Consider the following 60948-nt stretch of genomic DNA (forward strand, 5'->3'; position numbering starts at 1 on the left):
CTTCATACGTTAATTATAACTGTGTGTCTTGATCCTCACGAAGGCTGCCATACGATGCCAGAATTAATCAAAGTAAAAGTCATTTTCAACATAAAAAAGTGTTATAATTGAATCCGTTGAAAATGTTGATTATCGGGCATACGGAGAATTCCAATTGAGCGGCCTCCTTTTGATGTTGCTGTTGTTCACGGCTAAGAATGATTAGATTTTGCTGGAATAATGTTTACCAAACTCACCAAGGCTACCGATCATTTTTGTTTTTCTACCAACAACTTTACTCGCCTTTTGAAGGAAGTTTTTTCCAACATGTGCAAAGCGGAAAGAAAGGGTTGAACTACTAGGACTTTTCATTTTGTTATTTTATGGGCAGTTTACCACATCAGCAGTTCTTCTATAACAACCAAGACAAATATTCATTATATCTCTGATGGGTCTGCGATTATTGTGATATCTGCCACATGTTTATTGTCGTGTCAATGATAAACATCAATTCCAAGGTCGATCCCCTGACTCTACACAGCTGGTTCGTTTCTGTTTTCATGGCCTATACTATAGATGACTTTCAAAGCAAATACCCTGTCTTCCAGTCTAAATAAATAATTATATGGCATGGTGTCCTGGTGTACATATTTAACGAACACTGATGTGAAAAGGACGAAAAGATCACAGGAAAGTAATATTATTCGCCCACACAACGATCAAAGAATCTTTGTTTCATATCGGCAGGTTTTCTTGGTTTAGATTTTTCTGGTAACAATTTTGAAAGTCAGCTTGTATAATGATGAGAAAGACATCCTTATCTTTACGTTTTCAGTGCAAAAAGATAACCACTGATCGGCATAATCTTGCATTCAGCGCCGTCAATCCCCCGAATATCCAAAGGCATTCCCAACAGCTGTTAACCTTAGTCTATAAAATCTGTAGATATTACAATGTCGAAGTTGTCAGTGGGGTTGTGATTAGGGAATTTATCTGATTAATAAATGAAAAATTACAAAATTTTGAACAGATCCACAGGTAAAATGGCGTCCACACGGAAACAGAAGTTGAACAAAAAAGTGAAGTTTATTTGATTTACCTATACCACTTTGGTTTCATGTCTATTAAGAACTTTGTGTACCCATGTATGTATCAGGTGGACAGTATTTTATTTACTGCATTCGAGAAGGGATTTCCATTTACCTCCAACCGGCTTCCTTGCTTAACATGGCAATTCATATATCTGGTCAAAACCAGAGTCATATATATATATATATATATATATATATATATATATATATATATATATATATATATATATATATATATATATATATATATATATATATATATATATATATATATATATATATATACTTCATTCGCCAAACGGTTCCCAGTATCTTTACCACAATGATCACTGCAATTAATGGACACTGAACCAGACGTTGTGGTTTTTACATCCGAAAGGCCAAAATCCGTTTAGAGCATACCAAACAAAGGTCAATATGATGTCGACAAGAAGTTCTCTTCGGAAGCTTTCATGAATTTCGACAAGAAGATAGTGTTTCCTCTGTCGTTTTCTACGGTATGTCTCGCAGATTGAAGGTTTAATTGTACATGGCTGTATCTCTTTTGAGGCCACCTTATCACTACTCAGAATACTCCAACATCTCTCCACAGAAGGCTGTCTTTGACAGGCGGAATCGCTACTGCAGCAAAATGGCGCCATTTGCAATCATGTTTCAAAACCCTCTAAGAGTCACTGGCAGCCGCTCGAACAAACTGAGAAGCTCTATTAATGTAAAATCCGCTATTGAGTCCGCTTGTGTTCTGATTTTTCGTCACCTTAACGTCTGGCAATTATTTCCGGTAAAAATTTGAACTTTCTGATTAGAATATTTTGAGACAAGACGTCCGACACAGAAAAGAGACAACAGACGAAACCACGTTAACTTCTCTAATTAACCAAACTTTGGTCATTCGATAATATACATTCTTTTACAACATATTTATCATTGTCCGGTTTAATTTCGCAAGCGGGACTGCTCTCGGGATAGTAAAAATTTGTTAAAATGACATGTTTCTTAGCCTTCAATAAACTCTGACGAGTAGAGACAAGCAAAGCATGTTTCTGTTTATTGACGCAAGCCAATGATTTTAACTGCGATTCATTGTCAATATCTTCCATCAAAATTCGACCTTCTTCTGAAAAATGTCGCGAAAAATCCCATGGAATAGCGATTGTAATGCAATATTAAGACCACGCTACGTTGTGCAGTGGCAGGGAATGCTGTTTGTCTGGACAAACACGGCATTAGTTCAGCATCCGGCGAAGGACTTGGATAATTGGAGCACTGTTATAATCAAACAAGCATTGATATCCTGGTTCTCAGATTCATATGACCTTTAGTTAAACCCATACCTCGATAAGACAACATTCATTAAATATTTAGACCGTAAGCCGTCAACTGATGACGGATCCCCCCGGCAATACTATCCGCCCACATCGCTCACTAATTACAACATGGAATGAAGGCAGTGCATTCCATTCATGGCATCGATGGAATATTTGCAACGTAGCATTTCTAAGTTCAAATCTCTGGCAACGTGGAACACCCCGTAGGCGACTTGGAAAATTGAACAAGAAACTTAAAAGGGTAACTGATTACATGTTGAGATGCAAATCAGCGGATCTTGATTAGGCAAAATTCTTAACTTAACATACTCCTTTCAAAGTTATATTAAATATTTAAAGAAAAAAAGATAGCCAGATTGGTAATATTTCAAATGACAATATGATCTGGATGACGAAGAGGTATAATTGTTCAGTGGCTTTCAGCATTTCTTGAAGTTACGTACTGTTACAGTATTCTATACATTAAATGGTGACTGGAAAATCAGATTTTCAAACTGTAATCGTAATATCGCCATTACATCATCATTATTGTACTTGGGCCTCAGCCCAAGTACATTTGTTTTCATTCCGTGGGAAAAAACTCTGTAAGGTATAACCATTTCTGGCTGAGACCAGGGAGGGCAAAATGTCTTGGCTTCATCTTTCTTGGCATAATAAATGGCGTAATGATGTTAACTGAATGGAAGTGCTGCTCTCAGTCAGTCTTGAATAAGTTAGATGTGAATATTAATGCTTCTCTATCTGAGTTTTTGCCACAAAATCTTCTGAATATAATCAAAATGTGCATCGAAATGCAACAATTAATGCACCCTCCGTTTCATAGGCGATGGCACGACCCTTGCTACACCCACTGGACGAGCCAAAGTGGGAGGGGTAATTTCAGTTTGGTCGAACAGGAGAGCTCGAGACCAGAATTTAACATTTAAACTTGGAACATGTTTAATCACTGACAAGATGTGGACTAGTGTTAATCAAAGTGAAACTGTGAAAAGGAAAGGTTTTATATCCCGGACACAATGAAAAACATTACGACTGGAAACTGTACCCCCAGTTGAGAATAGTAATGCCCACAGCGATGGAGAACACTCATCCTTAAGCTGAGAAAACCAGACCATCATTTCGAAATAGAGCTGCAGATTCGAGAAGCTCGTTCAAAATAGCTAGGTACACCCCATAAGGGGTGGTTTCGAGTCTTGAGGGCAAATTTCGCCTCCTTCATTTAGAAATCGTACGTTTGTTTTTCCAGGAGAACACACCATTTGACACAAAATTTGCATGTAAAGGGGTCGCCAGTAAGCACGTGGTCAAATCTGGCATAAGAAACAATATGAAATGTTGGGTAAAGCCAGTCCAAAATAAACTGATTTGAACTTTTGTGTTTTGTAATTTATACCACTGCAGTAACATTACCTTTTTTTGACAACATCACACAATGTAATACGTTTTGAAACTGAATACTCCGACGTATTCTGTGTCTCCTTTGCTAAAAAATACGGTATGCCGATTACCATGTAAGGAGATGATGACGTCAAGACAGATTTGTAGTGCGTTTGGTCCTGGATGGTGCACGAAGTTTTGTCGATCAAGGTAGCTTGTGTATTTATTTACCTAAATGGGAGAAATTAGGGTCGATCTAAAAGAAGGCCGAAGAATGTTATGATACTCTAAGCGAGCTGAACTCCAATGCGAATGGTTGGATAATTTGGAGGATGTCTAGAATGATCTCGTCTCATTAAGATTATTTGGCGGTCAGTATTGAATTTCAACTGCGTCACAAGTTTGCGAAATGAGTATTCCGTCAAACGGTCAACGAACGACATTTTAGACATCTGGAGACATGGCACATCGCATTTTATTTTAATATTTTATATTTTACAAAAGATGTAAGAAGCAATGATTTCGTCGAAAATTCTGAAAAAAATATAGGAAGATTTGACCGCGAACACATTTTCACTTGGGGTCAACACGGGGTCGCAGCCATGTTGCCTCGAAACTTATTTCTGTCTGCACTCAAAACTCAAAAATGTCGGATATGAACCTGAAAAATCGATGTAATGTTGTCAAACTTCGGCGAAATTTCAGCCTATAGACAAGATTTCATCTAGGTAAGGTAAATTTACTGAAATTTGATCGACAAATAATCCTGAGCTTGAACGTGACAGCTCGCCTTCTCCGGGAAGTCAAGCACCCAGCTGCCCATACGCAGCTGCCCATATGGCCGGGTTTATGAGATTGTTTTCAAGCGACGGCGGCAGACCGTACGGGGCTCTGGATATGAACCTACCGCCGGTGTAGCTGTAATAACTGTTGCGTTGTTTTTAGTGCCCAAGACAAAGTCCTGGGGGAGTTATAGGTTTGGTCATGTCCATCCGTCCGTCCGTCCGTTAACGCAGATATCTCAGACATGCCCTGGTCAATTTCTTTCACACTTTGCACAAGAATAGTACCCAACCCCATACAGATGCCCGTCGATTTGTTTCACAATGCGAACGAATTTGGCCGTGTTAGAGGACTTTTTAGTTTACACCTCCATAGACTCCCATGTATAAAGCAGTTCTCCATGGACTCCATGTATAAGGCCAAGAAAAATAAAAATTTAGTTTCTCATCGTATTCACATTGCCTAAAGGATGCAGTCACACAGTTTTTTGTCCCCACGGATAAAGTCCAGGGGGCTTATAGATTTGGTCATATCCGTCCGTGAGTCCATCAGTGAGTCCATCGGTTCACGCAGATATCTCAGACATTTTGACAAAATATCATGTGACCTCAATGACCTTTGACCTCAAATATACATATTTGTCCACAACTCAGTAACCACAAGTGCTACACCCTTCATATTTGGTATGATGGGACACCTTATGACACCACATATTGTAGCTCATTAATTATGCGCATATCTAATTTTGAGCGAGCCAATAAAGCTAGAGGTCTGATTTTGGTATATAGGAATAACTAAGCAATACAATTATTTTGACAAAATGTCACGTGACCTCAATGACCTTAGACCTCAAATCTACATATTTGTCCACAACTCAGTACCCACAAGAGCTACACCCTTCATATTTGGTATGATGGGACACCTTATGACATCACATATTGCACCTTATTAATTATGTGCATATATAATTTTGAGCGAGCCAATAGAGCTAGAGGTCTGATTTTTGGTATATAGGAATAACTTAGCAATACAATTATTTTGACAAAATGTCACGTGACCTCAATGACCTTTGACCTCAAATATACATATTTGTCCACAACTCAGTAACCACAAGTGCTACACCCTTCATATTTGGTATGATTGGACACCTTATGACGCCACATATTGTACCTCATTAATTATGCACATATCTAATTCTGAGCAAGCCAATTGAGCTGGATGTCCAATTTTTGGTATATAGGGATAACTATAGGGTAGAAATATTTTGACAAAATGTGATATCGATGACCTTTTACCTTAAATATACGTTTATGCCAATAAATAACCACAAGTGCTATGTTCTTTATATTTAGTAGGAAGGATGACCTTATGACAACACACGCTTTACCTCATTAATTATGCACATATCCAATTCTGGGCAAGCGAATAGAGCTTGAGGTCTGATTTTTGGCATATAGGGATTAATTAGCAATACAGTGGTTTTTTTTCAAAATGTCACGTGACCTTGCACTGGGCAAAATGCTTGATATACAACAATATATACACATATACTGATTCTGTACATGTGTCAAATACATTAAGTATACAGTACGTATGCTAATAAAATGCAAAACTACAGTGTACACTTAGTGTGCAAACATCTGCATTACGTATAGTACTCATGATCTACATAGAAATACGCTACGCATATCAACGTATTGGAATGTTCCATATACAAAAATATCCGCTGCATATACAATTAGTATTGTGTTCCATATACGTCAATATACGTAAATATGCTAAGCGCACATCAAGCATTTTGTTCAGTGTTGATGACCTTTGACCTTGATTATACATATATATGCATAACTCAGTAACCACAAGTTCTATACCCTTCAATTTTGATAAGATATTAGACCCTAAGATGTCACATCTTGTACCTCATTTATTGCGCACATATGTATTTCTTGGCTGGCCAATACAGCTAGAGGTCTGATCTTTTTTCCCGATTTAGAACCAGAACTTAGACATGCCTGATGTTTCAAATTGGGAACAACAACATAGACCTATGTGCCCATAGATCTCAACATGTACACTTCAGTGATACTTCTTAATTACCACATTTCCCTGCCCCATCAAGACTAATACTCCTATTACAAGTGGGGACTATGTCATTGTCAATGACTGTTTTACAACAGCTTGCATGCATGCATGCAATCACTTCAGAATCTGCGTCTGGATACATCAAATTAGTGCTAACTCGGCCATTTCCTGACAGTATATTAATCGATAATCCTGCAGTGTTTAACAAAGCAAGTCTACCAATTGTAAAAATGCAGTGTAATCTGTTCTGGTGACATTTTGCTAATTGTCATAAAAATAACCTTAAAAGCCAATTATGTTGTGTTTTTCACTTCCTCTCATTGTTCATATAGAATGGCAAATTAACTATGTTTCACTGACAATTTCCATTCAAACAACTATTCAACTTTTATAGATAATGAATGTTTGATAAACGTGTTCAATAGTTTCATACATGAGTAGGTTACCACTCGTTTAGTGGATAAATCTTGTATTTTTTCCAAACCCAATTGTTAAGAGAGTTACGTGTAATAAGTGCATATGTTGTTTGATAATATAGTTAATTCAGTTGTGTTTTTAATGTTACCTCAGGAAAAAACTCGCAAGTTGTGTTATTTTCAAAAAGGTTTCCAGATTGTGCTTCGATTTCTGGTGCTATGTTTGACACTTGATTAACAGTTCAAAAGTTTGTCTAGCAGTTCATAGATTAGTAGGTTATATCAAACACTCATTAAGTTGATGCAAATTTTGCACAACTTTTGAGAATATTTTTTGATTTTATTATTATATTAAAGTTAGTTCCTGGAAATGTTCTGACTCTCCGATTTTTATTCAAGTATAATTATCCATTGAGTTGAACTACATGGATAGATTTCTGTAGGGTAACCGGTTCTCCTCCCAAATATGGCCACAGTACTGCCATACAATTATGATAAACACCAAAAATGGTGCACGTGCAATCTTTCCATCTTTACAAATACAACATGGTGCAACCTACTTCAGGATGGGACAGGAATCCACTCCATTTGTACCCTTTTTTCAAATAGTATGGCAAGCTTTGGAAAATGGCAGAATTAACAAAAATCTTTTCTTTGTTTCGCCTATTCTGCCATAAGCAAAATTTATAGATAGCAATGAATATCTGCGAAAATTAAATGGTAACTTGAGGTTGGTTAAATTTTGCAGTTACCTCTCAGGCCCTTTAACTGGCTCTAATAAAATCCTGTAATGTTGAGTTTGCTTCCCAATGCCAGAACAATTCACTTAGGGACGCACCATTAGACTTTGTGAGGGGGTGGTCACGATTGGATTCTGAAATCTCCACCATAATATAGTTAAACAAACACCATGTTATTTGTGCACATTTTAATATATTTATTAGACATCTACCATCGAGAACAAAAGAAATTTGCTGTAATTTGAATATTTAAGGAGTTTAAGCAATTTCCACTATAAAAAAAGAACCCCTGCCTCAAACTCCACAAAAGTTGCTGGACATATTTTGCCGTTGCCATGCCATTGCTTCGTTTAATAACCAGTTAATCAAATGCCTAATTGACAGGAGGAAATTCGAGACCATATTTGAATACTAGTATATATTGTCCTAAAAATTACTATATCACGGCCCAAGTACTCATTGCCTTCAGCAATACTGCCTTGTTATTATTATTATTATTATTATTATTATTATTATTATTATTACAAGTTTAGGGGCTATTAGTATTATATAGAAATCTAAAAAACAATTCATTGAAGCTGTGGGACTTCTGAAAAAAAGGTGTTGTCACTTCTGAATTGTTGCCATGGAAACATCTCACATTAAAGTGAGTGTGATTTTTTTTTGTGTGTTAACCAGAAAACCCTTATTATCAATGTTTTACATCAATTAATAGTTCTTTAATAGGAATTAGGGAAAAAGTAACATTTTCAATCCCAGAATAGTTACCATGGCAACTCAAAACATTAAAATAAGTTTGGTTTTTGTGTTCTCTGACCCAAACTCCCCCCACTAGATAATTTTCATATCAATCAAAGTAACTTTTCATTAGATATTAGAAAAACTGAAATTTTCAACCCCTAAAATGGTTACCATAGAAACATGGGGCAGTGAAATTGATATCGTATTTGGTCTTTTCGATCCAAAATACCCTTATGGTGAAATTTTCACGGAAATTGAACCTATTATTATTCGCGTTATTATTTCTATATAATACTTATATTAATTATTATTATTATTATTGCTGTTGTTGTTGTTATTGTTATTGTTGTTTTTGTCGTCGTCGTTGTCAGAACCACATCTTGGAGTAAGACTATTTCCCATGAAACGATTGTACTGGAAAATGTAACTTCGAGAGAGTAACGAGGGTTCAGTGACGATGTATCACTTACGTCAGTGGACTTTTTATATCTTCAGTCACGTAAGCTCTGCTATATCCTGAACGATTTGAAAGTAAAAATTTTGAAATGAATAACTCGCAGAGGCGACAAAACGTCGCACAGTTGTCTGTTACTTATCTGGCAACATTTATTTACAGTGTTTTCTCTCTACCTCTCTGCCTTAAGCCACTCCATGATGGATTTTTATTTATTAATATTTTCTTATTGTAATAAATTAGAGTAAAATTGAAGTGAAAGCATTTCCCTCAGGCCGAACTTTAACATTTTCCGATAGCAGTGATGATTCCCTCTTGTGCAAAATTTTGTTACGTAGCCGCAAGGCATAAATTTGCTGAACAACTGGGAAATACTCCAAACGCTGATCAAGTGTACAATGGTGAACGTGATATAAGATGTGTCTATAAAGAGTAAAAACTTTGCATGAGCTTCCGCGAGCTGACAACAGACTTTCTTCGACAAGCCATAAAATAAAGAGACTTTGTGGCTCGATGAACAGAACGCTTAGTTCATGATCATGATCAAGGATGGCCCTATCGAGCGTGACGACAGCGTCGTGTATTCGTGAATTAACTAATCCAACCTCTCCGAGGAGCGATAGGGAAGTTTGCATCCGTCAAAACTGTATAAAAATACGCTGACAGAAACTGGTACTTTGCATGACGTCTGTTATATCGTCCTGTCACTTAAAATAAAACAGATGAAATAATTTCTTCTCATTATTTCCAGTCTGTTTTTCGGATCCTTCAAGGGTTTTCAAGTGATTTGACACACATTGTAACTTAATATCAAGAATGTTTGCTATTGCAATGACCATGTTTGAAAAATGTTATTATTGATAAAAATTGCATGTTTAGTTTTAATTTTTGGCCATATTCATAACACCTAACTGTCTGAATATTTCTACGAAATGAAAGCTCTTTGGTTATTTTCACAGAGAATATCATATATCACAGCAACAAATCACATCTAGGAAAACAGATAAAAAGATTCAGAAAAAGTCTTTGCAACACAGTTTTCAAAAACGCCATCATAAGTTTTACCACTTTTCGGGCGTAAGGTCCGCGCAGATTACGTCTAGAGTAATAATGTTAAGTGTAAATGTAAATACAGTTATTCTTCAGTTAGCGGTGTATAGATTCCAATGCCAGTTATTCCAAAGGTACAGGTAGACTCCATGTAAACAGAGTATCACTGTTACAATAAAATCATGGAAAAACCAAGGCGCATACAGTTGTAATTAACTGATATAACACCTTTTTGTACATTACATTGTAACTTTAGGCGTTAAAATACGCAACTACCGGTAACATGGAACTTCGAAAATGTAACTGTGAGCTTTGTCAGAGGGAGAAGATAACAGATCAAATGCCGTGTTGTTAGTAAGGTGTGTGCTTTATGTAAGTTTTCAAAATTGTGTGTAATGTGTTTGCTTTGTATTTTATTCTTCCATAGCCACTTTTGAATTTCTCTTGAAAAAATCCCGTACAATTAAATTGAATGATCGAATCAGTGATTGACTTTTGATGTGACATTTTCTTATCTGTGTGGAGAGCAACATTCAAAGAGCAGATTCAAATGAAAGTTTGTCAGCTCTTTAACCCTAAAGATTGTTATGAGCAAAAAAGTATGAGCAGCCCCTACGCCTGTCACGTGACCACATATGAAAATATTCCAATCATGAGGCCACCATGCACGCTGTTTCAACGTTAAGGCATATTGAGACCAACGATCTCACTTCTTTTATTTATTTCGTCACCTTTTACCTTGGTATGCGCCCTTCGTGAACGCCGGGCAAACCAAAGACTTCCAACACAAAGGCACATATGTCACACAGAAGAGACCTGAACATAACAGTTTGAAAAAAAAGAAAAACGCGAATGAACTATAAAAAATAAGGGCCATGAAGACTTAATTAAGGGCAACGTTATGTGATTAGGAAATGAGAAGTATTCGGTTCCTTTCAAAGAAAACAATACCTATTGGTTGTGAAATTATTATTCGTTGAAAGGAGGCGGGTGGCGCTTTCCATAAAAATGTATGTAAGCCCCAAGGTATTCCACAACACAGATATTAAAACTTACAGCTATCATTAGCCAAGGAAAAACGTATTAATCGAAGTGAAATCACACCTTATGATGGATTAGTAAAGAATATTTTAGAACATCAAAGTGAACATAAAAAACAAATGTGATATACAGGGCTTGCGAGGAAAACATTTACGATTTTATAAAATGTTTTTGACAATGGTGTAAGGAGGTTTTGGCAATAAAAATAGTTGATTTACAGGGGAGATCGAGGACCAGATATAAAAATGGACCAGTGGATACTCACTGCATTCCCTCATTATAATCCATAATAAGAAGAAATGTTGTACACACCAGTTCCCAGGATTAGGCCTATAACAACATTAAATCTTGCAACTCTCAACAAGGGAATGAATATGTTTATAGAGTGTTTTCTTTTTTCTTTTTCTGGAGTGGACAGCAATGCATGGGTTGTACAGCAATGAATGGGTCGTCATCTCTTTCATAACACGGAGGAGTATTAGCAAATGGTGCCCAGTGCAAGAATTACCGTTTGAATCAGTTTGACCTACTAGTATTAAATGAAATATTGGTATTACAATAATTAAATGAGTAATAGGTGATTAGGTGAACCAATGAGTAGACAGTTGTATCACTGGGTATTTGTTAAGCCAGCTAAATTCTATGGTAACTGTTAAATATGAAAAATTGTTGATCTTAACATGGCAATCAAATTTTGGACACTTAATGAAGATATTGGTATATAATCAACTGTCCTAATATTCATGGAAGGTATAATTACATCATTTGGTCGCTGCGGGGATGAAGTGAGAAAAGTTGCAAGGTGAAACTGCATTGGACGAAACATCTGTCGATGATAACTTTGAAATTTCACAATTAAAAATCGTATTTGTGAGGCAGCCGGTGAAACCCACGAAATAGTAATATTACTTTTACATTGAAAGAAGAAGAAACAGTTCCCTGTTTTGTATTCACGAGTTTCTATACAAATGACAGGGGATTGGCTTTTGCTTTGGACGAACGATAAGTCATTTGTTCTGCAATCATTTTGGACAGGCCCATTGCAATTCATGTTTTATGGAAGCATCGGCCGTTTTTGTTGCAAGAATAGAGGGGAATATCGACAATTTTCTGGCAGGCATTCAGGGTCAGTGTTTGGCATAATCTCACTTTCAAAAGAATCTAGCGTTGGCAGATGCTGAATAATTATGGGCAGGTCCCCACAGTTTTTACTGACCATAAAGAGGCACTCCCACTTGGTAACATTTTTCAAACACATTTTTTTAATGCCAACGGTCGAGATTTGACGTGGCGACTCCGCGCGGATCGCGAGATATCGATAAAAACATGTCATTTCCCGAGCGTATTTTTCACATCCCGAAGTTTTACGATCGTTTCTGGTTATGACCCGAAATCCCCCGAAAGTGTGTTGTTGTGCTGATTGACGATATTCTAAGGAGTCCAAAAACGTTCGAATAACGCAATTAATTTACCTCCTACTGCCTGACTTTATCAATGCCTTTACCGTGCCTCTGGTAATTCTTTTTTAAAACTTCGCCTTAGTTTTTGTCGTTTTCATTATTCTCAATCAGTTGTATTAAATTTTTAAACAATACCACATAGATATCAGTTATTACGTATAAAATATTAGTTGCCTCTGATGACTACATTTTGTCGTCTGCCACACTGTTACGCGTGGTTCGATACATAGCGGCCGCCGTGTGTGGTATGCGCGCATACCACGCGGCGGCCACTATGCATACTATGTATCAACCGCACCTATCTGTGCTAGTCACCTATGCGAATTCTGGTGGAATCAGCAAACTTTGTTTTTCGTTTTTTGCCGAGTCAGTAGTGCCAAGTCAGTAGGACTCGCCTTTCTCCCATGGGACATGACCGCTCACCAACGGTCGATATTTGACATGGCGACTGCGCGCGGATCGCGAGATATCGATAAAAACATGTCCTCAAAAAAGTTAAAGTTTGAATTCCGGTGGCCCACCTGAATTCAGCTTCCGAACATAGAACGTTCGGCACTGGGGTCATTGTCAACTAAGCTATGGAGTACGAGTCTACGCTGACGCTGCTGTACGCCACAGCAGTACCACTCTCGTCGGTGAGCGGTCATGTCCCGTGGGAGAAAGCCGAGTCCTACTGACTCGGCAAATAAACGAAAAACAAAGTTTGCTGATTCCACCAGAATTCGCATAGGTGACTAGCACAGATCAGTGTTGTCCTTATATTTAAAAGTAGCCAGGTAATTAAAGTAAGTGGCGGGTGGACTGCGAGGGAGCGAAGCGACCGAGCGGCGAGTGAGCGTAGCGAATGAGGGTGGGGGGGGGGGTGTAGCGCGAGAGGGGGGTTTCCCCCCTTTCGCAAGGCGAAAATGAAATTTTGAAGTGGAAATGGTGTTCTCTGGTGGCATCTGAGGTGACATTTGACATTAGAGGAGGGATCAGACTGTATAGTGCTTGATAGAACCAGTGGTCATCTAATGTTTGAGAGAAATGTACAAATAACTAAATCAGAACTCCGGACTCACTCAAAAAATGCTAAAAATTATAATCAGAAAGAAGATATGATAAGTACAATCTACGTTAAATTAATACTAGTAATTATTCACCATCTGGCATACCTATATAACTGTTTATATTGTTTTCATGGTGATATTAAAAAAAAAGATATTCAATTAAAAGTAGCCGGGAAAAAATGCAAAACAGGCGGGTTATTTACCCGGCACCCGGCTTCTAAGGACAACACTGCAGATAGGTGCGGTTGATACATAGTATGCATAGTGGCCGCCGCGTGGTATGCGCGCATACCACACGCGGCGGCCGCTATCCACGCGTAACTGTGTGGCAGACGACAAAATGTAGTCATCAGAGGCAACTAATATTTTACACGTAAAATCTGATATCTATGTGGTATTATTTAAAAAATTAAATACAACTGATTGAGAATAATGAAAACGACAAAAAGTGGTATTATTTAACTGATTGAGGATAATGAAAACGACAAAAACTAAGGAGAAGTTTTGATAAAGAATTACCAGAGGTAAAGGCATTGATAATGATGTATATATAAAGTCATCGCAGTAGGAGGTAAATTAATTGCGTCATTCGAACGTTTTTGGACTCCTTAGAATATTGTCAATCAGCACAACAACACACTTTCGGGGGATTTCGGGTCATAACCAGAAACGATCGTAAAACTTCGGGATGTGAAAAATACGCTCGGGAAATGACATGCTTTTATCGATATCTCGCAATCCGCGCGGAGTCGCCACGTCAAATCTCGACCGTTGGCATTAAAAAAATGTGTTTGAAAAATGTTACCAAGTGGGAGTGCCTCTTTAATAACTGATCATTTACAATAATAGAAAGCCTTCCAATGTATACCGAGAAAGGTTGGATATATCCGTAAATGTTCCTTGCCTAAACAAGCCAACTTCAAAAGTACACACTCCATATTATTTTCCATGAACGTACATTACTAATCACTCTATAAAATGTGCCTCGTCTTCGACTACATACGTCGATCTGGTCAATCAATCATCACGGAAAGTCGTTAGTCCACGTCAAGGTTACCTCGTGTACAACCGTGACTCTAACCTGGTCCTGAAATAGTAAAGTCAGTCAGCTATATGTCATGTTTTTACGACTTCAGTCCTCGACATATGTTTTACCCATATTTCCGTTGCTCGACAACCTTCTCATCAGCTCACGTCAATGGCGCTGTTTTCCATACTACCGCAAGTAACAATGTCAGTCACTTGTTGGCCAATCACAATGGTACAAAGTGTTGCCCGCGTCACTGGTGGCATCACGTCACCCAACTGCATGTATGTTACGCTATCCTTGTAGTCTGTAAGTTTTGGCAGGAACCAAACGTGCGTTTCGCTAAAGAATAACCTTTTAGATAAATCACTCAGTATTTCAATTCTGAGAATGCGCCACGTATTTCAGCGAGAATTCTGCCGCCATATGTTTTCATCACGCTAATATTATTGGCCTTCTGCGTCATATCTTACAGAGGACAACCACTTTTATCAGCCAATTCGACATTGATACATTCTCGATTCTTGAACCACTTGAAAGTGTCGCTAGGCCCTGTACTGGTCTCATACACCTCAAAGAAAGAACCAAGAATTGTGACATCAGAGATACAGACCCTGAGAAATCTCTCACTGCGACCTGTGTATATGACGGCTTTGAAGTTTCTAGTGCGGTACAGTGTTAAAGGTTAAGATATAATACAGGTGTACTCAGATACAGATAATTCTTAAAATACAGAAGATTTCTTCATGAAAGGACAAGGTGATCCGATCTAATTCAAAGCATGAAAGTAAAAAACGGAAGCTGTTTTTACATCCATACTCAAAGTTATCTTCGTTAACCACCGGCCCGTATACGCCAACAGGTAGGGCGCGTTCGAATTACTGAGGGTTTTGCTCACGAAATTGGGGCAATTAAAGCTCTGTGCTGAAGGATGGATACTTGATAGCTGACGTCATTGATCTCTGTTTTCCTCGCTTCTGACGTATTTCTGGCACGCAGTCTTCCTGACGTCATACGCTCATCCAGGGTACCTTCGCAGTTCGTTCGTGAAGAACCCTTAGTTGTCAACATTGAAAGAGGAATACCTCTGTTTATTTGCACAATGGCAGTTAATCTCATCGACTTAAAACCTGGCTTATCGTTTTTAATTGACTTGGGATGCACATCACATCGAGTCAACGACCTCAGCTCTGTGAACTTCTCTGTTATGCTATTGTGGGAAAGTTTCGAACGGGATTTTTCTTGACGAAAAGCGACGTCTAATTACTCGAAGCATCCCGCCGAGAGGGACGTATTGATTGCCGTACATACTTTGGAAACTTCTTCCGGAGTCTTGAAAGCAGGGGTTGAATTACGTAAGAGAACTGACTCGTGTGAAATCAACAAGTATAGCATTAACATTGGTGTTATTAGCTGGTACCCTTGTCAGTTAGGAAGGTTATACTTCAGTTACAAAGGCAATCTAAACTTGTCTTATAATCATAGATTGTAGACCTCAATCACTGAAACCTTACGATACAGCTGTAGTTACGGAGAAACATAATAATCTAAAGGGGCGGTCTTCAGTTCAGTGGACTGTATTAATCAACCTGGCTGGCTTGGTTCATGACAAACATCAAGTGCGCACAATTTGAATCAAAAGAAAAAGATGCAAAGCAAAGAGAAAATAAATAACACAAACGAATTTTCATTGCTTTATTTACAAAAAGTGTGAGTAGAAACAGACGTCACAATCGATTTTCGAAGCAGACTCTGTGCCATGGATCATCGATGGATAGAATGACTTGAGGTTAGGGCTCAGTATAGATAATATTGACTGTACCTCCAAATGTCTCCATTTGCTTGTATGGGCATTGGATAACTCTACCCCGAACGTTCGCATCTCTTGCGGTCATTAACCCTTGGTTGAACGACCTTAACTGGAGTCGCATCGATCGAACCAGTAACCTGTATCTGAAAATTGACGACAAAATAAAGCAAACTTGCACTTATTATCGGAGCATAACATTCACATTTTGCCTCACTTTCATTATTTTGTTTCAAAAGAGAGTGGAAGTTCAGAGTTTATCAGATAAGTTATTTACAGCGGCTTCAATGGGAGCAATGAGGATGATGATAGACAAGAACAATCGAAGCGGGATGCTTTAATGTCTGTGATGAGTCTTTTCTACAAATAAATACCCTCCCTCAAGAAGAAGAAGATAAAGAACAGCAGCAACAACAACAACAACAGTGATGATGATGATGATGATGATGATGATGATGATGATGATGATGATGATGAAGATTGTAACCATGATGACGGTATGATATGTAAGGTAGCTTTAGTAGTTCGTCAATGGTCAAGGTACAACTGACATTGTTCACACAAGCGTCTACAACAAGAGTCAACGTGAAAATCGAGCAAATGGAGCTATCATTACAAGCGCCCTCAGTGTTGAATATCTCCACAAAGTGACCTCTGTCAACATTGAGGTCGTCGAACAACTACAAAAAATTATTGTGAAACTACTCACAAAAAATGATACAAAATGAATTTGTGCAGATGCCGCCGCCCCAGTTCTTTGTCTTCCTTAATCTCAGTAATCTCTAGTTTCACACTAGTAAGCTTACAAGGCTTTAGTCTGTAGAAATGCACGGCAGATGATATCAGTGTCATTCATAATGGACGGACAGATGTGCCCCGTCATATAAGAAGGGATATTATGATAGTGTCGGCCGTTGTGGGAATATCACATGATGATAGACAAGCCATCCTACCTCGTCACGTTCTCGTTTTTCCCCGCAGATGGATTGTTTTGCAAATGTCAGTGATTTTCATACAAGATAGATGTGTGGCCTTATCAGATAACGCCTATGGTACATTATATGACAATCAATAAAATATAGAATTAAGTATCAAGTATAGTACCTTGTATTTAGTGGTATGTATGACGTATATATTCACAAATACCAGCAAGGCTTCAGTGAGTGTTAAATTGATATAAAGTTCATTAAGTGTGAAGATGTAGCAAAGTGATGATAATAAATTCATTTCATTTGTTTACAGGTTTTTGTTTCATTTTAAGTCCATTTCCATAAATTAATGTTGCCACAAAATTGTGCACGAAACGGATTGTTTGTAAACAAGATACTCGCACGGGCGCAGTTCCAACGACTAGACTGGGGCCTATTCACAGTCGGTCGGGCCATTTATAGAAATGAAAAAACATTTAAAATTGGGCGCAATACTTGCCACAATAAACTTATAATTTGAAAGGCACAAATTTCACACGGGCAAGAACGCATGAAATATTATTCGAAAAAATTCGGTTACATCGCAAAAAAAGCAGGTCGACGGTCTATTCTTCCGTCGAATGGCTTACCGTTTGACAAGTATCGCCGTCATCAGTTTGAACAGCTGAAGTTTGCAATTTTACTGCTGTACGTAGCTATCGCTAGTAGTTGTGAGTCTTGTAAATTGTACTGCTACATCTCACAAGACACATTTACAGGTCAAAGGAAATTAACTTTAATTTTTTACTGAGGCTCGTCCAAGCAAGTTTTATACGGATTGTTGATATTTTACTCTAGATGGCACTGCTTGTCAGGTAAAACGAAAGACTGCAACATCATATGGCAAGAGGGCTACCGTGAACATACGATGAACAGCAAGAAAAGGTGACTACACTGTCAGCGTGATAAATGCAATATACAGATTTCAATTTACCAATGCATCCTTGTCGATTTCTCGAGATGATATCCATGAATAACTCGTGTGTATTGGTGGCATTCCCCTTTTATTGAAAGTACTTATTTACACTGAGTGCATTTCGCGTTCATGTATCAGATGCGTTGCAATTGTAACGATGGATTTCTCAAATAAACGTATTCATTCATGCAATATATATAAATAGGAATTTCGGGGCTTGCAAAGTGAGTGGTCATTACTCAAAGAAGATGTGAGATATTAATTTGCCTAAAGAGTGCACCACAACAAGAGATGTGCACACACACACACACACACGAAATCGGAAGAAGGGCTTATCTCGACAAGTCTCGCTACGGCAGAGAGTACATAGGTCCATGCAAGTGGGTGACAGTACCTGTTTGTCGCAAACGTACTATGGCAGGAGGGTCATTTGGGTTCCATATTTCATTCATTTAAAATTCATTTGCTCGTTCCATGTACCTGCTTTAGCCAGCCATGACGTAATTCAATTGGTCACTTGGGACAGAATTTATAAAAATGTTTTAGTACGGAGATGGACGGGCAAATGTGTTCATTAACGTACGATCAATCAATCCATCAATCAATCAGCAAGAGTTTATATAGCGCCAAAATCCAAAACAGAAGTTTTGCTCTGTGACGCTCAATGGTTAAGCCACACTGTATGCTCTGGTGAACATGTGAGTTTTCAGCTTTCTTTTGAAAGTTTCTAGGTTTGTAGATTCTCTGATGTCAAGTGGTAGTGCATTCCATAGTTTAGGGCCAGCGTGAGAGAAGGCACGGCCACCATAGGTTATGTTTTTTTAAGTTTTGCAAGTTAAAAGTTTCTTGGCAGAGGAGCGCAGTGTGCGTGTGGGAATATAAGGCTGGAGTACATCACTGGTAGGCGTTTGGTTTGGGATAGCTTTGAACGTTAACAACAAAATCTTGTAGTCAATCCTGAGACGAACTGGTAACCAATGGAGACGGGCCAGAACTGGAGTGATTGGTGTGAATTTCCTGGTGCGTGTGATTATCCTGGCTGCAGTATTTTGTGCTCGTTGTAGTAAAGAAATAGTGTTATCCGGAAGGCCGTACAGAAGGGAGTTGCAGTAGTCGAGTTTGGCTGATAAAGTTGCATGTATGATAATTTGACATGTCTCGTTACTAAGATAGCGTCGTATAGAACCAATCCGGCGGAGGTGACTGTAGATTGACTTGCAATCGACGCATGACGATCGAGACATGCGTTAATGATAGGTTAGATTGACTATTTTGTGTAAGGGATGGACCATTAGATATTGGGAGGGGAGGGTGGTCACAGTCAAATTGTTAATATTTTTTTTACACTTGTAAATTTTTGAATTTTTTTTCAAGTGAGTCATGATGTGCTAATTGTCTTTTATGAGTAAACTGTCAGATTTATCTGTTTTTAACATTCTAATTTTATTTTTTATTTTGCAAAATTGCTCGAAGATTTAACCTATTTTTTGCCTTGAAATTTTTTTCTTCTGGTCCATCCCTAATTTGACTAAGATTTCAAATCCAAGTGACTATTATAATATTTGTTTTTAATAATAATAATAATCTTTATTTTGCACTATAGGCCACCGGCCCTACGTGCCTTAAGTCAGAACAAAAGTACATTTACAGTCAAAGATGTGTTATGTTACAGAATTGAGCATCATTGCGTGATTTGAAAGCATAAAATAGAAATTCACAGACATTCCGGGTAATTTCTGTCTTATCTGTGTTCAATAATTGCACAAATTATTTCTCTATATTTGGTTGGTAGTGATAGAATTTGGGAATATACTTTTTTTTAAGGTCGTTGTAAAAAGTACATACCTACAAAAAGTGAAATTCATCCTCAATTGTTGCATTGTCACATGGACACACCCTTCGTTCTCTTGCACAACCAGTATATCTCACCTTTTCGATATTCAGTGTATGAGATGAGATGCGAAATGAGGTAAGTACAGTTTTGAAAATGGTTTCATTGGGATGTGAAAATAGCTTTCAATACATAGTGAAGTTTTAAATAAAGAGTATGTTGAGAGCCTACTATAATTACTTAAAATATCATGCCAATTCTGTATGTCTATGTCTCTGCAACGCTGTTTGAATTGGGAATAAAACATGTCTTCATACTTTCTGGTTGAACCAACACTCAGCAAAACCATACGAGAAAAGAATATTTTTAAGACTTGTTACCCAGCAGTTTTTACCATGTTCTACCATTTCGTATTGTACATTATATGCATGGTAAATGTACCTATGAGAGTTCGCTTTTAAAAGCCCCAGCCAGTATTTGACCATTCTTGGCAGTCTTATCGATCTGAGTGTTGATCTTCCAAGTTCTCCTCTCGCAGCTGCATCTATGACATGTCTTCTTTGTCTAATTAATCTCTTACAAAATTTTACATAGACAGTTTCGATATTTCGGCCTTCAATGTGTCCCCAAATTTCACAATCATAACTCAAAATAGGGAGTATTTTTGTGTCAAAAAGTTTAAGACATATGGCAATAGCTTCGTCTCAAAAATAATTAATCTTAGTACAGAGAAAAAAAAAGCTTTCGAGGCTTGATCTGCCGAGACCTCTTGTGCTTTGCTCCATATACCACTGCAAGAAAACACAACGCCTAGATACTTAAAATATGACACAATTGACACCCGTTTTCCCCTATAGAACCATTTTTCACAATTACGTAGTGGTCAACCATTTCTGAAGACCACTATACTAGTTTTGTCCAGATTGACTTTTGTTTTATATTTTCTACAATACAACTCAAGTTGGTTTAGAAGTCTGTGCAGTTTGATAGCACTTTCTGCTAGTAAAACCAAATCATCAACAAAAAGGATATAGAAAATTTCAATTAAACCCAACGAACACCCATCTACCCATGCATCTTTCTTGAACTCTTTATACAAGTCATCAATGTAAAAGGAAAACAAAAAAGGTGACAGTATACATCCCTGTCTAACGCCATATGGACAATTTAAAAAATCAGTCAAATTGTCACTAAAGAGTACACAAGATTTTACTTGAGCATAAATTGCCATCAAAGTACTAAACATTTTACCTTTAAGGCCTGCTTTACCCAATTTGTAGAACATGGCAGTTCTATGCACTCTGTCGAAGGCCTTTTCAAAGTCTGTAAAAGCGCAGTAAAATATCCATCCCCACTTTTGGACCAATATATTTTTGTATAAGCGTGTGTAAAATAAAAATATTGTCCACTGTGCTATAGCCTTTACGAAACCCGGCTTGCTCCTCTCGGAGAGGGGCAGCAGTTTCTTTCAAGAATTGTAATCTATTATAAAGAACTCTTGTATACATTTTACTAATTATTGGAAGTAACGTGATACCTCTATAGTTTTTTGCCTGGCCTTTGTCTCCTTTTTTGAAAATTGGAAAAATTATGCCTTCACACCATGAATCGGGAAAAATAGTACCATTACTGAAAATCTTATGAAATAGCTTACACAATAGAGGCGTGATTAAGTGACAACACTGCTCAAAAATTCTGCGGGGATGCCATCAATGCCAGGGGATTTGTTATTCTTCAAGAACTTAATACTCTGGACGATTTCGGCTTCAGTTATGGGCTGATCAATTACATCACTAGTCATATCATCAGGGTCGTTAATTGGACAAGTTGCCGTCTCGTCGTTCATAATCTTGCTCACTTCTTTTTCCATTTCACAAACCACTAAAGGGCTCACTATTGATACTGTATTCGGGATTAAAAAGCGAATAGAAATAACCAAACCAGTCGCTACTTGAGATTGTTTTGGTTGGAATACTACGAACATTTTTTAAAGAAAGACCAAAACTTAGATGAATCGTTTGCCTCAAGCAGCGATTTCATTTCGGCAATTCTCTTTGAGTTAAGTCTTTGTCTTTTCTCTTTAATCAACCTTTTATACTCCGCTTTCAGATTCTTGTACGTTTGAAGGTTCTGACAGTTCTTCGTAGTTCTGTAGACATTCAATTTGGCACCAGACTTTACTCCTGGTGCGACGGCATTCCTCGTCAAACAAACCTCTTTCTGCCGAACAAACTTTTCCACGGTGGTATAATGGTTTTGAAACAGCATAAAATAAATCAATAAATTTACAAACAGAACTATTGCCATCGTCATCTGAGTTGACAGAATCATGAAATGCCGCTACAAGGGATTCCATTTCTGGTTGAGTAAATTGATTCACAAAAGTTTTAGCATCAAAGCTATACTTCATAAAGTTCTTATCTAGAGTAGCTATAGCTCTTACATTGTTGCATAAAGTACATTCATTATTTTCGTTAAAATTGACATTAATTATAACTGACAATGGCAAGTGGTCAGAGTCCAACCGGTTACCAATTTCTAAACGTACAATCTTATTAAAAATTGAAATAGAAACAATTACATAATCAACAACACTTTGACCTGTTTCTGCAATATAAGTAAATTCACCTGTTTGCTCTCCAGGAATTCTTCGATTGACAATGCATAACGACGATGATTTACATAAATCGACCAGATGCTTGCCCTAATTATTACAATCTGTGTCGCAATTAATACGGTTTGTGCCGATGTTGTCATTTATATAGGTATTTGGATCTATAGGTAGATAATCAACACCATCTAGTGTAATTCTGTCATCCAAACCACCTGTTCTTGCATTGAAATCTCCTTGTAGCATAAATTGACAATCTCTGTACTGACTACGAAAATAAATCATGTCAGTTTCAATATGAGTAAAAATATCATCGTTTGAATTGTGGGATGATCCCTGTCCTGTGGGGTTATATAGACTATACCAAGTACAGTTGACTTGTTTAATTCTTCTAATTTGAGCCATAAAATATCATTCAGATCACTTTTGAGTTGTTTCACATAATTACTCAGATCACATTTAATAAGGACACCTCCACATGGTCGTCCTCTAGAGGATAATTGTGGACGAATTGATTCAAAACAAACGTAACCATTGTAATATTGTGATATATAGTATGTCAACATATTCTCTCAAATAGCCCTTTACTCACATTTGAACTGAATTACGCCTCAGTGCAGTGCACTTTTATTGTTTTGTCGTCTACTCTTTCCGATCTCTCCCCCCCCCCCCCCCGCTTTCTATATCTCATCTTCTCTACGAGTGCCAAATTGTAACCCATCTTCAGCGATTTCAATCACAAGTTGTCAGCTTTTATCAGCATGAGCATGATCAGGTAGATCACTCATTCCAAAACTGTAAACATTGAACTCAATAATTCGCCCCTTTGTTAAAGTATCATGAAGTAAATGTAGATACGTACAATGATGAAAGCAGTGGAACTCTGCTGACATGCGCAATAGAACTCTGCTGATATTCGACTGCTATGCACCGCCTGCTACCCGTTTGTGGTGAAAAGTCGATAAATATTGTATTTTCCCACGATTTGAATAATACTAAACTATTTCAGATTTATTGCATACCGTCCGTGTACGAGATGAAATGAATCGTAGTTAATGTTTCAGGACGTATTTTGCAAATGTCAGTTCATATCTGTTTTATTATTACAAATTTACTGTCTTGAAAAACGACCATCTCAGTACGGTATATGAATTGTCAGTCTCGCGACCCTATCACTGACCAGTGAAAGCGTTTCTAATTGTAGACGCGCAAGGTACGGTATTTATGAGCACTGTTCAGTCGTGATGCCGACCAGGGAAGGTGGGGCAATTCTTCATCTCTCCAAAATGTAAACAAACAAATGAGGGTAGGGCCTAAGGAGAATACTGGCGAACACTCTTTCACAAACGTTGTAAGTATTTGATTTCTATGTTATAAATGCGAGATGTCCTTTTTTAAAACAACCCGATCAAAGACACCATGCATGCAACCAATCAATTCCCATGGTTCGGTATATATTGTAATTGAGAGTAATTGAGTAAGGGTATGTAATTGAGTAAGGGTAATTGAGTAATTGAGTAATTGTAATTGAGTAAGGGTGTTTGGAGCGGTTGCCAAAATTAGGGTGTTATAACTTATGTGAAGTTGCCAACAGTATGAGACACCTAATCTAACACACGTATTTTCATCAACCAATGAAGGTTTATCATGGTGACTATCTTCACTAAAGTCAGGAGAGATTCCAGATTCTTAATGGCTTGCGACTTTGAACTGCTATACCTGTCGAATTTGTCTGTTCCCTATGATTACACTGAGAATTAAGTCCTCTTCTACCATTTTTTATTACTTTACAGATACAAACTACCACCACCACCACCACCAACAACAACAACAACAAAAACAAACAAACAACCAAACAAACAAACAAACAATGAATAAATAAATCAATCAATCAAAACGAAACTGGTTAGTTTCCGTTCTTCATTTTGCCAAAGATAAACCTATGAAATGATTTGGCCATAGGTACTAAGGCTAAAATATTTATCGGGCATTTATTCATTAAACTCAGCGTCATGTTTAATCAAATTGACTCTGTATTTCACTATGGATTTTAACGAAGGATTGACAACACTATCAACTATACTGACCATACGAGAGTATCCTGAAGACGGCAGTCAAGCGCTGTCAAAGCGCCCTCTTGCGAACAAATTATCAAGACGTATTCTGAACACATTCCAGCTGCAATTGACTTCATTACCTTTTGATATACTCAGTATAAATATTTAATCATTTGTAATGCCGCTTAGTGTTCTTCTTCTTTTACTTAACACAAAATGAAGCTGACATTGGACAAAAACACAAACATCGACTTCGATGATGGGATGGCCGTGTGTCACGGAGGAACCCTACATTCCTGGTGCCATATACAAATCGTCAACATTTTAATTTTCATCGCATCATTAGCAGGCCTAATATAAAGTGGCTTATTTTTCACCTTATTGGTCATTTCAAATGCATATAAGTGTATCTTTCTGGGCCAAATTGTGTGAAATTTTCACATTTCATTCTTGAAATACTACACGACAAAACAGCAATTTTAGGTAAAGTACTTACAGTATTGAGAGTTATTTCAAAGTGGTTTATTATGATTTAAGCACTTTTTTGAATGTCAGTCTGTTAATCCCTGTCATTTAAGAATGAATATAGATAATGTAAAACAGAATTGCCAGTTCTTCAATATAAACTCTTCTGCTTTTAATTCAGGAATTAAATTTCATATAGTAGCATCAAGATTTATTCTAAAATGAAGCTTTATTTCAATATCAAATTTGAGGTTATCTACCCCAAATATGTACTCCTACTAAACTTCAAGTTATCTTCTTTTCGAAAATGTATTGTATGAGGGGGTTTAAATGTCATTTTTTGATGAGAAATATTGCTTTGAAAAAAGTTCATGTGTAAACCGTAACACCACTTCAAGGCTTTTAGTGTGTTTCCCCACCATATCTTATTTTTGGTTTGGAAAAAGATATGAGAGAGATGGAACATTGCCTGAAATTTTGTCAGAATAAAAATGCGAGAATAGTCTCTGCTTTCATGAAGTGCATGTTTTTATAGGCCTGAGATTTACAAATTTGTTTCTTGGGAGATGATAAAGTCAGCAAGTGCATTTTTTTTTATGAATTAACACTCATGAACAATTTGGCAAATAGTTTTATCATTGACTCCCAGATATTGCAATGCTACATTGTCTGATAAAAACAAACACTGCTTCTAACTAGTGTTTCTAACAAAGGTATTCATTATATACAATATTAAAACTTTCACTGACTAACACTGTCACTGACTACATGCAAAGAACAAAATTGCAATACAGCGATAATTTGACTGATTTTAAGGGGGGGGGGTTGGTTGTCGGAACTGTGCGTGTGCGACTTTCTTGTTTACAAACAATGTATTTCATGCGTGATATCTATATGCATCACTTCAACATAGCTGTAATTTATAAAGTTTCTGATATTCATTGTTAATAAGCATGTTTCAACTTTCATCAATCGCCAACGTAGTACCGTAGATACAGTATTTACATCGGTTGTAGGGGTCCATGGCAACCTTTGAGCAGATTTCCGACGACCACCCCCCTTTAAAGTTAAACAATCATTTCGAATCGGCATGTGTAGAAATAGTGATTTGGAGAAAATAGCCCTATTACAAAGTAGGATATTAAGTCATGGCAATGGCAATGTGAGATGTAAAACAAACGGTAAGTTCGTAACTGTGGTCTAAGCCAAAATTTACAACAGTTGAGTATTATTGTTGTTTTAAACTTATACATCATCTACATAGATAGATGTTATTGTTACCAAGCTATTTGATATGGGGTTTTACGTGTTGTTACATGTTGTGAATCACATAACAGTAATCAATAATAATAATAAAAAGGAATATTTGAAAGGCTGTAAAAGTTGAGAAAGAGCTGAAACTACAGTGATTCATAAGCTTTTCAATGTCTTTAATGCTAATGACCGTATAGGACTAAAGGTTTGTGAACAACACTTTGACTTTGGAACTGTGCATGATGGGATTGAAATATTATTGAAAAGTAGTAAACATGTGTTTTAGACTTTTAGGCTGCCAGATGCAACTTTATTTACCATCATCATACCTAAATTCACTAAATACTCAGGCATATTTGCCATGAACTTTGACCTTTTCATTGTTGTTTTGAAAAACATGGTTGTTTTGAATTCTCTGTATCACTCTGTATAGGTGGTTTATACTAAAAAGGAATGTCTCAAAACAGCTGTGTGTTATCAAGGGCTGGCAAGACTATAATTGAAATGAAACCAAGTTACTGACAGTTCCACTTCATACAATCTCTGATACCCAATCCAGGGTGGATAGTCTAGAATTTCTTACTTAATCCAGGGTCACTTGAGAAGATAGTGTATAATTTCTGACTCCTGAATGTAGGTCATCTCCCCTGTGTTTTTTTGAAAACAATGTGGCCAGATTAACATTTATTATGACATAAAGAGGAAATTGATGTGTTTTGAAATGACCTTTAGAAGCGAAATAGGTTCATTACCATGTATGAAGAAGTAGAGAACATGAGGATGGAACTTAAGGCATCAGTAGCTGTCACTTTTGGTGATTTTTTTACTATTTTTCCCATATTAATTGCAATTTATTTTTCCATTCCTGCTGTTCAGCTTGCAAACACGGCATCTTGAAATGTAAAGTACACTGTTATTGTTTACATTCAAATTCCAGTCTGGGACAAGCCGTCACTTGTCAACAATAATGATGCAGTCTATACATGTTCAGGCTTAGCTGAAAGCTGAATATTGTATTTTTTAATATGCTTCAGGGAGCAGAACAAGAGACTGTAGTTTACGTTAAAAACAAAAATAGTGAAAAATTATCTAAAGGTTACAGCTACTGACCTCAGAGGCCACAGTTTTTATATTCTATTGAAAAAAGGTCACTTGAAAGTGAATTGATTTCCAAATAAACCTTTTATTTATTAGGTGTAATGATCAATGAACTTGTGTGGTTTTGGTGTCCTTTGCAGTCAAATATGTCCTCACAAATTGTGAAGCAACAAAGAAAAGTAAGAGTTTTGTGTTGAAGATATGTCCCTTGGGCATGTACATTATAGCTTATCAACTAATGTTTTCAACCACAGACCTTCACTCATGGGTCTATGTAATGCCTTCACACGTTCTTGACAAGAATGATATCAATATCAACATAGCTGTGGCTCATGTGGAGAGACTACGATTTAATCAATTCTGTAATTACTACGTGCCTTTATTAAATATGCACATTTTGCAACCATATAACGATAAAAGTATCAAAAATTCACAAAAGTTCATTCAACGGTATCAGGATGACTTTGAGTTGAATCAAAGTCATTATCAACCATTTCTACATCATTCTGCAGTCCACAACCTATATACTTTGGTCGCCAGGTTAATGAGATCAAAGCATAGGACTTTAGGATTTGTTAAACTCACATGGCCAAAGAGTTATCATCACTGTGCGCAAGAAGAACATGGCAATTAAAGATACATTCAGGACTGAAAAAAAATTGCAGTTTACTGCTTAAGGATAAAAAAAGCCATCTTTTGATATTTATTTTATCATATTAGAGTTATTCTATATAAGTGTTATTTACGATCTTTTTGAATAGTGCTTGATGGCTATGATGACAAAACACATCTTCAGCTGTCACCACTGTTGGCTAGAAACAAATACCGTTATTATTCTTCAGAAATTCATGAATGCCTTTGACTTCAAAACGTGGACATGTCCAAGTAGTTCATATCATGATTGAGGATTTGATTGGAGGAGGATGGTTCCATTAATTTTAAAGAAGAGAGATTATCACGGTTTGGCGCTTCTTGTCAATCATAATTGTCGTGATGGGGTTTTATGATCAAGGTTCTTGTCTGACTTATACACAGAACTGCGAACGACACCAGTTCATGCTGAGAACACAAGCTTTATTACTGAACACGCCATGAGATAAAAAAGGCGCCAACCGGAACACAACTGTAGCAATTACATATAAAGGCGCCAAAGCGCATGCACCGAATGTAATAGAACACCAAAGGATAAACATTTTTTTGGCGGGAGATTATAGTCCACAGTCATTGGATGAAAGTTACCAAAGAGTCTGATTGGTAGACGGATAACACATAGGCTCTGCTTAGTCCTATTAATAATGTTCAAATGATGTGTCATTTGTTCTCCGACATTCTCCCGGCGACGAAAGATAATCTTGAACACTTTCAATATGAATTATCAATAATGATTCGTTTGAACAAAAACTTAGAATTTCAAAGAGTTAATTGACTCAACAGTTACAACAATTTTATGAAAGTTCGGATATTCTCATCCTGGCTGCAATGGCTGCATCTCTGGACGGTCTCCCCGACTCGGGCGGGTCATTGGTTTTCTCAGCTGAAATTTCTTGCCGATGGATGTCTTCCCGCTCGTTCACATCTTTGTCTTCAGATGATGATAATTCTTGAGAGGCTACCTCAAGGGATATAACTTGTGTATAGGGCGGTTGGTGTGTCCCCTGGCGGTGGAGATTTCAGCTGATCGCACCAACTTGTCACGTCCATAAACAAGTCTCTTCACAGTCCCGAGCTGCCATTTCATCCTACGATCGATATCACTATGGATCAGTACCACATCACCCACTTTAATTACATTGTGCTTGTTTCCGGAACCGGAGTGACGTTCTCTCAAAGCTGTCAAATACTCGGTTGACCACCGCTTCCAGAACTGTTGTTGGAGATTTGACAAATGTGCGTAACGTCTGTTAACATCATTGTGGTTTCCAAAAGTCGGGTCTTCGATTTCTTCATCGGAGACTGTGATGTATGGTAGTGAGGTCAAGCTTCTACCATGTAACAGGTGATTTGGGGTCAGGCTAACGTCATCGTCCGCACTGGATGAAACGAAGGTGAGTGGGCGATCATTTAATACAGTCTCAATTTCGGTGACGACGGTAGCAAGCTCATCATACGTGATGAATGATCGACCGAGAACCTTTTTAATCGCATTCTTCGTGAGACTTATGAGCCGCTCCCAAAAGCCGCCAAACCACGGCGCACGTTTGGGTATGAAAGTCCATTTCACTCGCTGAGATGAGAGATAATCTCGAACATCAGGCGTGTCGAGCAAGGAGCGTATCTCCTCGGCTCCAGAGATGTACGTCGAGGCGTTGTCGGATAACATTCGGCTAGGCAGGGATCGTCTTGCAGCAAAACGGCGAAACGCGAGTAGAAATGTTTTAGTCGTCAAATCCGGTACCAATTCCAAGTGTATGGCCCGTGTAACCGCACAGGTAAACAGGCACACGTATGCCTTGTTTTGTTTACCATCAATAGCCTTGGTGAGGAGAGCCCCCGTGAAGTCGACCCCCGTCACACTGAATGGAGGGGTGATGTTCACGCGATATGCAGGCAGCGGAGCTTGGACTGGGTTAGTGTACGGCTTTCCTTCAACTTTCAGACAGGTAACACAGTTGTGAAGAATCTTGCTAACGATACGTCGTATTTTCGGTATCCAGTACTGTTGACGAATTTGTGTTACAGTCGACTGGACTCCTCCGTGGAATACGCGTTCGTGTGCTTTCAGAACGACCAGTTTAGTGAATTCATGGTGAGGAGGCAGCAACGCTGGAAATTTCGTGACATAGTCCAATGCTGCATTGTGTACACGGCTGCCACATCGAAGTGTGCCCTCGTTATCGAGAAATAGGTTGAGTTGTTGAACCAACGGTCCGAACCTCTTCACATTCATCCTCATGGAATGAATAGTGTCTGTATATATCTCAGATTGTACGTCTTTAATCCAGATCTGTTCAGCATGTCGTATCTCGTCCGGTGAGACTGCTCCTGATGGCGTGTCTCTTTCGCTGCAGTCGAGATTTGAAACGAAATACATACGAAGTAACGCGGAATAGTTTGTCTAACGAGCTGAAACGAGTAATGTCCACCGCGTATTGTATGCCAACGTCAACTGCGGGGTCGATTTCCGTGTTTGATGAGCCGATGTTCTCAGTGGATCGGCGAGAAAGATCCTCAACGTGTTGCATTTTATCGGCAACCTCAGCATCGATTTGTGTGTGAGGCTCGATCATGAAGTCGTCCGTTGTAGCGATATGGTGTACTGCGCTATCAAACAGTTCACAGATTGGCCAGTCTCCATTTTCTTTCAACCAAGTAGGGCCGTTCCACCATAGAGTAGAATTGGCTAGTTGATCAGAAGTAATGCCTCGAGTTAACAAATCAGCTGGTTGTCAGCGGAGGGGCAATATTTGTAGATGTGACGAAAACCATTGATCTCTCTGACGCGATTGCTTACGAAGATCGGCAGCTTCTTGACACTGTTGATCCAATACAACGCAATTTGACTGTCCGACCAGAGATACCGCTGTGTAATGTTTATCTTGCCGGAGAGAGCATTTATTACGAATTTGCTGAGTCGAGTGCCAATCAGGGCGGCCATCAGTTCTAACCGAGGCAGTGACAAATCGGACGTTGGGGCGACGCGTGCCTTGGCCATAACGATAGAAGTTTCACTTGAACTGCGGAGATAAACTACAGCTCCGTAGGCGGTAGTGCTGGCGTCAGCGAAAACATGAACTTCGCAGTCGTCGTTATCTTTATTCCCTGAGAAGTATTGGCGGTTTATTGTCGTCTTGCGTGTAGCATTCAAGTCCGCTGCGATCTGTATCCATTGAGAGTTCAATTCAGCGTCGAGCGGTTCGTCCCAAGGGAGCCCGCGTTTCCATAGTGACTGTACAAAGAGTTTAGCTTTGATGTGAACTGGAGCTACGAAGCCCAGTGGGTCGTACAGTGTAGCCGAGGAACTGAGAACATCTCGTTTCGTTATCAATTCATTTGGAATAGGCTCGCTATTATTTTCTGAGTAGGTCATCGTGTCGCTTTCTGGTTCCCAACGCAGGCCGAGTACTGGTACATCACGAGAGGGTTCGTAGATATCGTCCTGTTTTGCGAGTTCACATAGTCGTTCACTGTTGGACGTCCATGAGCGTAGCTTGAACCCACACGACTGCATGAGGTGGTTTGCGTCGTTGTAATATGACACGGCCTTTTCATCAGACTTGGCACCGTCTATCACATTGTCAACATAAATATTATGTTTGAGGTCATCAGCAGTCGGTATGGAGGCATTACTTTCCAAGTGGGTCTTGATTACAGCGTTGAGCATGAATGGGGAACAAGCCGCCCCAAACAGAACAGACTTGAATTGATAAACATCAAATGGACTTTCGGAATCACGAATGTCCGATAACCAAAGAAATTTGGTGTATTGACGCTCGTCTTCCTCTAGACGTATGTTTAAGAATGCCTTTTCAATGTCACTGACGAAAGCGATTCGGTTAGCGCGAAATCGTAGCAAAATGGCAGGTAAATCATTGATTAATGATGGCCCAGTCTGAAGACAGTCGTTTAGACTTGCCGAGTCAGCATTTTGTTTGCTACTGCAGTCGTATACAATACGTATCGGAGTGGTAACTGAGTCCTTCTTGACAGCTCGATGCGGCAAATAATGTCCTTCAGTTTTGTTGTCATCTTGAATCTTCTCGACGAAGTCTCGGCGCAGTTGATCGGTGATGATATCGTCATATCTCTTCGTTAAGTCAGGGGTCAAACGGCGAACCATAGCGCGCGTGCGATTTTCAGTTGCCGCATAGTTTGAAGGCAGTGGCGGATGATCAGTTTTCCATGGTAAACGGGCAATGTATTTACCATTTTCAACACGTAGATGAGTGTCCCGATATGTTTCGAAGTCGGTATTTTCATCATTTTGCGAGTCTGCCTTCACTCCGATGAGCTCTAAATTCCACCAGTTTCGTATGTCATCGTCGGTGTGTTTCTACGTTCACGTGATGAATATTAATGTCAGAGTCCAATTTCCCACGCTTTCCAGTAGGACCGGACAACAAGTAGCCGAACTTAGATGATATTGCAGTTGGACCTGCCCCGCGCACGATATGGTTTCCAACAAAGTTCCAATATTGATCGGCTCCGATGAGCACATCAATTTCCATAGTTTTAACATTGGAAACTGGTGGGCAAGCTTTAATCCCCGTAGATGGTCTGAGTTGAGTATTTCTGCTGACACGTGGTTGAATAGGTTGGACGAAATCTCGGGAATTATCAGGGCGTTGACAGTACTGGTATGCCCATTCTGTTCGTGCAAAGTTACCATTGCACTTTTCATGGAATGAATTTGTTTCGAATTGTCCCCGAATGTTGACAGGCTAACGTTCTCATGAGTGTCCGATTTCAAGTTGAGTTTGTCAGCAAATCGCTGCGTGATAAAAGTTCTGTTGGACCCATCGTCAAACAGCACGGTAGCGTTGATAGGTTTCCTATCGCCGACCGACATAGGAATGACTGCCGTCTTGAGGAGAACCGATCCGTTGGGTGTAGATTTCCCCTTTGTGTCGTCTGTCTTCGCCAATGCCACATGAACTTCAGAAGTTCCCTTTTTCTCAGACGTTGTAGCTGATTTGGTGTCATGATGAAGGGTAGAGTGATGTTTACGCTTGCAGATCTTGCAAGTGTAACGAGACTTGCAATCGCTCACGCGATGCTTTCCAAGGCAATTGTAACAGAGACGATCGCGTTTGACAATGTCTAAGCGACGTTTCGGGTCGGTGACAACTTGGCAATCACTTGTGTAGTGATTTCCCTTACAAAACACGCATGTTTTGATTCTCAAAGGCTTTGTTGTGCGCGTAGATGCGGCCTTAGTATGAAATGAAGCGGTCATATTAGGCTGTGTTGCTGTGTCCGCAACCGATAACTCATCGAGTGGAACTCCGGCTTGAATGCGTCGATTTCCCGTAGGATGGCTTTGCGCAACTCTGGTAAAGTCCAAGCCTTGTTTCCGTGATCTCTTGCAATCTGTTTCCGAATATTGTTAGGTAGTTTATCTCGAATCATGGGAATGAGAAGTTCTCCATAAGCGTTCTCTTCTTTGCCAAGTGATTGTAAACCGCGAATATGACTTTCTAATGTGTCATAAAACAATCTCAGACTGTTAATGTCACTCGTAGGTTGAGGAATCTGCCACAGTGCAGTCATGTGCGCATCGATGATCAAATGATTCTGTCCGTAGCGTTCGATGAGTAGCTCTAAAGCATGGTCGTAGTTGGAGTTTGTCAAGGCGAGACCGCTAATCGTACGGGCAGCTTCATCAGTTAAAACGCTGCGTAAGTATGTGAACTTTTGAATGTTCTCGAGGTTCTTATCATTATGGATGGACGATTTGAAAGTGTCGTAGAAACTCACCCACTCGAGTACGTTTCCTGAGAAAGTTTTCAGCTGTAGTTTCGGTAATGCGACCGTTTTCTTCGATGTGTCTTGAGTAGCGGTGTCGGAGTTCGCCGATGGGCCAGTCGCATTGTTCGGTTTGTTGTTTTTGATGAAATCAGTGATCTTGTCGTTTCTCTCGAATATCTCGGACATGTAGTCGCCGGATTCTTGGCTCGCAGCATCGTAGCTTGCTTCATCCGTATTATCTAAGATATCTTCTTCGATCTTGGTTAAAGATTCGTATTTCTGATTAGTTGAGTGTTCAATGCTGTGAGTATCCTGTAAGCTTCAGTCTTGTTCTCAGCTGCAGCGAACGTTGATGTGAGTTGTTCTGCACGGTTGAACAGCCTCGTCATTTGGGCACGTTGTCCCTGCGCTTGAGTTTCAACTTGGCCAATTTCGTTGCCAGTTGCTCGGCTTGAGTTGGTTGCTGCTCCTCGTCAGACATCCTAATCCTGGTCTCGGCACCAAAAAATGTCGTGATGGGGTTTTATGATCAAGGTTCTTGTCTGACTTATACACAGAACTGCGAACGACACCAGTTCATGCTGAGAACACAAGCTTTATTACTGAACACGCCATGAGATAGAAAAGGCGCCAACCGGAACACAACTGTAGCAATTACATATAAAGGCGCCAAAGCGCATGCACCGAATGTAATAGAACACCAAAGGATAAACTTTTTTTGGCGGGAGATTATAGTCCACAGTCATTGGATGAAAGTTACCAAAGAGTCTGATTGGTAGAAAGATAACACATAGGCTCTGCTTAGTCCTATTAATAATGTTCAAATGATGTGTCATTTGTTCTCCGACAATAATTTGCATAATGGCCAGAGAAATTACCCATTTTACCCTCATGTACGGCGGGCTTTATGTTCAAGTATTAGTGATAAACCTTGATACAGTATAGTAAACCGGCCTCTAAACACTGTACACTGAGATTTGCCATTTGTCGTGTCAGCTCATTTCAATGAACTTCATAAAAATATCCCAAATTTTTTTGTCCCTGTTTGCAAGCAGCATGGAAAATGTTATTTGACACGTCATCTCTTTGATCACTTTTTCATAGTTGTGATCATAATAAAATTATCTTTAGTTGTGATCATAATAAAATTATCTTTGAGATGTTTGTTTTATGTGGGGCTGATTGTATTTCTGCTATCTGAAAAATACAAGTAGAATTCATAGAGAAACTTGGCAACCAGTTCATTCATTGACCTTTCAATGAAAGAAAACAGATGAAAACATAAAATTTCATTAATCTGTAAAGAAATTTCATCCTTTACTTGAGTTTCTAACATGAAATCTATTCAGATAGGAAATGGCTCCAATAGTTTCTTTGCTCTTGTAAGAAGTAGGGAGTGTATTGAACAAGGTAGAGGCAATAGGCCATGTTCACTATGAACAAACGGATGGGCAAGAACAGAAATTTCAAATTAATCAGTATTTACCTAGGGAGTCATGAGGTTGAGGGATAGAGTGCATAGCTAGGGTGCCCAGAGAAACACTTCTAGTTCCCATTCATGATTGTGTCTCTTCATATTCATTCAGATGTTATGCTGGGGAACAGAATGCAACACTCAAGCATGTTTTCATGTGTATACATTAAATCACTTTATTACTTTCCTTTCTCTCTTTGAGTTTTTTCTCTTTTATACAGAAACAGTACAATACAAGATATGTGTACATGTACAGAGGCAGAAAAATCACAAGCCCATCCTTATTGAACCTATGGTGAGATAAGCTGTTGGGAGCATACCAAAATCAAAATAAGGGAGGAATGCAAACATCCTTTGTTAGGTCTTTTACAACAGCATATGGCTAAAATGATCTGTCAAATAACTATCCCACTCTAATACTTATAAGGATATCCTGTGTCCCTGTCGTAAAAAAGTGGTTGGTCCCTTTACATGTAACAAAGTTGGTATCCAAGCCTGTCAACCCAAAAATACAAAGGTTTTGCGTTCAACTCTGTCATTCATAAATTATCTTATTACAATAAAGATGGAAAAGACTTCATTGGCTAGGCTGACACTGATTATCAACTCACCGCTTGTCAGACAAAACTTGTATAAAATATAGTGTAATTACAAAGTGGGGCTGTTAAATGCCAACACTATGGAAATAAGTCTGTTTTTAGTTATCTTACAGGGTGTGCACAAAAAAATTTGAAGGGTTTGTAAATATTGATGAATTTTGACTGAGGTCTGTATTGACAAACAGAAGGTAGTTTTGTTATATGAGAGTTTCGGCAAAGTACATGTCCTTGAGATCACTTGCATTGAATAAGTCTTTCTGAGGATATTTGGTATTATTTTGTCTTTCTTCTTCAAATATGACATGTAGAAAGCCGCAATCAGAGAATAAGGCCAAATATTAATAAAATGTAATTACAAAACAAAAAGATTGGAACACTCTGTTAGTAATTAAACGTGGTAGATGAGATATGAAGTATAAGGGTTAGGGATCTTGATTGCTTTATCATCTGTCAAATGATCTCAAACCAATAGTGTCCATGACTCTTAAGTTCAAAGGGCAGCAGTTCAGCTGATAACCCTAAGTGACAATTTGTCCAAATCTAATATTGCATTGACCCGGAATAACACTACACCTTGACAGCTTGTAGGGATGGAGAAGTTAGATATGGTTGTGTATCTTTGTCATCATGTGAAACTTCATGAAACATAAAAATGTGAACCAAAATCCCACTTTATCTCCCAATCTTTATGTTATACTTCATTATCCTAAGATGTTAAGGAAAATGAAGACTAAGTTGGCAGGGCAGGTTGCAGGCGCTAAACACAGAGTTAACTTGATGTCATAAATATTTTACTTGTACCTTAAATTGTATCACAAAAAAACAGTAAAGTGTGACACCAATCTTTGCAGTCAATATTACAGGAATGTAATGCATCTATAAAAATACAGCTTTTGTTAAGCAGTGGTAGCGTTTCCAATCAATGTGTTGATTACAGTCGATTACTGTGTTCACAAATTGCGTTGCCACAAAATATCTCGTAAACTTCCTAAAAAGCTGATCACAAAGACTGAATTACAATTTCTGCAACTTTGTGAGTAAACACAACAAAAAATTGAAGGTGCACTTTTTAAGTACATACTTAGCTGTGCATATCAGATGCCAAGATTGTATGATCCACAAAAAAAGCTTGTGACAATTTGTAGAATTATAACAGATACACAAAAAGTTTCATATGATTGCTATATTGTTATCACAATGATCACTTCTGTTGGTAGGAAACTGGTAAATACCACATAATTCTGTGCTTATGTATTTGTTTTTAGTAATTTGACTAGTCATAAAGTGTGGAATCACTCTCATAGACTTGCCCTAAAAAATGCTCCTAGCTGGCACCAGGCCCCTTTTCCTTATCTAGTCACATGTTAAGATTTATTTGAATATTTTCAACATATAAACTGAGATGCAGAAATACAGAAAGAAACATTTTTTATTCTTTTTCTTTTCATATTTTTTTGTAGTTTTGGCTAGACTGTGGAAGTGGAACATAAGCAAACTCTTCAAACATCAAGCTAATTGGTGAAACATGTCATATTTAGAAATGTTAGAATCAAGATGCAGCTGAAATAAACACTAATTTACAACACAATTTCAAAATAACAAAGACTTTGACAACTCATGATATGAGTACGATATCTCTTGTACGAAATAATTGTAAATGGCAATATTTATCTTATATTAACACTTCTTTTTAAAATCTAAATCAATTAATATTTTTGTTCATCTCTATGGTAACTGTTATTACTATTGCTACAAAGAGTTCATTATGATGGACAGCACCTAACAGTTCCAATAGGGGAAATTCAATCAAGACAATAGCAAATCTTGAAACTTCATGATACCAGACTAATTTATAGAAATACACATATATTCATATTAAAACACAATCCAATAACTAAACACAAAACTTTACTTAAAAACATTAATTTGTGTATGACATCCTACGTTCTCTTTAAGATGTTTTTCAGTTATGTTGAATAGAACTAATTAATTCTGTTTTGTTTAATTATGTTCCCAGACTTACGTTATTTGATCGGTGTACCATATAGAAATCAATACAATCACATGTGCAATAAAACATAACAACTTGATGCATCATCTAGTCATACACAAGATGTTCTTAGATTTCTCATTTTAATATTTAATATTTTAAAGTTTTATCACTAGAGGGCGATATTCAGTGTGGAAATTTATATTGATGTTGGAATTAATAACAATTTTTTTTAATTATCTGAGACAGTGACCTGTCTTTGAATTTGACACTAATACACTGATCTTCTATAACATGGGCATACTAATATTTAATTAAATTAAACACAGAATTCTTTGGATTACATATTTACTCTTGCATACTAGAAAGGCATTTGATTTTTAAAAGGCTGAAAAACGTCAAAGTTCACGAATTTATTCAAATATTTGGATACAATCTTTTTTTTCATGTATTGATTTGAATTTGATAAACACTTTCACATCTGATTTAGTTTGGATACTGTGGTGACTATGAAATAAGATTACATCTCTTGTGTTCTCTATTCTGCAGAAAGTTCGACATGGGGCTGGGATTTACTGGTGCCATGAAGATAAGATCAAAACACCCTAAGAGGTGGGCAGAGAGGATGCACACCCATGACAGTGAACATTCTTGAAGAATCATGATAAAACTGAGATAATATTAATATTCATACTTTGATAGATAAACATTTGAAGACTTCATTTTGGTAAAAAAAAAGCCGCTTCTACTGCATATAAATTACTAAGCCAATTCTTCAAATAATCACTATGGCAGCTCAGGGTCAAGATATGATCCTTACAAAAATGTTTTCTGTTGAAATAATGGTGTAAAAAGCAAAATAATGAAAAGTTCTCTTGTAAATGGGTAAATCACCTTGATTTCAATTTTACTGTCAATAATCACAAAAAGGAAAATTAACTTCTCTCATTTTTTACTCTAGGGAGCACTGTACATGAACTGAGCTAAGTCTAGCTTACGTTTGACATATATGAATCATAACAATACACGAAAAATACAAAAATTATGAATGTACAGAAGCAAAACAACTGTATTTGTATACAAACTTAAATTTACATATCCCCTGGCCTATCTTAATAGGGAAACATAACATGATTGCATTAGTTATGGAAAAATCCTACTGCACAAAAACTGCTTGGTTTTGAACCAACTTGTAGATTACATTTAATGTGGGACATGACCACAAATAAAAGGCTCTCAATATATAGTATTGTCCTTCATGTTCTATAGAAGGGAGACATGCCTTTTTCATTGCATTTAGTCAGGCTTCTTCTTATAGCGGTAGTTTCCAGTGGCAAGGTAAAGATTGCTCCGGCCTCTGTCCATGCCAACCTGATGAATACTTCCGCATGTTTTTCCTTGAAAGTCACGTAACTTGCATTTCTTTTTTGTGTTCTGTGTTTCTTCTATCATTCTTCTGCATCCTCAATGTTTGTACTCAATGGCAAGAATATATGCTGGGTGTGCTCGATGCTGCAGCGGCACAAGGGACATTCATCACAGCACGATGCACATACCCCACAACACACCAAATGTCCGCATGGGCAGAATGCTGTACTGATATCAGCATCCATGCATACTTTACAGAGCATGGAATCCTGGATCTTTCTCAGTTTCTCACGAAGTTGTTTAGAATCAAGTGAGTCCATACTGTCGCTGAAACTCCTATCGCGAAGAGAAGTCCTTGATGAACTGAGTGAGGGAGTTGATGGTAGTGAGATTGCTTTCCCCGTTGAGTAAATGAGACGTCTGGCATGGTCATACACTTCACGACAAGTCCGCTGTATGTCAAAAACATACTTCTTTCCGAATTCTGATTTGTCGTTGAATAACGCAACTATCGTACCTCGGAAGTCTCGACTGCACTGAGTTCTGACCGCTGGACGAACAGTCTCACATCTGTAAAATGCATGCTTCTCAGTAATAGCACGATAGAGTCCTTCAGCGGCTTTTGTAGTCACTAGTTTAAATCCTAACATGATGCTTTCTCCTGTTGGACCAATTATTGTCAGAAAGAAACATCTGTTGGTGTGTGTTGCCATCTTAATCAGGCCATAACTGATACTGTGGGGAGAAAAAAAGAAAGCAAAGGAAGTGTTAAACTGAAACTACTGGTATTGCTCTACACCAGGTGCATCAATAGTCTTTATGTCAGCACAATATATCTATCTATGAGAGCTGTATTGAACAGATATCACTGATTGTATAATCTCATGTACCAGGGAATCTACTCTGTCTACACATATTTATTACGGCCATCCACAAATATCACATTGATTGAAAAATCATATGATTATACTTTCAAATGATGAAAGCTACTGACTAGAAATGAAACATATTCCAGACTTTCCTGCCTGTATAGGTGCATTTTTATTAAAAGTTTCAAATCAACAATAAAATCATCTACATCACCCATAAATAAGGGCCCATAATTCCTATCTCCGACTACTATGAGTATGTTAGCTTTATAGTTAAATTATTTTTATTATCACTACAGATATATTTGTCATTTTGAGATGGAAAACATCACAGAAGCCTTTAAAACATATAGAATGAGTATGAAGCTAAACTGCAATATCATTCATTTTTCCTTCACTGCTTTTAATGTTTAAAGAAAAAGCTTTCTTATTCTTTGGAAAGACTCCTAAAGTAATTCAAGATATCCTGTTGCAACCTTTATCTGACTATTGGAATAACTCCTTACTATGGCAATCATTTCAATCAAAGACACAGGATTTAAGAGGAAGTAACTACAAAAATGTGTTATTTAGAATCATCAGAAGTAAGATTGTGGAAGGAAAAGTAAAATACATTATTAGTATTCAGTAAACTCCATAGCGCCAACCCATTATGCTTTGATTGACAGTTGAGGATCTATTACTTGCTGTATCTGCCCTAGCAACTGTGCTATTTTTAGATGGCCAGCTTTCTCTACCATCGGCGTAATCAGGTTTACAAGGAGAGTATCGTGCATCCTGGGTCTAGTCAGCAGCTCAGCTCCTGACAGATCCCAATTAGTAAATACCGACCGGGCACGTACACTACCTAAATCCTGTCACAGTACACTTTCATCAACGAAATTTCTTTTCTGAGAAAAAAGGCTGTTACCATCAAGTACTGAGAATTTACAACGTTTCTGCGTGCAGCTCAAAATTGCGAACAGCCAACTGGCAAGTACTGTTGCGCATGACAAAGAGCTCCTTAGCTTGCTCTGAATTCTTATATCTCTCTAAGTTACTGAAGAAAATAAACATCAGCTGATCTTGCGTCATCTGGAAGCCACATTAGAATGCCAAAGGCTGCTACATGCTTGCTCAGATGCAGTATGAAAATATCAGGGGTGTAGTGTGTCAGGAAATAATAGTAATTGGTATTCCTGCTTTACTAATAATAACAGATATTTCTGAGTGGACAGATTAGCATTAACTCATATAAAGCCAAAAGCAAGGTAATTTGATTAATTTGATACTTTCTCCAGAATTTGTTCCAAAATAATCACATCATTGTTTCCATGGCGACCGAGAGATAGAGATTTCTGTGAATTCCATGTCATTTCAATCACAGACATTTCAAGTTAGCTTTCAAGACTTAACAATTTACCTTTTAACTTTTTTATCCATCACAGCATGACAGATATTTGCAGGTTAAATGAGATTTACAAAATGACAAATAAACAGTGATACGGAAATTGATGATGAAACAATATCTAGAGATAAACAGTGAAATCAATGTTTTCCTGACAAGTGATAGCATAATACAAACAATATCAAAGATAATCTTACCTTTGCACAAATGCAAAGTCAGCGTCATATATTGTCAGTCCTTCTGGTCCAACACCTAATTTCATTGCCTGGTCTGCGTTATTCCTAACTTCATAGTACTCCATGCCAAAGTTGTCACACGCAGATGCCTCCTGTAAGACACGGTACTCTGCTGTGGATTTTGACATCCCTCGCAATTTTGTGTGTTCCAAGACCACACTGTTCAGGAAGGTTGTCGACCATTGCGGGATGAAGTTAGGATAGAAATTGTACTGTGACTTCTCCTTGACGTAATCACCACTCTCACTCTGTGCTATCAGAGCACACAATTTTGCACTCTGGGCAGCTGACGCATTAAGTATTCCCTCTCCGAAGTCCTTCTTGACTTGAAGGTAGAACACATGTCTGTGTGGAAAATGGAACAAAGAACACGGCACGGTGTAAATTCTGTTGGCACTTGCCAAAAATATAAAATCTCTGAAGTTCTGGTAAGATTCACATGTCAATATATATTAATTTAACATTTTTTTATCATGGTTCAGGATAAACAGGGAAGAAAAATATGTCTGTATAAAATGTCTCAAGATGCCCTTGTCGAAAGCGCCTTCAAAAAAGTTTTTCTTGAATATACTGAAGGAATTCTAAGCTAGTGTGTTTGTGAAATCAGCATATTTACTATACGTCAACATATATTCCTAAATATAGTAGCTGCATGCCTATTTCTTGGTCTAAAACCGTCATAGTGAAAATAGGAAAAATATAATTCTTATGAATTGGAATCAAAATTGAAAAAATATCTAGGTATTTCATTTACATGCCAGAGACAGCATAATCTTAGTTGTATGTAGACTATAATTATGATCTTGGAGTACATTTTATTTTAACAAACACAAAAAAAACAATCAATTGAAAATAAGTAACACAGGTTTTACAAATGAACAAAGAAAGTGTGTGTTTTATTTCTCTTTAATAAAGCAACGCACTGCACAGAAGACTATTACATGAGTTTCAACCATTTCTATTCGAAACAGCAAATACCACTCTGCAGAGGGTCAATAAACTCTTGAAATTCAAATCCATAGGTAATTGCCCCTCCAGCATTCTAAAGATCCTTTTTTCTGATTGGTCAGTCATACAACGCGCATCACTAATGGAATCTATCTGATGTCATCCATGTGTTCATCTATGCACAAAGAAAACATCCATTGTCTGCTACAAAACAGTTCATAATTCCAACAAAAACAAATTGCTGGGGCACAGAGTGAAATTTCATTAAGGTTATCTGTATTGCTTTTCTAAAATTTGGGGTATAAACTCAAAGGGTATTTGAATCATGAGTGATGTGCAATCTTGATCACAGATGACAATGAGCAATTGCTGTTTGTGTTCCATTTTTCTTTGATTAACTGTCAATGTTTAGCATCAGGTAGGTCAACTTGTAGAAGTGGATAAGAAATATACAGCTGGTTTTCTTCACAGAAGTATGTGGATTCCATACACTACCAATGATTATGACATCACATTTATCTGTCTTTGCTTTCTGTTCTATCACTCAGAGGACACTACCATAATCTGGACAACTTGTGACATGGTAGACTGAAATCCATATATGTACATTTAAATCATCCGGCCATAATTTTCCTGTAGTTTTCACAATGAAGCAGCAGAGTGCATTGTTTCTCTGAGGAGTATGACTACATCTGCTGATTGTAATTTGGACTTTGCCTGTGAATGTTTCTGATGTGTTTATGATTAGTAAGTCACATGTTACAAACCCCCGAAGCAAGGTCAGACATTAGACATCTTAGAAAATTGGTGATACACACTGTCCACTTACAAGGGATCCACTGATACAAGATGGTGGATTATAATTGTATTTCATGATGAAGTAAATCCAACTTTCAACAAAGGGTTAACAATCTGCCTTGACCTAACTCAATAGTATGCTGTACACATTTCTCTTTCAAAGATTGCTTGACTTTATGTCAACCTTACATTGTTTATGTTAATCTACAGAAAGGGCTGCCTGAGAAATGCAACATATTCAATCCAAAGGTTTGCATACCATTACTGACACAAATTCATGGCTGATTCAGTGATTGTATAATGGTAATGTCTTTATGGCACATATTTACCCACAAAAGTTTTCAAGGTATCAAATATGTCACACAAATTTGTAATACAAAGTGATTTTTGGCTTTTCTTGAACACCTTCCATAAATGTTGAAGACCTCTAATTATGATTGTTGAAATGAACACTACACTGGTGCCAAATATTTGCCGAATGCAAAAGTGACACATAACATGCAAAGCCTGTTACAACACAAACCTATAAAGGACAGACTTCACTGTCACTGTCGTCTGCCTATCAGTACTCTTTGGGGGCTCATGGGTGAACCAGCAAATTGGTGGAGATACAGAAGGATGATGATCAGAATGACACTATGTAAATTTTCTATTTACCTTCAAAGATGTTTAGGAGCAGGCATCATCAGGAGAATACAAAGAAGTATTATCAAAGATTGGAAGCATTTTTCCCTTATAACTTAAATGTGAGTATCTTCATAATCGGCCTAAGTCATGAATCTGTCAATTTTTTCATAAGGAATCCTTTCACATATTTTTCACATCTTCAACAAGATCCTTCCAAAATCTAAAAGTACATCACCAATAAGAAGCTTACCTAGGACTGTACCACAGCCTTAAAACAACTGAACTGAAAACCAAATCTATACTATGCATCCACTCTCTTGTATTAGCACTGTACAACTGGAAGAACTATCAATGTCTTCTTTGCAATTCTTCAAGCAATCTGTGATTTCACTTCTGTTTGTGCAATGACTGGAATCTAAAATGGCAACATTACTGTATGGCTCCTCTCTTTCTTAAATAAGTCATCGTTGATGACACAGTCCCCACTTGTTAATGGGTATTTTGATTACAGGTCCTCAGAGAGGATAGAGTCCTCTTCATTAGGTCTGTGATAAAAATACTTTTGAATGAATTCGCTTGATACATGTCTGAGTTATGGTTCAGGACATGAAAAAATCGTAACAAAATGGTTGCGCAGTGGCCATATTGGATCGCATCACAAAACAAATTGATGTGCATAGCTATGACATTGGTCGATGTCCTTGTACCAACTTTGAATAAAATCGGTTGAAACATGCGGATATGCCTGAGAAATGGCTCTGTACATGAAAAAATCGTAATAAAATGGCTGCCTGGCTGTCATATTGGATCGTGTGACAAAACAGATTGACGTGCATATGTATGACATAGGTCAATGTCCTTGTACCAACTTTGAATAAAATCGGTTGAGATATGCCCAAGTTATGGCTCTGTACATGAAAAAATCGTAACAAAATGGCCACACGGCAGCCACATTGGATTGTATCACAGAACAAATTGACATGCATATCTATGACATTTGTCAATAACCTTGTACCAACTTTGAATAAAATCGGTTGAAACGTGCCTGAGTAATGGCTCTGTACATGAAAAAATCGTAATAAAATGGCCGCCTGGCGGCCATATTGGATTGTATCACAAAACAAATTGACGTGCATATGTATGACATTGGTCAATGTCCTTGTACCAACTTTGAATAAAATTGGTTGGAACATGCCTGAGTAATGGCTCTGTACATGAAAAAATTGTAATAAAATGGCCGCCTGGCGGCCATATTGGATTGTATCACAAAACAAATTGACATGCATATCTATGACATTGGTCAATGTCCTTGTACCAACTTTGAATAAAATCGGTTGGAACATGCCTGAGTTATGGCTCTGTACATGAAAAAATCGTAATAAAATGGCCGCCTGGCGGCCATATTGGATCGTATCACAAAACAAATTGACGTGCATCTGTATGACATATGAAGTAATCCTTGTACCAAGTTTGAATGAAATCGCTCAAGGCATCTCTGAGATATCTGCGTGAACGGACGGACGCACGGACGGACGCACACACGCACGCACGGACGCACGCACGGACATGACCAAACCTATAAGTCCCCCCCCCCCGGACGGTGTCCGTGGGGACTAATAAACTGCGGCCTACACCAACACAATTCTCACTTTCATAACAATGTTATGCAATGTTACATTAAAACCCTGAGGGTCTCTATTATGCGAGGTACTTGCATCTCCTCACGGCAGCGTTGTCCGCATAATTTCCCCCTTGCTCTCTTGTCCTACCAGTCTACCAGAGAGGTAAATTTCTATCATAGCTGTATTAAAACACTGTGGCTGTAGAATCTCAGAAGATAATCCTACTCTGAAATAAATAGCATCATACAGTGTTCCATGGACAGAGTCTGTCCAAAAGTTCAAGAGATGGCGGTACAAACAGAACCTTTGTCTACAACAAAATGTGTATGGGTACAGATATGTTTCTAATAATGTGCGTTTGTTCACATGGTTTTATTAAGTACCCCTTCTTTCAAATTCTGAGTTTCGCCAACTATCTTTTCTCAAATTTCTGGTACAAAAATCCTCAGTGGAGATTGGTGAACTCGGCCCCTAGTTTTCAGCTGACTCTCAACATACATTGAAATGTGTTGTCAGTCTTTCCATGGCTATTGTTGCCAGTAGTTCTTTCATATGTAAATTGGAAATATCCAATGTACTGCAGTCGCACCACCTTGTTCGGTGTTCAGCAGTAAATGACAATAAAACACATGCTACACCTATATGACCATGTCAATTTTAAAGTACTTTTCTAGAAAATCACTGGTTTCCACGTCAATGCATTATTCACCTTTCTTGGTGTTTTTCCTGTTGATTTAGCACATTCTGTTTGATTGGCCATGAAACTGCTACACCACATCACCCTATACTTGTCAACCAATCAGAAGTTACCTTACTGTTGAAAGCTTCCATCCAGCTGCTGCACACAATGAACTATAAAGTAAGTACTTTGTATTTGATTTGTTTTTGCAAAAAATATTTTCTGATCAGATTATAAACATGTATGTCTTTGTAACTGTTCAGAACATGGATAGCATACAAAAACAGATATTGCTTTCTTATTGTATTATTGACTTTGCCATGAATATCATCCTTCCCTGGCCAAAATTCAACTCCACTCTAATGTATACTACTGCTTATGTTTTGCAATGCCTGAGCACTGTCAAGCTATACTAATCCTACACTGACAAACAAGGTATTATATGTCAAGCTGACCCTTTCTCACTATGTAAGATAAAACCTGTTTTTCAAACATCTCCATCATGACACACATATGAGCATTGGCACAGATGTATTTTCCTAACCCTTGCCTGGTAATAAATAACACTCAGGCATGTATGCTCTGACCTCTGACCCTCATAACCAACTTGTCCTATATATGCAAATTTCACAATATGTACCCAACTCAGGAGTGGTTCAGCCTAGCTAGGAATAAAGATCCATTTGCAAAATTGCCAGTGTACTTCTGGTCTCAAATACTTTAACATCTCTACTTTTTTTTCAACAGTCAAAGAAACTGCAACAATTTGCCTACAGGAAACAATTGTTATAATTTATGTTCAATTCATTACTGATGTTCTGAACTATTAAACTGACTGCTAAATATCTTTTTCTATGTCTCTTTGTCCATTTTGTTCACTTTGATAAATTAATTAGGATTGTGACCTAGCCCAATGCCGCTGAATATTTGCCAGTATTCACAAGCTCTAAGACACTAACAGACATAACATAATCAAGTTTATTCAATGTAAATAAAGTTGCAAAAAAAAATCAAGTGTGGCTGCTTTTATTAATAATCGCAAAGGGCATTATGGGTGATTGAATTGATTGAAAAACGGGACAAAACACCTCCTCTTGACTGTATTCTGCTTGCACACAATTCAGGTGCCTTGGCAGTAATAGCTGATTTTCCTTTAAGGAATCTTTGCATAGGGGTACTCATGACATAATTGTTCAAGCTTGTACCTGCTTCAATGCTGTTAGCATAGTAATCATGTGGCCCTGGTGCGTGAGGAACAATGTTGAAACAGAGAAATACTAGTATATGGTTCAATGCTACATTATGTAAAAATATAATTTGGAGGCCAGCAAGAGAATAGTAAACAGATATAGATAAAACACAACACAACCATAATAAAATGTCACAAGAATGTACAAAAGTATGGGATAATCATATTTGCATAAATACAGTATGTATTTCATGTTATTCATGAATTCCTGCAAGGTCATTAGATATTCAATGTTTACAATTACATTTGCAAATGGTAACATATTCAATCTAAAAATACACAACTAAAGTGCCAACTTTGGGAAAAACAAGTCCAGCATTTATCCTGGGTGCCATGTTCCATTGAATATGCTTGCAGGGATTGTTTCTGTACTAAGCTATAGTCAAGTAAGACACAGTTATGATGGTGCTCCAAAATAAAATAAACTTTACCAAATACCAGTAATAATATACATGTTATTGTCATTTAAGTGGAGCTCCTTGTCATCTGCCTTGAATTGAATCAAATTTTAACTATAATTCATGCAATTCAAAATGAGATTATGATATAGGAACTAAACTACAGCAACACTTTTCAGTTACAAATATCACTAAACATCTCTACTTTACTGTTGTCACTCAACCGCAGTGCCATCATAGGTGTAACTTTATTGGTTAAAAGATTGACTAGTGTTGTATAAATTTGACAGGGAAAAAAGAACACAGAATAGACCAACCACAGACAATTCGGCAGGACCAATGCAGGTCAGCTGTTTTCCTTTCTCCTACAAAATGACTGACCTAATCCCTCTTCATAGCTGTGTAGTATATGCTATGTCAAATAGAATGATAGGGTCTCTAATTGCTTGGAAAACTTTCCTGAAAGTACTGTTGAAACCTAATAAAAGGGCATGTTCATGTTCAAGGCACGGTTAAAAAATTTTCAAGACCCTACGTAGCAATGTACATGTATCATGAAATTCTTGATCGCATTTCAAAATCCCACATCATGAAGTACGAAAACAGACAGGCCTTCATATCGTCTTAATTATAACTCATTATGTAACAAGGCTATTGTTTACAAGTACAGTATTAAATACTCATGTCTTATGAATATTAATTTGCAGCCATGTTTCATTGTTCAGAATCCTTGGGTTGCATGTCACATCCTGCATTGTCCAAGGTTTTCTCAGTATTCCAAACATGAGTGTAAAAACATATGTGTATTTAATATTACGTTCAACCTTGTTGAATAAAAAAAACAAGGCAAACTGAGAATATTAACAATAGATTGCCAGGTTGCTGCTATCATGTTGATAAGTTGACCTGTTTAAGTGAAGACCCTGGGCAGAGTTGCCATGACGACACCGAGATACTGTGTGGAACAGCTGGTCAATTACCAGAAAAGAGCACCTCATACTTCTTTCCATTAGAAATGTTATTGGTTATTTTTACAATTTTTCCATGCTAAGAACTCTGCTTTATTCAATTGCTTATGCAAAAGAGTTTAAAACCAGTTTGATGATAAGGAAACAATGTGATAGGAAATGTGCAACAAATTCACAGAAACCTGAGATTTCCAGAGAAATCTGCTACTTTTTTTCATCACCATAAAAAATTAACAAATATTTTGCTTGGAATTCAGAGTTGTTCATATGCCAAGCTAAGTAAAGGAAAAAAATACAGTGAATAGATGCCACAACGGGTTTCAAAAGTATGTCATCATAAAAAGACCATGCATGATGCAATGGTCACATGCAAAACAGATATATTTCTGACATATTGACACAGCAAAAAAAAAAGATTGACACAAGTCCAATTGTCAAAATACACATAAACATGTATCCCTGAACATAACTGGTCACAGATTTTCATTTTTTCCCCATCTTATTCAGTTTTAAGTCTTGACCTAAATTGACACGGATAGCTGTCATTTAATAGAAATGACCTACTTAACCATGACATGAAAAATAAAGGAGGTGACTACTATGTTTCATGTAGGATACATTCTCTATCACATAAGATTGAATAAGATTAATTTATAATCTACCTTAAAATAATGAAGTTTGCATCAAAGCTAATCCGTATGCTTTTATGTCCTTTTCATATATACTTATTCAGACTTTATCTTATTGTTGAGCATATATTGACCAATCAACTATTGCTGACTTTAATTTAGATTTTAAAATTTCGTGCTTTCTTAATTTTTGAAAATTGCTGTGTTTTCACTTTCCTATCACCATGAGCAAGGACAGGAATTTCTCTCCAGGCAAAAACAATTGGATTCATTGAATGACTTACAAATCGGGGCTTTGCTTGGGAGCCAACCCTGTAAAATGGTAATAGTTCAATCTGCAATGAGACAGGTTTTTGTTTGATTCTTCAAATAATACAGGCACTTGAAAAATCATGCTTGTAAACAAGCATATAAAGCATTTGGGTTGAATACCTCAGCTATTTAAATAATCACCAACTCCAAGTCAGAAAAAATGTTTTTATCAGGATACGGTTTTTCATGGAACAAATTACAAAATAAATATGGTTGGATGGGACAGTGTTAACAGGTCCATAAGTAATTCAACACTAGAAGTTATAATTCCCTTTGTTGAAAAATGGCGTGTGGTTACTCATACTAAAGATCTATGATCTGAAAGTCAAAATTTAGAAGGCAGGAATTTTTTTGAACAGAAACCGCAAAGGAGTTTGAATAAAAGGGGCATCAGCGCTGTTCCCAAAGTGACCAGAGTGTACACCTTGACGGGAAATACCATATAAGGTACTTGCGTGCACAATCTCTATTGCTTTGTGTGGGTATGGTTACAGTCCTACTTCTCCCAATGACCCTTGTACAATAATGTTAATGTACAACTTACACACCTGCTTTTACCGTGGGCTGAGCTGTACATTGACTAATTGGCTGACCATGGTTGGTAAACTAGTGGGGGTGGGGGAACCCCTGTCTGAGCCTAGAGAGCTGATGTGTGACAAACACCATCACATGACAGTCTAGGCCACTGACTCAGACCAACTGCCCACTCACATCACAGAACAATTGAAATACCACCAATACAGGACATCAGGCCACCGCTAGTACACCCCCGCTTTCTTAATAGCCGAAATGTGGGGTACCCTTTACATGCAAGCAAGTAAGAAACTTCTCTGATCAATACCTGCTTCATGCTGCTATTGAGACGACTTTACTGATTATCATATAACGGACAAGAACAATAGATATTGATGAGGGGTATATTTGCATTAACTTTGTTTTAACATACTTTAGAGCGTCAGTTTACATAACTGCGATTCGAGCGGCTATACCAACAAGTTGTGCTTCCAGCCTGTGAAGTAACGGTAGAAAATACGAGATATTCGAACGATAACGACCTGAAAACACCAGCAGGCGTAATGCACCGAAAACGAGCTGCTACGCTGTCATTGGTGCATTCGATGACGTGTTCACCGTCACTCGTTTGTTACATTGAACGCAAATCAGCTGATTCCTGACTGTACACGGCACTGTACGCTGGAACATATCGCGTTCGCAAAACCTGCCTTTAACTTTTAATTCATTTGGGTGAAGGGTTTTACAAGAAATGTGTATCACCACTTACAAAATTGAAGGAGAAAATGGCTTACAGCTTTCCTTATGGTAGAGGATTTGATTTCACTGCTAACAGGCACACAAAGACCGACGACGCTGTAGCGCACGTAGGCCTATGCTGTCAGTACGGTGCGAGAGAACAAAACCTGTGCCTGCACACTGGGGACTTGTTTTTGCAAAATAACTCATACTGGCTTATTTACAACACAAAATAGACATGACTAAGTCACACATAATTTCACTACCTTTAGAACAGGAAAAATAGTTTCATCATTGGCAGTTTAAAAAAGCGTGCCTCTCGATGACTCGGGGAAGCCCCATGTCACATACTTTCGATGAAGTCACCACTATTTCAGTCATATCTACACTATGCACTATCAGATATGCCGAGCTGTTGACAAAGTCCGACGCTCCACAAACGCTTTGGCAAACACGTTTCGTGAAAAGGCATGCAACGTGAAAACGCTTTTCAGATAAAATCTCTCCCCAATGACACAAATTCTACCTTTGTCATTGAAGTATCAGCTCTTTCCCTTGACCAAGCTTCGACCTCCGCGTAATTTCACCCATCGGGCGCTCGACCGCCTACGCACCGATTTCGCCATTTGAATAGCTTATTTGCTAAGCCTAGCACATCTACATGATTTCGCAATATATAGAAGCATAACTGCACGTGGATATTTTCCGCTTCCAGCGATCAGGCGAATGTGAAAAAAATAGTCAAAAAGTGTCTTACCTTGCTGATTCTTGCAGAATGAGATGGGGTTGAACAAAAAATTTCACCCTGAGCTGCAGTCGACAAGGCGTCGATCCAGTATTCAGCTGACTACTGAGAGGGTTCCGAAGGTTGAGCCATAGCGTTTCCCCTTTTTTGCCCATGTATGTGAGTCCGAAGTAGTCTACTTCAAGAATGTTCAGTTTCCGACACACCTACAAAAAAGAAATACCGTAACGGTGCTTCAGATATATGGCACAAAATATCCGTTTTCTCATATCGCGCTTGGAAACCGAGACGCCATTGTTCACAGAGAACGATCGACCCAGCTGCCCAACAACCAGCTGATCTAAGCGATCAGCTGACGACACGAGAGTTACACGTATCGCAGCGTAGTCGAAATGAGGCGTGAAAATAAATAATTTTACAAATATGCGTGAAAATATTGATAAAATTTTGAAAGCCTGAAATAGGCACATCTATGTCATGCATTATCCTAAAATAACCCGGACACCCTGTAAGAGGGATATTTAAATAGTCAAAATTTTCAAAACCACAAAGAAGCGACTGACAACGTACCTGGTCTAAGCATTCTTGGCCTGCTGCTTTCGTGTTTGCATCGACTTCTATAACTACAGAGTCCGGTAAGGACACAAGAACCATCATTTTGGTGGAAGGAAAGCTGGAAACTAAAAAAGATGGTTTTAAAATGAACCAGAACTGAAATATTCCAGGGTACGATATCAGCTACATGTGTACATTCGACGACTAGGGGCAGGAGTGAACTTCATTACCGATTTCTCAACGGTAGGACAAGCGGACAATACAATATTACAGTGGGGGTGGTTGAATCTGTACGAGTTAGCTGCAAATAATTTGTCGTTAAGAACGATCCCTGTAGAAGTTGAAACAAACATAAAAGTATAAAAATACCTTTGAAACAAAGTGTTATATCCTCTAGTTCCACTTTTTGTCCGAATTTATCCTCCCCTTTGATTTCAGCTACTCTACACTGACCCTTCTCAGAAAAATGGAATGATTTATTCAAGTATGCCCATACTGTGGTCACGTGGATTACATCATGTCGAACCAATCAGAAACTACCATATGACCCCCTGGGAGGTTACAAGGCGGAGATTGAATTGATTACCTGACGTCATAAAAGTTGTTTACGCTATCTGCTGCCGAAGCACTTGCCTTTCTCTGCGATTTTTACCCCAAATATGAACTCTGGTTACGAAGTTTGGATACTTACGATTCTTCTTTTCATATTTTGAAGTATACTGAACGCTCAGACTTCATTTTTATGGCTCTTGCGTGCAATGAATCGTTCAAACTTGACAGTTGTTTTTTTCGTCCTGGGGAAAAATTACCCATTGTGTGCAAATGAGCTGTCAATCACAGACGCGGAAAAGTTTAGCCTGGGCGATTCCATTCCATCCAACGCGAATTGCGAATATGCACGATTTGAAAACAAATTTTACTCCATTCGAAATTCTCTCATATATTTAGTTCGGTTGTAGATTTATCGTGAGTTTAGATGTAATTTATCATTAATTTAGTAAACTCGCGTGTGAATGCTAACGGCACGTTAACGCACACAGCAATATCAATTTTCCACATGAAAATAGACAGTACAATGTACATGATATAGAACGCAAACAAGCTGAAATGGCACGCGGCGTGGTGGTTGTTTATAAACAGTCTTTACACTTTTTCTGCGTCAACAGAAAAAACAGGTGCGATGGAGGAAAGGTGGGTTACGTCACTTTCAAATCGAAAAAATCAAAACAATCGACGGAAGTGCAACGACCCTATCGAGACTCAGCTTAGGTTGTAAATTTTGAAGACTGCATGATTACTACAGACACTGAGTTATAGTTTATAGTCGATCAGGATATGTAAAGAACAAAGCCACAATAACAAATACTTGCAAAGCAGGCGGAAATGTCAGCATTTGAGATAGCGTTGTTGTTCAGGTTAAGCTCCGTGGCATATGTTCATAATACCAGATACTGTGACATTTTGTCCGATGAGAATGTTTGAAACCATACAAAGTTTTGAATACAGTGAATTCATGACCGTCTTCAAGCGAAGCAAGAACATGTAATTATGTTCTATCAATGCCATATCAATGCCGCACTCCTACCCCACCCAACCCAACCCCATCACTTTCTCTGCCTCTTTGTAATTTGTTATACTTGATATCAATGTCAATGTCACACAAGGTAAATGAAACAAATCTTTGAATTTGTGTCTTCCATTCTTTCGCGTTAGATTTTAAATTTCACGAGTTCAGAATACTGTGCATGGAGTTTTGCATGGTGCAAATGTATGTAACCTAAATATGCAATGACGTGTAATTTATGTGCAATTGTTCCATTGATCCGTGCTATGGCAACTCAGGATCACATTAATTAAGTCTAGGCTACACCAGGCTACAATCTTTCATGGTGTTGAAAACAAAATAGCGGTATACAGATACCAACGATATTACTGGTACATGTCGAATTTCATGCTTGCAAAACTAAAGTAACAGAACGAAACTTTCACAGTTTGTACATTTAAGAACAAGTATTCCAAGCTCAAAACATTCAAGGGTACGATTTCATTTAAGCTGGAAAGGAAACCATAAACAACGTTAACATATTTGAAACAATAAAATGAGACGTAGGGACCTATTGTTTAATAAAGGTCATAGGGTGTTCGGCTGCAAGGTCACTTTATAAGTTACAGGACCACAATTAAACAAACAACAACAGGTGGAGAATGCAAACGGGACAGTGACACACATAATGCGCAAACGATAATCTATTCACGTCGATGTCGGAAAGTGTTTACAAACACATTCATTCATTCTACAGCGCCGGAACGTCTTTCTTGTTCATAGGGACAGAGCTGATTATGCATATTCGTAACAATTGTTCTACAACCTTGGTATATTAGCGGGCGATGCTGTTGCCTTCAAATACTGTACATAGTGTTACGTAGTCTGTCAATTATGCCATTCATTATACGTTGGTCGTGCATAGGCAGGCGTACTGTGAAGCTGATGTGTTAGTTGTATCAAGGACAGTACAATTCTTTCCGCACGAAAACCTGTTTGTACGCGATCTCTCGGCGGGCGAGCATTTTTTTCTGATCAGCAGGCGGAGAACGGGTGGATTTGGCATGCATTGTTTTTTGTTTTTGTTTGTTTTTTTTTGGGGGGGGGTGCAGATCACGGTGCACAATGGACAGGGAGGACTTTTTTGTAGCGGATAAATTTGGGCAGAGGGCATGAAAGGGGCGAGGGGACTCTTTGTAGAGAAGGGGAAATGGGGAGACATGGAAATAATGTTGGTGGGGGATGGGTAAGGATTCAGATCAGACTTTTGCAGTGCAAATATATATTTTTTTTTGGTTAAAAAATCTGTAGAAGAGCATATTTTGAGGTCAAAACACCGCAACATTCTCTCAAAATAGATTTATTTGCTACCCTTATAACTAATAGAACATATGGATACAGATTAACTATTTGCGAGTAAACAGAGAAAAGTCGGCCAAACGAGGCAGATTCCCGGCCGTATGAAGAGAATCAAGGGTCTAAGAGTATACGCATTCCTCAGAGTTGAAGCAGTTGAAGGCCGGGTCGTTATCATTTCTGATTATTTTTGTCTTGCAATATTGCGTCTCATCAAGGCAACCGTCATGAACGGTGAGAAGGCTGAGAAGGGTAACTGCTGACGTAATTCTGATCGTTTTGTTCCATTGCATTGGAAAAATAACAACTTTATAAGGGTGCGACTTCAGCAGTGTACCTGTCAGTGATAGAGATGCTACATGATACAGGTTCGGGGAGGTATCCCGGGCCACCTTGGAATGTACGAACGTCTGCACTTACTGATGATGTGACCCACGTGATCACCTAGTGCTGGGCTCTGACTGAACATGCGCGTTTGATCGATAAGTTGAGACAATAGAGGCAAGGCCACAGCTAATTTTGGAGTTATTCAACTTCAAGGTTGTCAGTGTACTGTGGAAGCACGTTTGACTACGTACAAGACAATGGAGCAAACAAAGACGTAAAAAACATTGTCCGCTAATAAAAAAACAAAAGTCTTGCACACTTTGATGAAAGCAAAGCGAAACAACAACAAAACAAGTCTAAAATTAAATGCACTCAATTTCAGTCCCTTTTGAACCTTGTGCCCATGCGTTGTGCCATACCAACTCGCTGAACTTATTCATCTCGACTCGTTTAATCATTGCCCCGCCATTCAATCCATTCAAGTTCATTGTTGGTAACAGCATTGGTTTTCCCTATTTAAAATTTTCACGAACAGTTGTCATAAAATGTTTAAAGACAATGTTTTTTCCTCAACGAATGATAAACAATAAGCTTATACTATTTCACATCAAATGAAGTTTTGTGTATATTTTCTGTACACATCATGGACTCTAACAATTTCCACATTTAATTTTATATCGTCACTCAAACGTAATTTAATTAAGTTACTTCCGATGATACCACGGAACATAGTTAAAAGATCCGAAGAATTCGATATCGCGGTAGATTACGATATTTCACTGCAGAAGCCAACGTTTGTAAAGGAAAGGTGAAAGTGTATTTTGTCCATTGATTGACAAATTCTATTACCATTGGTTGGCCATCGAAAAGTTGATAATAGAAATATTTCTATGATTTGTGATATTAGTGTCGAGTAAGAAGCTGCTTTCCTTTTAAGAAAGTGTTGTAAGTAAATGAATATCCTTGATACCTAACAATGACTATCATGTCAACATTTGTGGTACGAAGGACAAAATCAATTATAATCTGGATGTTTTGTCCGTGTTTTACTAATGTGAAGGGAATGATATTACTATATTTGCCCAAAGGATAGATTGCTTTTTTTGTAATGTTATTTAATCATGTATGTATGTATGTATGTATGAATGTATGTATGTATGTATGAATGTATGTATGTATGTATGTATGTATGTATGTATGTATGTATGTATGTATGTACGTACGTACGTACGTACATACGTAGGTACGTACGTATGTATGTGTGTATGTACGTATGTATGTGCGCGCGCGTGCGCGTGTGGACGGTACATAGGACTGCCGTTCTTGTCACCTTGTCCTTGCAGTCCTTGTGAACAAACTATGGTTAGGCAAGGTGTAAAGTGTGAATGCTGTCTTGATTGTATACCTTCAACACTGACAACAACCCACTTTGAAAAACTCTATCTATATCTATTATAAAAACTCTATACATCAGGAAGCATAATTCAACAATCACAGCCATGCCTGTATGCAGACAGTGATACGTCACGAAAATATAATGCAGCGACATCAACAACTATTCCCCGCTAGAGGTAAGGTATTTTGCAATTTCCATTGTAACAAACTTAGTCTTCTAACCCCGTCTTACATCCGAAACAGTAGTGGTGACTCGATAAGCTTTTACACAATTGTATCACACACACACGCATGCACATGGGCCTCCGCAAAGATTCATGTGGACAGGCAGCAAAAGCTGTCCGTGCATGCCTTGGCGGATTGACGCATACTTGTGGTTGCTCTCTTATTTGCGGTTTTGCTTTCTTGGAAGAATGCACCAGCACTTTGGAAAGACTGTCTCCATTGACCAGAATCTATTGTGTTACTGTTGAACTTAACGGATGTACGTTACTTAAGACGATAACAACACTTTTACGTTGAATAATAGGTGAACATTCAAAGGCCACAACACATCATGCGAGTACAATGGTTTTTGTGCGGAACAACAGCAGCCGCGGTGTGGCACCATCGACACGTACATGCAGACAACAGAGACTACAGACGTCATCAGCGACGATTTATTCACCAGAGTGAAAGTTGCAGGTATTAAGAAACCAAAAACCGCTGTCAATGTGATGACGCGCTTTAATTTGTGGCCTCAAGCAGCAGCCCTCAATCCTCGGTTGTCACATGTAACAGTGTCTTGTATAGACATTGACTTTATAATGTGGTTTTAATAATTTGTTCTCCTTTAAAAGGTTTGTTCAGCAAATTAATTTGTTCGAAGATAAAGCTTAAGAAACTGCTCCTTTCAGGTTCGCATACGCCAAATACAGAAATTACAGGTTGACGGTTTCTTAAGAAATAAATCCATCCATTGGTATATATATGCCTTTAAGTAAGCAATAGTTTCCGGTAGAGTCAAGCGCACGGACGTCGCAGGAGCAGAGAAAGGAAGAAAAGTTGACTAACTTGACGTGACTCCTCTGACAATTAAGTGTGTTATACGCGAATATTGCAAATGCATATCTGAACAATCATTTAATACTTCGTCGAAATGGACACTTGCAATATTAGCAATCTCATTCATAGACATAAAATAATCTTCGGTTTTTCTAATATATCATTTTAGTATAGAGTTCAACTGGTCTCTTTTGATGGAAAAGTTGGCTATTAGAGTTTGTCCGGGTTGCGTTTCGTCGATGTTAAATTAAGGACATACAAGAATATATAAACGTAGTTATCGTACATGACAGCAGCACATATAAACTTGCTTTGTGGTCTCCATATTTAAAGGATTCTTCCAAGACCGACCTACCCTCTTTAAATGCATGGTGTTTCCCGGGGGTGTTTCCCTTTTGCGGGCATAGTCAGTCCTCAATCCTCCATTTTCCAAGAAAGCTTCAAAAAAGGATGTATTTAATCACTGTAGGCCTACAGCATTTTTGCACCTTTGATAGTCTACATTACCGATACGATACGTTTTTAGCGAGGGGTTGAAGGTCACAGAGAAATGGACAACTTTCGTCGATTGAACGAAATTCGCCGGATGTAAATGTTGTTGGTAGCCGCGCCTATCAGGCCTATACATGTTGCAGGACGGAAATCTTGTTTCTGTGTACCCCATTATGTAGGCTTTAACGCAAAGTGGTGGTCTGAACAATATCAGAAAGCAGTAAAGTAATTTCTCTAAGAACAGTCACAAACTTATATCAGACTACCATGCATAGTGACCTCTATCTGAAGCGGTGCCAGTTCCACGTGGTTATCTTTAAATAAAAATCGCCCATTTCCCCTTTTCCCACCAAGAGGTGTTTGTGAAACATTTTGATAACGTCGAACCGACCTTTGGTCTCTGGCAAACACTTCGACGCTATTCTGCTCTTGGAGTGTTTTGGAACGAACTCTAACGAAATCGGAAATGAAGAATAATAGTCGAATTGCACAACAATGAACAAATCAGTTACCATCGACCGACCATTTTTTCTTGGAGAGACGTCTACGGAACACAAAACAATTTATTGTTATTCAAAACACAAATTACTTGAATGCTATCGGCAAGAATTTCCGGAGCTTTGACCTTCTCGTTCAATACAATAGCGTTGTATTGAGTCGGTAAATAACTCAGGGACAGATTCTGGGCCTACCGCGCACTCTCATTTCGAGCGATTTTCCATCACGCACGAAACACGCACTACAGGGAAGTGACTCCATTTTACGAAAATAAAGGTGATACGAATTGATTGTGTGATGCATAATGCACGGGAATTTTCACTTTCTGCGATGAGACATTCAAGTGCCACTTGGATCACAGACATGTGACAATTGAAAATCCTCTCTAACACCATGAAATGTCAAGACTCATCATAAGCGTTCATTGAGTTCAAATCTGAAGACGTTGCAGTTAACAGAGAGTTAATGCAATGCAAGTAGCAGATCTTTGTTTCATATTGAAAAAATAAAAACAGGGGAATTCGAAACTTTTACACAGAAACTTCAAAAGTAAAAAGGATTACTAGTATTTTATTCTTCTGTAAACTTCAGTTCCTTGTTCTACCTAGTAAGAAAAATAATTTGTTTTACAGAGCAAAAGTAATGATGTTACTATTAAAAGTAACAGCCGTTGTAACAAGCCTATACCGTATATTGTAATATTGCAGGTTGCCATCGAGCCCAATAGTTATTGTTATATCCATTTCCATCTAAGCAAATCGAAAGACGTGACTATCGACTGGAAACGTCCTGATCTCATCAGTACAGTCGACAGCCATCCATGCACATCAGTAAAGTGTATCGCTCTCGCTTCCCCCGGCCTCTGATTTCCACACTAAAATCTTTGACTATTCAACAGTATCGTTGCAATCACAGTTTTACAATGGTTAAACTTTTATAAGCTTAAATGACAAAGGTGCTGCGGGAAGACACGGGAGAGGGAATTCAATAATAGGGCCAGAATTAACACTGTGACATACGGCAATTACAAATTACTGACATATGCGGCATGACCGGTATTGTCTTGAAGAGGAATGATACTACCTGTAACTTTGACCGGAAATATTCAAATCAGCGTAAATGTATATTAATTAGACTAATGTACCCATTATTTGATAGACTTAGTCCTGGACTGAAAACGGGGCATACTGGTCCATATTCTACGAGCTTAGTACATGCATGCCTAATTACTACGATTATTATACGACCTATGAAATTATGCTCATGTTTATACACACAGACACAGAAACACAGACACTCACGTATAATATTATATATATAAACGTACATATATATATATATATATATATATATATATATATATATATATATATATATATATATATATATATATATATATATATGCGTGTGTGTGTGTGAGCTGAAGAAGCTACGATGGCCAACAGCCTCAGTCTCACGAAATAAGTCAGAGGTGTGATTTCAAACATTGCAAGGCGGCGTGTGATGCACGTGGCAAATATATATGCACACGAATGTACAAAGCATTGATATTTTGTGAG

At 38.0% G+C, this 60948-nt stretch overlaps 3 protein-coding genes across 4 annotated transcripts; all 3 read right to left on the reverse strand.

Moving 5' to 3' along the window:
* Window positions 1–29234: 29234 nt before the first annotated feature.
* LOC139146952 (uncharacterized) lies at window positions 29235–33518 on the reverse strand. Its single transcript, XM_070717810.1, has 3 exons — window positions 32949–33518; window positions 31231–32615; window positions 29235–30627 (listed from the first exon to the last, which is right to left on the reverse strand). Exons 1-3 carry the CDS (start codon window positions 33516–33518, stop codon window positions 29235–29237), a joined length of 3348 nt encoding a protein of 1115 aa, XP_070573911.1.
* On the reverse strand, window positions 33515–34511 carry LOC139146953 (uncharacterized). The gene is made up of 2 exons (XM_070717811.1): window positions 34428–34511; window positions 33515–34288 (listed from the first exon to the last, which is right to left on the reverse strand). Exons 1-2 carry the CDS (start codon window positions 34509–34511, stop codon window positions 33515–33517), a joined length of 858 nt encoding a protein of 285 aa, XP_070573912.1.
* Window positions 34512–35654: 1143 nt separating this feature from the next.
* LOC139147133 (E3 ubiquitin-protein ligase MYLIP-like) lies at window positions 35655–53885 on the reverse strand. Of its 2 annotated transcripts, none has more exons than XM_070718039.1 (5): window positions 53426–53885; window positions 52750–52859; window positions 52192–52385; window positions 41915–42298; window positions 35655–40196 (listed from the first exon to the last, which is right to left on the reverse strand). In XM_070718039.1, exons 2-5 carry the CDS (start codon window positions 52834–52836, stop codon window positions 39542–39544), a joined length of 1320 nt encoding a protein of 439 aa, XP_070574140.1. In that variant the 5' UTR covers window positions 52837–52859; window positions 53426–53885; the 3' UTR covers window positions 35655–39541. The 2 variants fall into 2 exon arrangements, with proteins under 2 accessions (XP_070574140.1, XP_070574139.1); XM_070718038.1 differs by lacking the exon at window positions 53426–53885 and adding an exon at window positions 53104–53213.
* Window positions 53886–60948: the final 7063 nt, after the last annotated feature.

Source organism: Ptychodera flava, chromosome 13 (genome assembly GCF_041260155.1).
Source record: "Ptychodera flava strain L36383 chromosome 13, AS_Pfla_20210202, whole genome shotgun sequence".
NCBI lineage: Eukaryota > Metazoa > Hemichordata > Enteropneusta > Ptychoderidae > Ptychodera > Ptychodera flava.

Coding starts and splice junctions, on each gene's coding strand:
- LOC139147133 (XM_070718039.1), bottom strand. CDS start 52,836: ATGATGGTTCTTGTGTCCTTACCGGACTCTGTAGTTATAGAAGTCGAT. Junction 42,299..52,191: donor ATTCTGCAAGAATCAGCAAG/GTAAGACACTTT, acceptor TTTTCCACACAG/ACATGTGTTCTACCTTCAAG. Junction 40,197..41,914: donor GACTTTGCATTTGTGCAAAG/GTAAGATTATCT, acceptor TTCTCCCCACAG/TATCAGTTATGGCCTGATTA.
- LOC139146952 (XM_070717810.1), bottom strand. CDS start 33,518: ATGACCGCTTCATTTCATACTAAGGCCGCATCTACGCGCACAACAAAG. Junction 32,616..32,948: donor ATTCCATGAAAAGTGCAATG/GTAACTTTGCAC, acceptor ACGTGAACGTAG/AAACACACCGACGATGACAT. Junction 30,628..31,230: donor TCCGATTTGTCACTGCCTCG/GTTAGAACTGAT, acceptor TCTCGACTGCAG/CGAAAGAGACACGCCATCAG.
- LOC139146953 (XM_070717811.1), bottom strand. CDS start 34,511: ATGTCTGACGAGGAGCAGCAACCAACTCAAGCCGAGCAACTGGCAACG. Junction 34,289..34,427: donor AACTCAAGCGCAGGGACAAC/GTGCCCAAATGA, acceptor TCTTTAACCAAG/ATCGAAGAAGATATCTTAGA.